This window comes from Prionailurus viverrinus, chromosome F2, assembly GCF_022837055.1.
Source record: "Prionailurus viverrinus isolate Anna chromosome F2, UM_Priviv_1.0, whole genome shotgun sequence".
Lineage (NCBI taxonomy): Eukaryota > Metazoa > Chordata > Mammalia > Carnivora > Felidae > Prionailurus > Prionailurus viverrinus.
Window position 1 is genome coordinate 59,480,453 of NC_062578.1, and position 72,089 is coordinate 59,552,541.

Sequence of the window (72,089 nt, forward strand, 5' to 3'; positions counted from 1 at the left end):
TTTTAAAAATTTAATTTTATTATTTTTATTTTTATTTTAAAGAGAGAGCACCAGAGTGGGGAGAGGGGCAGAGGGATAGAGAGAAAGAATCCTAAGCAGGCTCCATGCTCAGCACAGAGCTTGATGTGGGGCTTGATTCCACGACCCTGGGATCATGACCTGAGCCAAAATCAAGTCAGATGCTCAACCAACTGGGCCACCCGAGAGTGCCTTAATTTTATTTTATACCTGGAGAGATGAACATATTTTCGTGCAGAAGTTCTGGTGTTTGCAACCACTACCATTTAGAAATTCTTTCCAATTATTTGTAACTTGAAATCAGATTTAATTAAAACACTATTCTGAAGGGAAATATAAATATGTCTGTTGGAAAGAATAAGTGAAAAATAGACTGTGGTCATGTACAAAAAAAAATGTTGTACTACACAATGAATAAAATTAAGGAGTATTAAATGTCAATATTAAAGCTGAAGACAAAGACAGAAATCAATTTTCTTTAATCAAAGAAAAGAGCAAAACTTATTTGCCTATAACTAAATAAATTCAAATGATAAGCATAAATTAAAATATAAGCTAAATTTAAAACATAAATAATATAAGAAAGAAGAATAACCTTAATCTGAAATAAAGAATTTCCAAATATTTTTCCATATTGACCTATCATTTGTTTATTGTTATAGTTGGAACTGAAAATTATCTGGCAAGCAATGCATTTAGTTATTCATTATGTAAAGAAATACATAATGATACATGCTAAAGGGATTATACCAGGACTAGAGTTAAAATAATGGAAAAGACTACACTCTATCTGAAAGAAGATTATGATTTAACAAGGCATCTCTATCCCTGTGTTCTACATAGAACTGATTTTAAGAAAAATTTTAAGAAAATATATTTTGAGCACTATATGCTCAATCAAATTAAATATTTGATTATTTATCATCAAATCAATTTATAAATATTGCTTTTACTCCCTCTCTTGAAATGTATTTTCTGATATGTGAATTAGCATCTTCTTTAGAAGTTAGCTCTTAAAAAGCAAAATTAAGAATACTCAAAATGACCCTTAAAAGTTTCCTAAATCTTTTACAGGATATAATAATATATATGGCTAAATTTATAGGTCATGTTGGAAGAAAATATATAGTCTAATGCTATTTCATTGTTTTCTTGGTAGAGGCTCACACGAAATGTTTGGCTTGAATTTAGACACCAAATTGTGTTGAAGATGTGTATCTTTAAACATTAGTTTCATATGCATAGTTTCATATGGCCAACATATTGCAACATGAGTGGCAATTTAGACCAGTTCAGCCAAAAGCAAATTCCCATCTTCTAATTCAATTTTATTCTGGACAATGGAGAGGATCAGTAGGTGGAATCATGTACGATATTTATGTATTTTTTTCTTATATTTGCTTATATGGTTATTGTTTTATTTTCTTGTTTATCTACGTTCAGTGGTTGAAATCTTGCAAGTTGAATGTTTAATGAGATTTCCCTTTAATGAGAACTAATTTCTCCTTGCTTAACATGATGTTTGAAGATTTTCCTTGACCATAGAATTCATATGTGTGTGTATAGCACTTATTAATTATTCATAGAAATGGTGTTTCACAAAATTCAGTTACTTGAATGAATAAAATAAATGTATTTAATGAGCAACATGAATTTGCTGAAGTGGGAGAGAAAAGAAGAGCTGGAAATACTAGGTATTATATTTATTCCTAATTATAAGTAATTTTAATACTCTTTGTTTTACTTTAAATTCCACAATTGACTGACACAAATATAGCCAGCTGATTTTTGCAAAGGTGTGAAGGCAATTAAATGTACAAAAAATTATCTATGCCATAAATGTTGCTAGAAAAATTGGACAATCACTTGAAGAGGCAGAACTTCGACATATACTTTATATAAAAATTAACTCAAGATCATAAACCTAAATATAAAATATGGAACTCCTAACTTTTAGAATAAAACATGGAAGAAAAATCTCTATGAACTTGGATGTGGCAAAGAGTTTTTAGATGTAACATCAAATGTGTAATCCATAAAACATAAAAAATGATAGGGGCACCCTGGTGGCTCAGTTGGTTAAGCATTTGACTTCGACTCAGGTCACGATCTCGAAGTTGGTGAGTCTGAGCCCCGCGTCAGGCTCTGTGCTGACAGCTCAGATTCTGTGTCTCCATCTCTCTTTGCCCCTCTGCCACTCATGCTCTGTCTTTCTCTCTCTCAAAAATAAGCATTAAAAAGTTTTAAATGATAGAATATTTTATTATAAAAATGTAAGACTTTTGGTCTTACAATATACTGCTAAGAAAATGAAAAGACAATGCACAGACTGGAAGGAAATGCTTACAACTCATATATTCTATAAGAGAGTTTTTTTTTTCCAGAATAAATATAAAAATAACACATAATACTCAATAGCAAGAACACAAACAATGTATTTTAAAAGTAAAATACTAAAATCTAACAGATCTTTTCCCAAAAAATATGAAGAGATGGTAATTAAACATATGAAAAGATATCAAATATTAGGTAAATGTCATTAGGTAAATCCTAATTAAGACCACTAAGACAGAATACCATATACCTATTAAAATCATTAGAATTTTTTTAAAAATGACAATATGTTCGTACAAATGAGGATGGAAGGCAATAAAAATTCCTATTCATCAATGGCAGAAATGCAAAATGGTAAAACCATTTTGGAAACAGTAAGGCAGTATATTATAAAGTTAAATATACAGTTATTGTATGACCCAGCCATCAAATTCCTTGCATTTACTCAAATGAGCCGAAATTTTATGTTCACACAAAAGCCTGTATGCAAATTGTCATAACGGCTTTATGTAAACAAGGTAATGGAAAAATGAACTGTGGTACATCCATACCTTGGAATACTACTCAGCAAATAAAAGGAATGGGTACTTATTCATGCAACATGAATGAACCTTGAATACATTTTGCTAAAAGAAAGATGCCAGGCCGTTAGCTAATGACTGGTACCGAAAAGTGAAAGCCAGGCTTCCATGTCATGAGTTAGGACAACTGTGGAAACATAATTTTCACTCTAGAGCTCTCCTGAGGGATTAGTCTGTGGTTAGGACTTTGCCCTGTATCTTGTTCTTTCTTGGATTTTCCCCCTTCCTTTTCCTGCCTCCTCTCGCTCATTTATAGATTTGCTCCTGAGAGTACTTCTTTAATAAATCACATGCATACAAATCCTTGTCTCAGTATCTGCTTCTAAGACAGTAAAATGAACTGAATTTAGAAGCTCTCTCTAAAAATTCCTTACTATTTTACTTACTGATATTTCTTTAAGTGCACAGAGCGTTTGTTGTTTGTATCTCATAAATATAGTAATACAATGAAGAGGCTTTATGTTATGTACTTGGCATATTTCTTGAAAAACAGTAACTTAAAAATTCTTAGTAAATGTAGACAAAAGGTAATTTTTGAATTTTAAAACAACTAAATCTGTTCCTTAATTTGATAATTCCAAGTATGTAATTAATGACCCTTCAATATTGTAAATGGAAAAAACTTATAAAGAAGGTTTTGCAATTCTTTAATATAAACTCGTGGATTCCAAAAAAGTAGATATCATTTCTAATTTGCATACAATATAATAAGTTTATAAACAATGGAAAATACATGCAATTTAGACAAGAAGCAGTGAAAATAAGAGTAAAATATGCACAACCTGTCCACTTAGTTTTATTTTCCCTAATACTGCTTTAATGATCATATATAATTTCTATTAATTTATTTTATTAATCATTATTGGCTTATATTTATTTAAATTACAAAATAATTTGTATATGTAAATTGGTTTGATAAATATTCATGTAGCTTTAATATGGAATTTAATGTAAGAAAATATCAAATATTTTAGATAATGTGAAAAAATTATGACATTTAATTTAAAGCAAACTAGCAATAACTACCATTTAATGGCATAGATTAAGTGATATTAACAAACCTCGGCAAATAATTACTGATGTCAAATCTAGGCACTTTGTTTCTCAACGTGTCATCAAGGGAAAAAGTATGAACCTGCTGTTTGAATAGAGATTCTGATTCAGTATGTCTTGTGTGGAACTGTGGTGTCGGCATTCATATCAAGTACCATGGCTGATTTTTGCTCATTCTAATGATGAAAATCTAAATACATCTATGCTGCCAATTTAATTTCTCTTCAGTTAAGACTATTGTTCTACCAAGTAAAAGAATCCTTACAGTTATCTGCGTGGGTTGTGAAAACCTTGTTTCTTAGTACATTTAGAAGATATGATATCATGACATTATTTCCAACCTAAATATACAAAATCCCAAGTGATTGCAAATTTTGAGAAACTAACATGCTCCACTTTTTATTTTATAAAAACTATCTGGTTGTCCTGCAATTGGTTTAAATTATGGTACCTCATGGCGTTGACACACAATTGCTACTTTTAGGGCATAATTTTGCAATATTATTATATTAAAATGCAATGTCTTTATATGTTCAATCAATTTAGTATACATGATTTAATAATTTATACAATTAGAATAAATAATTTCATTTATGTTGTTAAGAGTGCTATACAGACGCTTCTCTATAATATATCGTGCTTAAAGTGCTGATTTGTGACTTCTGAGTGGTCTGTCCAAATTAATGTGAAATTTGTGTTGGGTCATTAATGTTTTTCTGTGTTACTTGGTAACCAAAAAAAAAAAGTTTTAATATTTCCAATCATAAATCACTCACTTTCTAATTAAAAAAAAAAAAAACCTGAACTCTTTGTGGCTCCAGATATAGTAGTCGTGATCTTTAGTAGGTCTGAGTGTCAGTGGAGAGGACTGAATGTAAAATGCAAAGCCAAGGCTAGGCAGGAAAACAAGCGTGAGATTTCCAGGCAGGTTTGTAAGAGGTATTTTGTTTCCCAGAGGAAGAAAAATGTGTCAGCGGAAATGGGACGCTTTTAGGGATTAAGAATAAAACGAAACTAGACAGAGAACTCCTGCAAGAGTGAAAAAAGGATAGAGGATAAATGATTATTAGGAACACAACATAAAGCTCTTTGTGGTTCTGTTTTGCTTGGCTCCTCACCCTTCCTATCCAGGAATGTCTCCAGCTGGGCTGCCCTTACTCTATTTACTAAAATAAAACAGTTGTTTGATGAAATTATGCCAATACCCAGAGGGGGGTTCATTATAACTGTCTCTGACCAGTACAAGGTACTGTGAGGACTGAAATGTATTATTTGATCTTTAGAATAGTCTCCATAGCCTAATGTGAGATAGAATTTCGACAGCTCAAACACTCTTTCTCAAAATAATCAAAACAATCCATGAACCAAAGTTTTCCCTATTGCATTCCCCTTGGGGCACAATTATCACAAAGTTCAGTTTTAGTTCTTGATTAAAAAGTGAACTTGGATTTTATATCAACAATCAAGAAATATAACTGAAGAGAAGCTCCTATCTTGCATGGATCCCATTGATGGTGTGATAGTCTATGTGCCAATTTGAAAAGGCTAAAGTATTGGTTATTTAATTAGACACTAATCTAAGTGTGGCTGTGAAAATATTTTATGGATGTGGTTAACAACTGCAATCAGTTAACTTTAAGTAAAGATTACCCCTGATAATTCAGGTGGGCCTCATCCAATCAGTTGAAGGCCTTAGGAGCAAAGCGCTGAATTTTTCCAGAGAAGAAATTCTGCCTTAATACTACAGTATCAAATACTGGCTGAGTTTCCAATCTACTGATGTGCCCTATAAATTGCAGACTTGCCACCTCCCACATTCATGTAACCATTTTTTTTAATCTCTCTCTTTACCTCTCTAAATCACGTTTATACGTATGTAGACAATCTGCTACTGGGTATTATGTTTCTCTGGAAAACCATGACTAATATAAGCAGCTACTTAAAATGCCAAATAATTATATATGTTAATCAGAAAAAATTAGATGTGTAAAAAAATCACTAAACATCCTCTTTCTTACCTCTATATCTAAACTAAATACTATAGATACAAATAACAGCAAAACAGATATAACATGGGCAGAAAACCTTGAGTACCGGTCTCCATACACAAGGGCAGATGCGTATGTACTGGATATGCACATCCACACAGCCAAGTTACTTTTTATATCCAGACTCTATTTAATGTTAGTGGTCACTGCAAGCTCTCTGAACACATTTTAATGGTTCTGAGTATTTTGGTCAATATAAGGAATAGAGTTGAGGAGGATCAACGACTGACATGTTTTGAAAGGACTCCAGAGAAGATAATATCGAAGAGATGATAAGGGAGCCATGGCTAAGATGCACAAATAGGTTTTCCATTTAACTTTGACAGTAATGAATGGTACCTAATACCAGTTCTAGGTAAAGAATACTCATGGTATATCCAAAAGAACAGAGAAGTCAGAGAAGCATGGAAACATTTGGCATTACTAAATGTCATAGAAGGAAGATGATAGAATAAAGAGCACAGAGTGTATCATTATTGAACTGTTTTACTTTCATTTTCAAAAAGCTATTAGTTTTTATCTTTACATTTAAACAACAATCTTAGTCTCGAAAGGCACCTAGTGAAGTCATGTTTTCTATTACTGTGCCTTCAGATAAGTTTTCACCTAGATATAATCTCTTTATTTTATTCTGTATATAAAGAGCAAAAGACATTGACATGTTTCTTTGGTTCCTTCTGTCTGCGTTTAATATTCTCATCTTGTCTAGATTATATTTCAGTGGTTTTCATAGTGCAGTCAATGGATTCCTGTGTGTCTCTGAGATGTATTCAAGGTTTCATAAGGTCAAAACTATTTTCATCACAATACTGAGTCGTTATTGCTTTTTTTTCGCTGGGTGTACTGATGGTGGAAAAGGAACTGGTGAGTGAAAGAGCATGACTTGAAACTGTGTTACTAAACTGTGGTAGTCGTTTTATTTTTTACTTTCACACACTCACATGAAGAGAAAAAAACACAAAAAAATTTTTACTTGGAATGTCCTGATGAAGCAGTTAAACATTAACTATACCAAACCCCTATCCCTGCCTATGTACTTTTTAAAATGCTTTGTAATTAAATGGAAAGCACACAAAAATGGTTCTGCCATGTTCTGAAATATAAGAGTTGGCTTGAGGAAAAGCACAGGTGCCACTGAGTTGCTGGCTGAACTAGCCACTTCTTTCGTAAAAGTAAATTGTTCTTACCTGAGAAACTGACCAGCAATCAGTGGTTATTCAGGCTTGGGTATTAGGCTGACTTTTCTCACAAAAGAACAAAGTGACCCAGTCCTTTTAAGGAAAGCAACTGAAAAAATGGATTGCTCAGGATAGCGTTTGATCTCTCACGTGGAAGTTAGAGTTTTGAAAAACGTATCTGCCATTCGGAAACTTGCCAACACTTAAAGAATTTTCTGGTAAAATTGGTAGTGAGATCAACAAAACCAATGTTCCACACTCTCTAGTAAAATGTGACAACATTTAGAAGATATGCAGAACAGTGAACTTTGCTTTCCAAACGCTCAGTGATGATGGAACAAAATTAACCAAGGCTAAACAACATAGCACGAGTGCAAGAAAACCGAAGGATTTAATATAATACTCCCTTGAGAGGAGAGGAGACTCTACTATAAATTGCAGGTATGACATCAAATAGAAATATTCACACTTATCTGAAAAGGCTATTGAGATATTTCTCACTTTTTCAATGACATTCAAGTACCCCTTTAATCTTTTTTCAACAATTTAAGTCTTCTTCAACCACATATTTCTTCATAAACTTCAACCAACACATATAGTGATATATTGAAGGTAGAAACAGACATTATAACCCAGATATCTTCTAAAAGCCAAACATTAAAGAAATTTGGAAAATAAAATTCCAATGTTTTTACTGTTTGTTTCTATTTTCCAAAATATCTACGTTATAAAAATATTATTTATGTTACCATAAGTTTATTGTGTCACCTTAAAAGAATTAAGAAATATATTTAACGTTTCTGTTTTAATATTTAATATGGTTAACATCAGTAGAGGGTATCAAAACACAGAAAGAGCTCTTCAAAACAGTAAAAATTAATTTTATTAAATCTCCACCACTCTGTATATGTCCTTTTAAAAATGCTATGCAATGAAATGGAAAGCACATCTAAAGTACTTCTGTTATGTGCTAAGCAATAATTTTTAGGCTGCGATTGGATCCTGAGAGCAATAAGTTTGTGAAAATATCCCACGACAGATTATTTTTTCAAAGGACATGGATTTGTGCTGGGTTCCATATTAGTGTCAATGTTTATATATAGGAACCCTTTGCTATCTAAATGCTACCGGGTTAAATGTGAGTAAATTCCAAAATCCCTTGCTGTCTACATTCTTCCTGTTTCCTACCTACAACTCAAACATCAGCTATATCTGGATGACTAAGTAGTCTTTACTCTGCATACTCTTTAAATCCTTGCTCTCTGAAATAAAAAACAGAATAGTTTTGGTGATTAAAGGTAGTTCTGTCTTAAAATGTTGCCTTGCCTATTCCACTACTTTAAGATTTATGGTCATCTATAGTTTTGTCTGCCGGAGCACTCCAGCTCTCCAGGAATATTCCTTTGCAATTCAGTGCTATCGAAAGGCTTGTTTAGAGTCAGTATCTGGGCGGGGGGGCACCTGGGTGGCTCAGTCGGTTAAGCGGCCGTCTTCCACTCAGGTCATGATCTCGCACTCCGGGAGCTCGAGCCCTGCATCAGGTCCGTGCGGACAGCTCAGAGCCTGCAGCCTGTTTTAGATTCTGTGTGTCTCTCTGCCCCCCACACCCCCGCTCATGCTCTGTCCCTGAGAAATGAATAAACCTTAAAAAATGAAATTTAGAATGAGTATCTGTGTTCATACACAACAATGGCCTCCCTTTTGCTTTGCTGTTGAGGCTGTAGCAGGCACCCACTGTCGGTTGAATTAGAGAAAAACCATCCATTGTTCTATTTGGACAAAATATCCTCGGTGGGTTTGATGCCCTCGAACAAAGGGAACTATTAACTCTAGAGCTTCCAGTTGTGATTTATCACAAGGGAAATGGGAAATCAAACAAGTCAGAGTCAGAAAGTGAAGGAAATGCACATGGAGCAAGAAAAGCAAGAATGAGACATGAGGAAAAACAGCTTATTCTACTTTTGGGGTTCTTTCTGGTCTTATTCTTAAGAGATTGCCTATGTCTTTCTAATATCTCCAGTGGAAATCAAATTGTCATAACTAATTAACTGCCAAAATTATCCATTATCCCCTCTGGTCTGGTTGTTACTTCAAAGTACACATTCAGTTTAGGGATCCTTGCGTAGAGGATGTATGAATGAGTGATGTAAAAACAGTTTTTGATAGGACCTCAAGTTTCTTTCTCCTCTGGTTTCCTTGTTTCCAGCATCCATCCCTGACAACTACTTCGCACAAGTTCCTCTTTGTTCATGTCCTCCTTGGCTTTGTTTATTTTTAGCATATATAATTTTCTCTATTGCCTTCAGCTGCACCTATGACTTTCATTTCTATTGTGAGCTGGTTTTTCCCAAATTTGCACGTCCTACTCAGACTTCTCTTTCAAGACAGAGATTCATTGAATTAACTGCTTCCCGGACATATCCAAATGTTGCCATATAGAAGTCACAAGCTTTGCAAACTCAAAATTTAATTTGATAATTTCTCCCCAAGAACAACTCTTTCACTTCTACCCAATGAGTGCCTTCTCCACCTGCCTATTTCCTGAAACGTAAAGCAGTTGAAATGCTTCTTGACATTAACAATCCCTTTCTGTAAAACTTTACCTATCCCATACTTTTATATCCTAAAAACTGTTAATTCTGTCTCAAAAATATATCTTGAACAACCTCTCCAACTCCACAGATTTTCATTATTTCTTAACTAGACAATCAAATGGGGACTAAATGATCTCACTGACTTTACTTTCCTATTTCTCTACTCCATTTTTTTAGGCTATATTTATTACTTTGAGAGAGAAAGCATGTGCATGGGAGCAGGAGCAAGGCAGAGAGAGAATCCTAAGCAGGCTGTATGCTGTCAGCACAGATCCTGATGCACCAAAACCAAGAGATAGAGGCTTAACCAACTAAACTACCCAAAATTGATTCTCAGGCCAAATCTGATCATGCCTCCTACTAGATTATATTTCTCCAGTGGCCTAGCATCACCACTATAGACATTTCAATCTAATGTCATAGTCTCTTATTTTTTTATTTTTGAGAGAGAGGAAATGTGAGCGGGGGAGGGGGCATAGAGAGAGGGAGACACAGAATCTGAAGCAGGAATCAGGCTCTGAGCTGTCAGTACAGAGCCTGATGTGGGGCTCAAACTCACAAACTGTGAGATCATGATCTGAGCCAAAGTCAGATGCCCAACCGACTGAGCCACTCAGGCACCCCTAATGTTATGGTCTCTTAAATAGCTCTTTAAATTATTCAATAATTATTCAATTATTATATAACATACAGTGTTATATTAGTTTCAGGTGTATGATATAATGATTCAACAAATCTATAAATTTCTCAGTGCTCCTCAAGATAATTGTACTTTTATTTTCCTTCATCTAGTTCACTCCTCCTCTCACCCACCTGCCCTCTGGTGACCACCAGTTTGTTCTCTATATTTGAGTCTGGTTTTTTTTCATCTCTCTTTTTTTTTTCTTTTGTTCATTTGTTTTGTTTCTTAAATTCCACATGTAAGTGAAATTATATAGTATTTGTCTTTGGCTGACTTACTTCACTTAGTATTAAATTCTCTGTGTCCATCCATGTTGTTGCAAATGGCAGGATTTCCTTCCTTTTTAAGTCTGAGTAATATTCCATTGTAGACATACCACATCTTGTGGTCTTGATGTTTCAGTCTTTTATTAGAGCAAATTTTCAAAGCAATTTATCAGATGCAGGTCACTGAATTAATCCTAAGAAAAGTAAAACAAACAAACATCCACGTATGGAAAAAAAATGGGCAAACTATATGCAGAAGAGGTTTTATATATACCACACACATGCTATAGAATGTGTATGTTCAAGTGCATACATGCATATATAGGAAGCTCTATAACATCATAACTGCTAGAAAACACCTGCTAAATAGGTAACACTGGCCTGAAGTTGAGAATTATCTGCTTACTCTGGAGTCAGAATTTTGCTATGACACAGAGCAGCAAACATTAATGTGATCTGCTTTTGCTGTCAGCCAAATCACAGACCTTATAACTAATTTATGTTACAGATATTGCTGGCTACATATTGCTCCTTCAATAAGTCTCCAGTTTAGGAAAACAAAAAACCAACCAACCAAACAACAACAACAAAACCCAACTCCAGTGGTATTCTGACGTTTTGTAAAGAAACCTTAACACATCTCCACCCACACAAAAGATACACCCACCCACTGACCTATACTGAAAACTCTGCCAGAGAAAGGAGTATCAACTACCCTATACCCAACACATACCACAGCACCTGCCATAATTCAGAAGTTCAATGTATTTCGTAGATTAAATGAATGAATAAATTAATTGAAATAATACATTCCTGGGACACCTGGTGGCTCAGTTGGCTAAACATCTGACTCTGGATTTTGGCTGAGGTCATGATCTCACGGTTCATGGGATCAAGCCCCACGTTGAGCTCTGCACTGACAGCACAGAGCCTGCTTGGGATACTCATTCTCCCTCTTTCTCTGCCTCTCCCTTGCTCTCGCTCTCTGTCTCTCACAATAAGTAAATGAACATTTTTTTTAAAAAATTAAAAAAAAGTAATGCATTCCTGAAGGACTTGAACTATTTCTAAACCACTCTATGGCAACTGCACTCTTGAACCTTTGTCACAAATAAAAGATACATTGAAACAAGTTCTCTAACACCACATTATCTTTGTTTTCTTTTTTCTTTTTTTGACTTGAATAGCAGCCATGTACTGTCTGAAATGATACTAAGTTTCTAGTATTGTGAAAGCAAATTTACCCAATTTCAAGAGCAAGATATTTCAAGAAATGATGGTAATCTGACTATAGACAGACATAAAGTTTAGACAAAACAGAGAAAGAACTACAGAAGAAATGAAGCTTAAGAACAGTAGCCCTTAGTTCTGTTGTTTATTTGTTTGTTGGCTGATTGTTCAGTTTTAAATCACAGACTTTTAAAATCAGACTTTCACCTAGGGAAACTGAGTCATTAGGCCACTGGTGGAGCCTCAGAATAGTTTTTTGTTTTGTTTTGTTTTTTAATGATAGATCTGAAGTGCAATGCAGTTTGGGCAATACTGCTTTCTGAAGACATTTTAACTGAAAGATATTTTTATAAACTTATTTCATTTATAAATATTTGCATCCCTAAAGTTTATCAATATTCATACAATACAGTATCACCACTAACATGCCAGTAGAGAATGAACGGTTATGACTTTAAACACAGAGTTTTAAACCTATTATCACCTTATTAGGTTTTGTGATAATAATGTCAAATACTGTTTTTGCCAGGTTTTTCAACTACTTTGCTCTTATGTTGTTGACATATTTCTTCCACGTGACAACAGTTTGTTCCCAGGGCCTATTATTTCTTCATTTTAACTTACATGACCACTCTAGATCTTGCTAAGAAATTTCTATGTGATTTTTTTTTCCATTTGAATGATCTGGCGTTAGCATCCCATGTTATATAATTTTATAACCAAGTCAGAACTCTCTGACTTACTATTCTGCTTCCTTACTTTACTTGCTTTTTAAAGGAAAAAAAATACTGGCAAAAGATTTTTTAGACATGACTAGAATATTCCAAAGTATCTCAAAGATGAAAACATATTTTTTTGTTGATGATATATGTTCCTTTTTATTCTTCTGGTGACATATCAAGGCACTTTCTTCAGGATAAACCATTAAATGTTAAATATAGAAGACAAAACCTTAAACATTTTTGGAGAAATGTTACTGTAAATTATACTTATGTATTTTATTTTTTATTTTTTAATGTTTATTTATTTTTGAAAGAGTAAGGGGGGGGGGTGAGGGGTAGAAAGAGAGGAAGACACAGAATCCAAAGCGGGCTCCAGGCTCTGAGCTGTCAGCTCATCATGAGGTTATGACCTGAGTCGATGTTGGACGTTTACCCAATTGAGCCACCCAAGTGCCCTAAGTATAGCTTAGGCATTTTAAAAAGAATTTGCAACTTTCTCACTTCAATACCTTGTCTATTTACCATCAAATTGATTGATTGCCCTGAATAAGATCAAATATTTCAGAACACTGGCAATTTGCTTGGGATTCACTTTTACATTTTGAACTGAATTTAATTCATGCAACTGGCCATGATGAGTCTGTAACTGGAGTGCTATCCCTTTTCCCTCTGTGAAGTAAACTTTTCCTCAGCACTTACACAATGTGGTGCTTAAGTAGGAAAACTGTCAGGAGCTTCATGACTTGGCATTATTTCAACCTTGAGATTGGAGGTATTCTCATCATATGCCATGTACAAACTTCTTTCTTTTTTGTTTGCTTCCTTTAGTTGTGAGAATATTAAAAGATCTATTCCAGGCATTCACTGGCCCCTGTGGCTTAAAAAGAAAAATGCAGAGGGGTGCTTGGGTAGTTCAGTCAGTTAAGCCACTGACTTTTGGTTTTGGCTCAGGTCATGATCTTGTGGTTTTTGAGTTCAAGCCCCATATCAGGCTTCACAGCTGACAGTACAGAGCCTGCTTGGGATTCCCTCTCTCTCTCTCTCTCTCTCTCTCTCTCCACCCCCCCCCCCCGTACTCACACTGTCTCTGCCTCTCTGAAGATAAATAATTTTTTTAAAAAAGAAAAACACAGAGAGATGATGCTACACACAGTTCCTCAATATATTTGTAAATCTTCAACACATCTCCACTGCAAAAACTCTAGACACACTGAGTTAATTCCTTTACTCCCATATCAGCTTGAAAATATCCTTTTATTTGGGGTACCTGGGTGGCTCTGTCAGCTGAGCATCTGACTCTTGGTTTCAGCTCAGGTCATGATCTTACAGTTTGTGACATGGAGCCCCCCCCCCACCCCCCTCCCCTGCCCCACAATGTCAGGCTCTGGGTTCACAGTGCAGAGCCTAGTTGGGATTCTCTCACTCCCTCTCTTTCCGCCTCTCCTGCACTCACTCTCTGTCTCAAAATAAATAAATCAATAAACATAAATAAATAAACATAAAATTAAAAAAAAGAAAATATCCTTTTATTCATCTGGCATAAGGCCTAAATTAAACATAGGTCCTCTTTCTCCTGACTCTTCATGTCTATAGAGGTTGCTTTTGCTTAAATGGACTTGAGTAATAGAATATAGAAGGGGCCCACAGCCACCCCATGGCTGAAGACAGGCAGGTCCATCAGGCAACCCACCTCAGAATATCCATAGGCCCCAGCTGACCAAGTGGCTGCTTAAAACTAGGCACAGTTACCAAAAAAAGGGAGAATTCCATACATTGCCATACCTCCTCATGTTCCCCCTTTAAAAACAACGCACAGCCACTGCCCCCTTGCAGACAGCCTCTCCTCCAGCCTTTCCTCAGCTGTCCTGCCCTCCCGTTCCCTTATGGTGCACTCCAACACCTCCTGGCAAGGCCTCTTCTTTGCTCTCCTGCCCACAGCAACCCTGCGGTGTATTCAACAAACTTCTATCTCCTTTGTTCTGCCTCAGGTGAATTCTTCCACCTCCCACGCCAATGGCTTGCACCCAATCATTGCCCCACATTTGAGAGCCTCCATCTGACAGAGAAATACCCCCCTTTAGATAGCAGAATGCCCACACCTTATTTCTGGTGATCAAAAGAGGTAAGAAAAGATCCACTCAAACACATAGTTTCTTCCTCAAGTCTGGTAGGATAGACTAGCATTTCATTTACTATGCTTTTTTATAAGCATCGCATATGTATTTAAAATATTTTCTCGGGGCGCCTGGGGTGGCGCAGTCGGTTAAGCGTCCGACTTCAGCCAGGTCATGATCTCCCGGTCCAGGAGTTCGAGCCCCATGTCGGGCTCTGGGCTGATGGCTCAGAGCCTGGAGCCTGTTTCCGATTCTGTGTCTCCCTCTCTCTCTGCCCCTCCCCCGTTCATGCTCTGTCTCTCTCTGTCCCAAAAATAAATAAACGTTGAAAAAAAAATTTTTTTTTTAAATAATAAAATATTTTCTCCATGAATAAATCTAATTCCATCACCCCCTAGGATACTACCTACTAACTCAACATTGTAGTCCTGGATCCATCTCCAAATCCTCAGTTCTCCAGAAAGTGACTTAGTTAAAGAGGCATTAAAATGAAATCTTAAACCTTAAATTAATGTACATTATATGAATTTTATGCTTGCTATTCCATAAGTTGTAGGAAAAGGCAGTTAACCAAATCCTAACCTCTAGCCTATGAATTAAGGGATCGGGCTGACTGCCATATCTGTCGTGTCACATCCTCCTTTTTTGGATGACTCCTATTTCCTAAGACAGCCCTTAATGAAATAATACACCAAAGTGAAAATAATTTCAACCTGTAAATCACCACGAGTGCAAAACATAACACTTCTGGACCCTGTACAGAGACATTTGAGTTGCCAAGATGAGATCGATCTATGTTCAGTAATTTGTATGTTTGAGTCCTGGAAGCAAAGCTGCATATAATATAGTTAGTTTAGGTCCTTATATATTTCCTTCTAATACTTCTATCATTTGCCATTTTCATCAGTTTGTGAAATTGCCCTCGGTAGAAAATGTTCTTCCTGTAGTATCCGTTGTTCCTCAATTTGTGAAGCTCACTATTGTTATATATAATTCCTGGCTCCTAATTACATGATCCAAACATGTGAATCACTTCTATTCTCCCGGTAATGGCAAATATTTTATCCAGTATTACCTGCATTTAAATGCCATTATAGTATAATTGTCTCTGATAGTCTATCACAGTGACACAAAACAAGGGCTCCATTCATTTTAAAGAGACATCACAATCTATATTATAATAAAAACTTCACATATTCCTGTAATTGATTATCACTCTTCATATTAACATTTTGTATACAGAGTAACTTATGTTTGTGGAGCTTCGCTCCAAGAAAATGGTTCTTGCACATAAATGGCTCTGAGACATGACTTCTAAGTTGTGTGACTAAGCTAGGATCTATATCTTCAAGCATTTTGCTTATTCCCCTTAAACACCATTTGGTATTTTCTTTTTATTTCTCTCCCTTTTTTTCTGCTAATACAGATACCACTATTTGCAAGACAACATTTAAAAAGAATTTAAAAAGAAAGATGTTAAACAGTGAACCATGGCTAAAGATTTGTCCTGGACTGCATTCTGTATTCAGAGACATGACTAAGTAATAATTTCTCCCACTTGAAATAAGTGTTCCTATTTTGCTAGAGATTTAGCCATAATTTAAAATACTCTTAAAATAAAAAAAATACTATTTTGTCCTAAACTATTTACAGAAGAAATTTTAAAGCAAAGACTTTGCAACTGAAGAATTGAATGTATTTCTTTATGTTGGCAATCCAAAACATTTAAATGTATGTCTAACATTAAGGTAGAAATGTACAATTTTATGAAAGCTAATATCATGAGCAACGTTAATCCATTGTTCAGTTTGTTACCCTCCTCTCTCTGTTCCCCTATCCCTCCACATCCATACTAATCTATAAGACATTATTTACCATTACCTGATTGAAGAAAATTTCCTAGTTCTGGCAAACATAAGCTCATGAAATCCCTAGAGATGAGTAGAAAAGACAAACTCTCTCACAAAGAATGAATTGTGAGTTGCTCCTATAAACTCGAAGTTGAAGAAAGGAACAGTTGTAATCATCTAACAATTACGTATCTGGGAAGAAACTGTTTCATAAAAATCACATGCCATTCAACCCTCTTGAGATATTATTCTTCATCTTGAAGTATATTCAAGGAGACGAAAATACAATGTGACCTTTACCAGAATGCTCACATTTTAAGATGCTCTATCCATTCCTGATTCTTTTCCTGTAGATCAGTCTTTTCTAGCAGCTGCTACGTTGCTGCAGTCCCTTTGCTTGACATCATTTTTCCAAGTGGTAATTTATTATCTCAGACTTCAGACTCACATTTGACTGAATCCTAAACGTATCAGATGCTAAACAATTCCTGAGGGATATTATGCATGTCACCTATAAGCCATTCTTTAAAGTACAGTGATTAAGCAACATCACCAAAGCGTAGGCACTTTGCCAAACTACTATCATTAAAAAAAAATTGAGAGTTATTGCATTAAATACAGTGATTATGAGTAAGATGTATACAAGAAATACTAGACAATTTATACCAATAATCAAGAAACCTCTTGGGATTAAAGCAATTCTTTCCCAAAAGAAGGTCTCAGGGAAACTTTTAAGAATCAACAATTAGGTCTCTGCTTTACAGACAGACAGATTGTATTATCTTATTTACACAGTATGTATTAGAATCTCAGTAGTATGGAAATATACGAGAATTGTTTTTCATTGCCACCACACTTAGGTGGTGGGCGAGATCCATTTCCACCCCCACGTTTTCACTTTTTTATCTGAGGGTAGAATGCTCACACCACATCGTGCATAATCTCTAGAATGACACAGCAATGCAGTTACTTGCCAAATTACCCGATTTCCGAGGACAATGAATCAGATGCTATCCTTGCCTCTGTAAAATGCGGGATGTTGTCTGAGCTATGTGTCAGTGGAAATGCTGTCAGGAAAATGTATCTGAGAACGTAAAGGAGATAATCAAAATATTTTGCGAGCAAAGCTGACTGTGCTCCTTCCATAAAACAACTCTCTTTCATAAAACAACAGAGCTTTGGAACAAATCTACGTCCATTTTATATCTTATCAAGTGAAATTGTTAAACTTTCTGTGACTGTAAGAGAACAACCATATTATTTCATGTTTAGTTTTCATTTCCACATTTGCTTGTGATCCTCCCCTTACCCTCATGTCATGCTTTCTTCCCTGTCTCAGTGTGACATGATAGGAGAGAGAAAAATTAGCGGGAGTGACATGAACTTGAAAGACTTTCTTCATATTCAGGCTAAATTGTTTTAAGGGTGAATTCATTTTTTTTTCTCAAAAGACTAGAAATAGCAAGATCAAAATGCATGGGTATGTCAAGCTGTATTTGAGTTTCATAATATCAGTGGTAATATAAAAATCTGTGCATTGTTCTAGTTTTTCTTATGTGCCTCATATTTGCAGTCTCCTCTAATGACTGTTGGAACTTCTCAGTCAACGTGCAAGATGTAAAGGTTTTACTATTCCCCATGCCCCTGGAATGTAAGAGTTAGGTTTTAAATATTCAATGCTTGAAATGCCAAAATGTGTTGCTGGAAGAGGATATATAATCCCTTTTTCTGGAAATCTTTAAGAACAGAACAGACACCTCTCCTCCTGTGTTAGTTTAAATGTAGCTGTGCCTATAGGCAAGGAAAGACAGTAACTGACCTCTGGAGATACTTTTATGCTCTATGATTTACGAAATGGCTGTATACGATTTCAAGGTAGTGTGGACCTTCACACGCTTAGAAATTTATGAAAGTTGCCTAATTTATATAGCACATTTAAGGAACGCATTTTAATGAATTGTAAAAGCCCTAGTCTCGATTTGTTAACTTGATTCAATAATCAAGTAATAATCATTGAATATCATAATTATTTGTGGCCAGATGAAGAAGGTGCCCACAAAAATATGCAAACAAATTCCTGGAATCTGTGATTGTTAATTTTATTTGGAAAAGGGGTCTTTGCAGATGGGAATAAGGCTTGTGAAATGAACAATCCTGGATTAAAAGGGTAGACCCTAAATCCAGTAACAAATGTCCTTATAATAGGCAGAAAGAGACTGGAGATAGAAGAGGTGGAGACACAGAGAGGGGAGAAGGCAATACGAAGACCAAAGCAGAGATTGGAGTGACACAGCCAAATGCCAAGGGGAGCCCCAGTATGCTGCACCAAAAAGAAGCTGAAGGGGCCAAGAATGGATTCTCCCCTAGGCCCCCAGAAAGAGTGAGGCCCTGACTGATTTATGATGTCTAGCCTGCAGAATGGAGAATAAAATGCTGTTGGCTTAAGCCACTAAGGTTGTGCTAATGTGCTACAAAAGCCAGAGGAAACTAATACATCATGGTTTAGGAAACTGTTAAATATGAATCTAAAATAATATGAGACAATCACACTGAGTCATTTGCCTTTGCATAAATTTTATTATGCTTGTCATATTACTTATAGTTAAAAGATCTAATTAACAAATTAGATAGACTCTCTCTCTATATATATATACACATATGTATACATATATATGTATACATACATATATATGTATACATACATATATACACATATATATGCATATATACATATATATGCATACATATATATACATATATATGCATACATATATATATATATGTATGCACATATATGTAAAAACTTCACAAAACCTATGCAGTAAGTACTATCAGGGAAGGAGACATTCCTCTGCACTATGGTCTTTCTATCTAGACCTAGAATCAAATTGACATGGGACAGATTAACAGGAAAAACTCAAATTTAATAGGCATACTATGGTGAATCCATATAGACATGAAATTCCAAGGACAGTGAAACAACATGAAGCTTATATGAGCTAAGGAGAGGGGTGGGAGTCTGAGGGTACAAAGGGGGGGAAAGCTTATTAACAAGAAAGTGAAAGATGTTTGGAAAAACAAGGTTGCTGTACTATGCAGGTAAGTTCCTTAGGTAAAGAGTAGTCTCTATTAATAGCTCTCTTCCTGGTACAGGCTCTCCTTTCCAATGTAAAGTTAGGTGGTTGAGGGGGAGGGAGAGCACTTTTCCTGCATCTGCTGGGTTTTGAATACTTTTACCTCAAAATCATCTTTATGTCAAAGTGGCGCATTTGGGGGCAGCATGCTCTGGGCCCCTACAGTACTCAACTTGGGAACTGGACCAGTATCATCAACTGCTTATTTTGACTCTCTCCTTCCCCTTCTCCATTCCACCCCACCATCTCCCTAGAGGTTGTCATTAAGAAATTTGTGTCCGTTATTTCTTATGTTTTTGTATTCCTTTATCCCATATTTATATTTCCATAAATAAGATAAATGTTTACCCCTTTATAAGCATTTAAAAATGGTACATTCTGAATATAGTCTCCCACAACATGATTATTATGCAACATTATAGATATAAAGTTTATCTTTACCACAGTTTTAGTTCATTTATTTTCTTTGCTATACAACACTTCATTGTATATCTATATGTAAGGCTATTTGGGTTGTTTGTTTCCAATTTTTGATCCAATAAATGTACTATCGTGAATATCCTCTAGTATATATCTCCTGGAGCATGTATACAAGGCTTCCTCTATAAATTTAGAAATGGAATTAATGGGTCATCCATAAATGCATTGCTTTCAAAGAGTGCACTAGAATTTAGAATTCTACCAGCAAGAACTGGTGTTTATTCATATCCCTGCCAACATTTGTAATTGTGAACCAGTTTTTTTATTCTAGTGACATAAAATAATATTGGTTTTGGTCTGAACTTTCATTTGTCTGATGTGAATAGAGTTGAGTGCATATGATATAAACCAAAGTCTCTCTGTGGCTGATAAGAGCTTGTTTGTCCTGATCCCCAATTACTTCTCCTTCTTCATTTTATCAAGTCTTCTCTTGTTCCAGTTTAATTACACTAAGCTTCTTGTTGATCTATGAGTTTATCAAACACACTTGACATTCAGAGTCTTTGCTCCCAGGTTTCCTTCTGCCTGGAAAGTGGTTTTTTTTTTCCCTCCCCCAACAACTTCATGATGTGCCTTTCATTGTTTTTTTCAGATCATTTCTCAAAGGTCACTTGCTTACTGAGAACCTCCTTCGAATGGAAATCTCCTTACCCCTTTACCTTACCTTACCTTTTCTGCTTTATTTTCTCCATTGCACTTATTTATTTAATTTATTTTTTGTCTGCCACCACTAGAATATGTTTTGTGAGAATAAAGAATCTATGTGCTTTTTCTGCAACAACATATATTATATCCAGGACACTGTTTAGTATACATTGATGCTAAGTAAATATCTGGTGAATGAGTAAAGAAATGTTTCCTTTCTATATCTTTTGTTCATTTTTCTATTGTTTTGTTGTTATTAAGATTATGAATTTGTAGAAGCACTCAGTATTGTCATCACGTGTACAAAATTCTTTGTTGATCATTTTTGGTGCAAACATTTCCCCCAACTTGTGATTTGCCTCTTTGACATCCCCACAGTGTACATTAATGAACCAAGGGGAGAGAGAGAGAGGAGAGAGAGAGAGGGAGAGCAAGAGCTCTCTAATTTCATTGTAGTCAAATTTATCCTGTTCATAATACCCCTTCTTATGCTAAAGCCGTAAAAATATTTGTATATAGTTTTCTTCGAGTTTTTTAAAGCTTGACGTTTCACACTGATGGAATTGTTTGAGCATAGTGTGAGTGCTGTGACTTCTTTCCCTATATGGGTAATCACTTTTCTCTGCATCATATATTGACCAGTGTCTCTTTTCCTCTGGGGTCTGTAATGTCCCATATCTCAGAATTAAAGTTTTTATATATGTATGGGACAATATCTGGGCTCTGTAATTTGTTCCTAGAGCCAATTTCACTATTCTAATACTAATATTGTATGGGTTTAAATAATAATAATTAATAATAATTCTTGGCAGTTAATAGAATATGTCTTATAAGCTTATTATTCTTTATCAAGAGTATCTTTGCTCTAATTGGCCTTTTGCTGACCCAGAAATTGTAGATAAAGCAATCAATTTTTCCCACTTTCATGAGAATTTTTGTAGGTTCTTAACTATAATTACATTGTGACTTCTCATCAGTTTTAGGACTATTGACAATGTTGTCCTATAAAGCACTTCTTTCTGTGGTTTTTACTTATATCTGTAATTATTTAGCAACATTTTAAAACTATTTTTCAATAAATCTTGAATTGCTCACCTGAGCTTAACCCAATTATATCATGATATATTCTTTATACATTACTGAGATCTACTAATATTTTGCTTAAGATTTTACATATTTAGGAATGAGATTGGCCTATAATTTTTTCTCATACTTTTTTCTAGTTTTGATATCAATGCTAAGTATTATGATGTAAACATCAGTTATAGTTTGGTTAGTTTTTTATATTCCCTGAAAGAGTTTAAGTAAGGTTGGAATATTTTTTTTAACTCAGGTAGAATTTTTCTGATAGAAAAACACCTGGCCTGCTGCTTAGAAGAATTATTTCTTTATATGGCATTAAAGACATTATTCAAATTACAATAAATAGGAAGAGGGAAGAAAAAAACCTAAAAAAACAGAAATCATGTAGCTAGTAAACAGAAAAAATAATTAAGGAGTGCAGACTATTCTTATCAACAAAATAGAGACACACCATCCCATATGAAGAAAATGTTCTTTAAGAAAATAGTGAATTCTTATCATTGTTAAATTCCCAGTTGGATAAACAGTTTTCTAGGAAAATGTATGTTTCACAGTTTGAGTCAAGCAGAAAACACAAGTGGAAAAATGACCTGAAAAATGACCTCAATTATTATTTATGATGCTAGCATTTAGTATCACTGAATTCAGAGCAGGAAATATACAGTTTAACTTCACTGGGAACTGGAACAAAAAAAAACATGAAGCTCAAAAGCACTTAGAGATTATCATTAATTCTCTCCATTTCTCCAGTGCAACAGAATCTTTCATTTCTCTTTTCTCTGTATGCAACCTTCGGCCTTTTCTGCTACAATCGCACTGTTCAGTACAATAGTTTTTATTTATTTAAATTTAAGTTAATTAAAATTAAATGAAATTAGAAATTCAATTCCTCAGCCCCACTAGTCACATTTCAAATAATCAAGAGCCACCATAGCAGTAGATAGCAGCCATCATACTGAACAATGCTGATGTGGCACATTTGGAATAGTGAACATATGTAACCCTCCATCATCTACTTCATCATGAACGTATCCAGCAGTGGCTGCTCAAACCCAACTTGATAGTAGTTCCTAAAGATACTAATGGCAACTTACTGAATTCTGTGGTTTTCCAATTCTAAATTGCTGAGGAAGACAATTTGATGGTTCCAGTTGGGTCTACCAGCTGAATTTTATCTAATCAATTGAAGCAAAGCAACGGGTAGATTATATAATCGGAATATAACCAGGATATGATCTTTCATTGGGAACAATCTCAGAAAGAAACAGCTCAATGTGTATTGCAAAAGGTAATTTAAAAAGAGTAAGTATTAATGACTCATAAATGTATCTAATGTTTAAAGCAATGTAAATTAGCTGCTAGATTTAACTAACAATATGGCTGCCAAATTGCTAGTTTTGTTTTGTGTTTTGTTTTTTAATATAACATCCAGTATTGGTAGGGTTGAGCCAAGTGAACACTCATAATTTTCTAAATGCACTGTAATTTAATATAATATTGTTGAAGTGCAATTTTGTAATATTTGCCAAAAGCATTTTAAATAGCAGTATAAAGACCCAGGAATTTGCACAAGAGAAATATTCAGAGAAGCATAAAAATGTTTATATAATTAAAATCTCTAAGTTTTCAGTTTTAACAGTTAACAATGAAAACAAATATAATGTTTATGTCAGAGTATAAGATGAATCCATACTATCCCATACTGGCAGAGAATAGGTGCCCAATTGATATGCATATAATAGCTAACATTTTTTGCTATTATTACTTTATGACACATGGAAATACTGATGATACATTTCAAATAAGATTATAGAACTATAACTAAAAATAGAAAAAAAAATTAGCTGGATGAGCATAATATTTATCTCTGGAAAGTGATATCATGGGCCATTTTTTATTATGCCTTCATATATATGTTAGGTAAAAGCTAGATGTAAGCAGTGGAAGGAATGCCCTGAGGAACCTTCATTGACCTGAAAGATTTCAGAGTCCCAAGTCCTTGAGGGAGGAATGATAGAGTAGGCAGTTAGTTAGACATGAACTGGAGGCAAGGATGATGATATAAAGAGGTTACACATTTGAAACCCAGGGGCACAACATTCTGACCTTGTGGCTTCCGAGACCCTGGGGCTAACATACCAAGAGCCACAGGACCAGAGCATGCACTCTGGAAGAGGAGACCTCTACACCTCTGCCCCAGGGTGACCCTTACACCCATTATATAATGGGGGTTACAGTCATCCCCAATGGGGAGGGGCTGCCATGACTAGTCTGGTGCAAGTCTTTTAGGATCAAAACTCCCCCTCCAAACCTGTGGGAGGAGTCCCCCAAATGATTGGAAGCAGCCTCCATTAGAGACCACAAAAAATCCAATCCTAAAACAACCTAGAGACTGGTTCTACCTCAGGGAACCTGCTTGTTCTGCCCTAGAGAATATACTGTTGCTTTATTAAAACCATTTTCTGCTTTCACTTTGGAAGCCAGTCTCTAATTCTTTAGTGCATCGGTGCCAAGAGCCAGGACACAATGCTTTTCGCGCTGACATATACATCAGCATTTTATTTCAACTTTGTATATAACGTGTGTTCTGTTTTTATAGTAATAAATTGCAATAAATGTTATTTAAACCTCTATAGTCTAAAATGATAACCTTCTTGCATACCTGATAAAGTCTCTTTTATTACTCATTTAAAAAATTCATGAATGTTTACAATTCCAGAAATTTTTCATTGTTGGAAACAAATGTATCCTTTAAAAAAAAAAGTTTTCCTACAAGTGCATTTCTAATAAAACTGACAGAAGCAGAATATAATGATCTCTTAACACTTTGTTTGACCAATTTGAGTTCATTATGTTGACCTTAAAAAAAAAAAAAAGAAAAGAAACAAAAGAAAAGAAAGAGAAAAAGATCCAGGGGTGCCTGGGTAGCTCAGTAGGTTGAGCATCCAACTTCACTTCTGGTCATGATCTCACCACTCATGAGTTCAAGCCCCGCATAGGGTTCTCTGTTGACAGCTCAGAACCTTGGTTGACCACAGGCAAGTCTGGAGAACAGAGGAGGGATTTGCTTTTATAGAGGAAAAAAAGAAGCTGGAGGGGCTGTTGTACCTTTTCACAGGCTGGATGTGGCAGCTTCTCATTGGCTGAACTGTTGCTGGGCAAGGAGAAACTTTTTTCTCCCTACACTAAGGTGTGTAAAGTAGGCTTCTCCCAGTTGGAGAATTCCAGATTTGCTTCTTAGGGGTGGTGGTAGTGCCTGAGAGGTCCCCTTTCAGGGATTCCCAACTCCGTTTTTATTTTGTTTTATTTTTTTTTCCCAACTCCATTTTTAATGAACTTTCCTTTATTTATTTTCACAACTACTTTGTTAGGGCTGCTGTAACTAAGTACCACTAATTAGGTAGCTTAAACAATGGAGATGTATCATTCCACAGCTCTGGGGGCTAGAAGTCCAAGGTCAAGGTATCAGCAGGGCTGGTTCCTAAGAAGCTGTGACAAAAAAGATGTTCCATGACTCTTTCCTAGTTTCTGGTTGTTTTTGGACAATCTCTGGCATTTCTTGGCAACGGGTGCATCACCCTGATCTGCTTTCAATGGTACACGATGTTCTCTTTGTCCAAGTTTCCTGTTTCTATAAGGACATATTCATATTGGATTAGGGTTGCCTGAATGACCTTAACTTGATCAACTGAAAATACCCTATTTCCAAATAAAGTCATATTCACAGGCACTGATGGTTAGAATTCAACATCTTTTGAGAGACAAAATTCAGGGGTGTCTGAGTGGCTCAGTCAGTTAAGCCCCATACTCTTGATTTCGGCTCAGGTCATGATCTCACGGTTCCTGGGTTCAAGACCTGCCTTGGGCTCTGCACGGTCAGGAAGGAACCTGCTTGGGATTCTCTCTCTACCTCTCTCTCTGCTCCTCCCCCACTCACTCACAAGCTCTCTAAATAAATAAATAAATAAATAAATAAAGATTTGAAGGGAAAAAAAGACTTCAGAGACAAAATTCAACCCATCACAGGGAGTAAACTAGAAAAAATAGCCCACTGCTCTCTGTTTCTACATCGGATATACAAAGTCATTCTAGTCAGAGCACTGATCAGCTACCACCACCATTATTCTCCAATTGTATGAGAGCTGATTTCTGAGGAAATCTGCTTTGTTCCCCCACTATTACAACACCTGACACCAACTCTATCATTCTACTTATTGAGGGACTAAGGTGTACCCAGAGGGAAAGGAAAATAGAGGGTAGAAATTTGCTCAGAATATGTAATCCCTTAGAGATGCAATTCCATTTGAGATACTGGGAAATGTCCATAGGAGTTCCCAGAGAGGGAAGGATTAACACCAAATTTCAGTAGGTAAACCAGATAAATGGGAGGTAAGCGAGTGGTGAATATAACATGTGGGCCACCATGTCAGAAATCTTGCTTATGAAAGAATGGTAATATTGAGGAAGTTGTTATGGAAGGTCAAGGTTTTTAATTTGGCTAGTTTTGAGTAGAAGAGAATTCAGTTGAGGATAGAGATATAATATAATGAGAAAAGTGGAAAATGTGTTTTTAAAAAGGGGGAAATACATGATAGAAATTCTAGATAGAAAGGGATTTACAGAAGTGGGACTATCAGTTGTGGACATAAGGAAGCTAAAGTCTTTTTTTTTTAATATTTTTCTTAATGTTTATTTATTTTCGAGAGAGAGAGAGAGAGAGAGAGTAAGTGGGGGAGGGCAGAGAGAGAGAAGGAGACACTGAATCCAAAGCAGGCTCCAGGCTCTGAGCTGTCAGCACAGAGCTGGACGAGGGTCTCAAACACAAACTGTGAGATCATGAGCTGAAGTCTGACACCTAACTGACTGAGCCACCCAGGCGCCCCAGGAAAGCTAAAGTCCTTTGCCCCTATACTACAAAGAGGGCTCCCAGGCTTGCAAATGGCAGAAAATAAACAAGTGTTTCATTACAGAATTATTATTGCATATTTTTTATGTTTATATTTTGTACACTTTTTGTCTCAAGTGGTATTTATCCCATGTCTTTGTAATCCCTGCAGTAGGAAGGTCACATGTAGGAATCTGATGAAAGATGATAAATCAAGGGCTAAAAGAATAGTGCTGTTAACACTCTGGATGTAGTTGTGATGATGCCTTGCAACTCTAAGATTTTTAGTAAAGAAGTGATAATAAATGAAAAAGACTTTAGTGGCCTTATTCAGAAGCAAGGAGAGAGATTAAACTATCATTGTTAAAAAACTGTATTTTGTGTTTCTAAAGTGCTGTTTCCTAAGTGATATTAATTTTTAAATTACTTTCTAGTATGTATTGTATCTATCATAAACTATAGAGAATAGGGCTAGCAAACATTATTTCACATTGATCAAGTTTTATCGTTATCTTTAAATTACATTTATTTTTTTTCGGAAACTTCTTTCTCTGCCACAGTACATTTCCATATGAATTACAATTTGAAAATGAGTATGCCCATGCAGCCATTGATTGAAAGGTAATTTGTAGAACACCTATAACTGCTATGGTCTGCTCTATTATCCTAAGCTGTCATTCAAACAGTGTCTTCTGGTTACACTTAAGAGTCAGCTCTATTCTCCCTGATGACTGACAGTGCCATAGTGCTTCTTAAATACAGCATTTTGAATTTCACCTCAGGTTTTGAATAATTACATTATTTAATAGTTGACTAATCAGAGCCCAAAAGAGGATTTCTGAAAATGAACTGATATGAGCCTCCCTAGCTTGCTCCTCCAAAGGGCCTCTGTAAATGTAGCAAGCTTGACATTCATTTGAAAGTTGCTATTATTATAGGTAACTTTAGCCATGAGCCAGAAAATGTGAATTCCCTTATTAGAAGAACATGTAGTACTATTGCTACTAGAATTCCCCCAGAAGAGTATGAGATAATTCAACAATTTTCTGACAGCAAGCTATTTTTAATATTAAAAAATAATGTGTTTTGAAATATATTAATCACATTAATGTTTATCTTAGGGATCATTTTTTTGTAAGATGGCCAATATACCCATTCTGTTAATATTTTTTTCCTCTGTTGCCTTTGATAATAATTTAAATTTAACTTGTTACTGTTTTTTTCTTATGTTCATATTTATATGAAACAAGGAGTGCTGTACATATTTGTTTAGAAATTAACTGGTTATCATTAATTAGTTGTCACTTAGTATGTCACTAGCTTCATAACTAGAAAATAATGTTTGAAGAAAATCTGAAGAAATTAATGCCTTAAAATACTTTACTTTGCCAAAAGTGTTTTTAAAAAATGAAAATAATTAGGGGTGCCTGGGTGGCTCACTCAGTTGAGGATCCAACTCTTGATTTTGGTTCAGGTCATGAACCCAGGGTCTTGGGATCAAGCCCTGTCTGTATTGGGCTCCATGCTGAGCATGGAACCTGCTTAAGATTCTCTCTCTCTCTTCTTCTGCCTCTCTCCCCTGTTCACCCTTTCTGTCATGCTCTCTTTCTCTAAAATGAAAAAGAAATAAAAATTTAAAATTAAAAAATGAAGATAATCTTTAAAAAAAATGTAAATAACTGCAAATAAAGGTGTCAAAGGTATAATAATCTGTGGCCAACCAAAATTGGGTTACTCTAGCCACCAGTATTGAAAACAGCACTATTCTTCATTTGCTCTACAAATTCTATACGTGATATTCTTGATTAAAAGTGAAATTTGAAACTATACATTTTCAAGAACACTCCAGCAATATTTGAAATTATGTATACTCTGAACATTTTAATTGCAACCAAAATGATTAATTTAGAATAAATAAACCTAAATCTAAAAATGTATTATTTACTCAATATTTAGCATAAACATATATTTCTACTTGTATATTCTTGCATATGTATTTTATAAATAAATATGTATAATATATATTTATTATATGTAATTATTAATTATCTTTTAAATTTTATGTAAACCTGTATTTGTGTATAAATATGTATATAAATAATGTATACAGCATAATTCTATACATAAATATACATAATATTATTATTATATACATATTTGGGTATGTATATATGGTCTGTTGTGGCAGTCTGTTTCTAAGATGGCTCCCAAAGACCCTCTCCTTTTAGTATTCTACTCTTATACATAATCCATACTCCTTAGTGTGGGCTGGACCTAGTAATTTACTTATGAATAGAATATGGTAAAAAGCTCAAAGATTAGGCAACAAGAAGACTTGGCTTCTCTCTTGCTCACCTTCTCTTGTTCTCTTACTTGCTTTGATGGAAGCCAGCTTTCATATTGTGAGCTTCCCTGCAGAGGGGCTCATGTGGAAAGTGAGCAAGCCTCTGGCCACCAGCCAATGAGAAACTGAGTCTCTCACTTCAACCACCTCTAAAGAAATGAATCCTGTCAATGATAATAACTGAGCTGGGAAGCAAGTCCTTCCCTGCTTTCAAGCCCTGCAGCCTGTTATGCCTTCAATTAAGATTACCATCTAGGCCATTACCTTGATTGCAGACCCTGAACCATAGAACCTGGCCAAGATGTGGCTGAATTCCTGGGCAACAAAACTGTGAGATAACAGGCTGTTGTTTTAAGCCACTGCATTTTGGAATATTTTGTTATGCAGCAAAAGCTAACTTATGCATCTATGTATTTATCTACAAATGCACATAAAATAGTATAAGTACCATTTATTGGGGGATTTACTACCAACCCTCCCACTTACAAAGGTAGTAGTAAAAATCTTAGCTAAGTGTCATAAAATTACTCTTGCTATTTATGTTCCTATAAATCGTTGCACAAATAAATTCAATTCTAGATAATGGGAAATGTAGGTTTTTCAAATGTGAACTGTGGAAAATTCTGTCATTAAAGCCTATAGATACCTTGTGGTGACTCCTCCTCTTTGCTGGTTCAACAATAACATAAATATTTTTAACCTTCTCTGACTTTGCAGGCTGAGTGCTATTTCAACATGTCTTAATTTCTTTTCTTAAAAAAAAAATTAGCCTCCTTCCTCCTGCCTCCCACCATGAAATGACATCCCTACTTCTTTTTTCAAACTCTGCTTCTGATGTAGCAGCATGATACTTTCCTTTTTAATTATATCATGTGTTCTTTTTTGTGTCTGTGCTGACTTTGGAAAATTAATTCCTGGAGTTCATAGCTATATGCTTCAAAGATAGCCTTCTCAGAATGAAATAAAAAAGAAAGTGCAGAAATTCATTTCTCAATTCACATAATGATTCAATGTTTTAAGGAAACTCAAATTATGAATGCTTACAAATTGAAATATTCTGCTTTAGTTTTGGTTAGCAATAATACTAATGGTAAAAATAATATCTATGAGCTTTGAATAATATTTATTAGCTTTCATATTTTTTCTCCTAATTAAAAATTCCATATTAGTAGTATTATTCTCATTTTTCACATGAAGAAACAAATGCTCAGAGATGTTAATTAACTCATATAAGGTCACAAAGATGGTAAACAATTGTGTTAGAAACTGAATTGGCATACTGTGGGGTGCATGGTGGCTCAGTCATTTAAGTGTCCAATTTCAGCTCAGGTCGTGATCTCGTGGTTTGTAGGTTCAAGCCCCATACTGGGCTCTGTGCTGACAGTGTGGAGCCTGCTTAAGATGCTCTCTCTCTTCCTCTCTCTCTGCCCCTCCCCCACTGATGCTTTCTCTCTCTCTCAAAATAAATAAACTTCAAAAAAACAGAAACTGAGGTGCGCTTGGGTGGCTCAGTTGGTTAAGGCTCCGACTTCAGCTCAGGTCCTGATCTCATGGTTTGTGGGTTCGAGCGCCGCATCAGGCTCTGTGCTGATGGCTGATGCTGACTCTAGTCCATGTGTATTCCCTTCTCCATAAAAATCCAGCACTGAATATCATGTGATCCAATTATGTTACTTACACCTCACATTTGTGTTCATTCACTGGCTTTCAAGACCATTCCCTTTTACTTCCAAACTCATTTAGCCCCTGGCTTTTGTAATTATCTCTAACATCATTCATGTTTTAATTACTGTTACTTCAATATAGACAAGATGATTCTGCTGGAATTCTGTCAGTTCCTTAACTTCTGTCTTGTGATTCAATGCCAACCACTCATTTTCAAGCGTCATAACCTCCTAGAATTTATCAATACCAGAATGTCAACTCTTCATTTTTTACTTTCCCATTTTCTAAAAAACAGCAAAAACAACAACAACAAAAACAAAAACATAAACAAAAAAAACAAAAAACACCTTATTTTTCTGGCTCACTTCCTCTGTTTGTTAGTCCATCTCTGACAGTCCCTAGAATTCTTTAGTATCGTACTCTGGTATATTCACTTTTCAATGCACCTTCCCCCTCAGTGTCTTTCTTCCCCCCTTATCCAGCTCAACAATCATTGTAGTTTCCTTGAAACAACAATCATTGTAGTTTCCTTGCATTCTTAACTCTCTTGTTCTTTCTGTGCTTCCTCAAACTCTTATGGAAGAAATAGAATCCCAGTTAATGGCCTACTCATTGCCTTCACCCATCTAGCAGGATAACCTGCATTTATACCTTTAAAATATATTTAGAACCCAAGTACTTTTCAACACCTCCACAGCCATCACCCCATTCGGAGCCACCATCTTTTCTCACCCAGATTACCACAGAAGACTCTTAACTTGTCTCCTTATTTTCACCCTGGTTCTCCTACCATATGGACTCAACACAGTAACAATGGTTATCCCTTTAAAAAATTATCATGTCACTCACCTGCACACACATGAGTGAGTACACACGCGCGCACGCACACACACATGGACTCTCTCCCCACTTTACTCAAGGTAACATGAAATGTATTAAAATTATGTACAATTAAGGTGAACCTATGTCTTGGTTTACCCAAGAAAACTTCAGATTATGCCTATTTTCCTTGCATAGTTATTATTAATTCATATTTTCATTTTTAAAAAGGGTCTTAGTTTATGCAAATAACTATATTATTATTGAATACCCTTAAGTCCCTATAAAATCTACCTTACTTCCATTATTTCACCTCTGACTTCATGTCCTACTATCCACTTGTTTGATTACTTACCTTTGATTTCTCTCTTAATCATTACCCATGCCATGCTTAAATGCCTATATATATATATACACACACACATATATATATAAACATATATATATATTTAAAAATCTGTCTACCTCTATTAGAATATAAACTACTTAAAGGCACATATTTTCTATTTTATTATCTCATGTGTTCTAATATCCAAAACACTCTGCAAAAAAAGGAGTTTTTTATAATATATAATGAAACAAGACAAATAAGTTACCATAACCAAAAATCATTTTTTAGATTGAAAGGATCAACTCATCAATAATCATCCCAGCACATAAAAAAGCCCTCTTATCAAACACAAAATATTTAAAATATTGTGTATAAAGGAATAGTCTTAAAACTCACACAGAAGGAATGACAGACAATTATAATCAAAGTTCATAAACAAGAATAATATAAGATCTTTTGTAGCCACTTCTAAAGTAGAAGAAAATTGAGAAAAAGTCTTAAATACTTTTAAGAAAATGTCCAATCTAATATTTTATCCCAAGACACCCTTCCATCAAGCATTCATATTGAATAAGGATATTGCGAAGTATCTAAGGTCTCAAAATTTCACCTTTTATTCATATTTTCTTCCATACTTTGGGAGCTAGGACAGAAAGTGCTTCCCTAAAATAGTAAACCAAGAAAGAAGAACTAAGCAATAGAAGATCCACAAGAGGTAAGTGAATGCATATCTCAAGAGAATAGAGGGTGAAAATCCAAAGGTAGCAAATTTGAAATAGAGTGTGAAAACAGTGTTGAAATCGGACCAGGTTGGAGTATGGAGGTCTGGGGTTTTGATAGTCACTCAAGAAGGGTTGAGGCAATAGGCTACATATGCATAAGGAGCTGGAGCTGGTCTTCCTGAAGAAAATTAGGGGTCGGAGAAGGTATACCATCATGAAAAAAAGAGGTAGTAAAATTCTATCCACAAGCCTGAGCAAGAGAGAGGAAGCTTGACAACATTTCAAGACAATTGCATGAAAATAAATAATTAACTGAGGAGAAATTGAAACCACAGACCTCAGATATGTATAGTATTCGGGTGTTAATTCTTACAACTCATTGTATGTGAATCTTCAAGATGAGGAATTACTATCAAACTATTCCATAGCCTTGAGGCTTTTATCAGTAGAAACCATGAAAGGAATAAAAATGTGTCTCAAAAATGGAACAGACTGTGACAAAAAGTGGTAACTGGAACAGAATGTAAAGTCAAGGGAGGTTCCTGAATATAGAATAGACTTCAACCTATAGAGAGACAGAGAAATTGTGTTATAAATAAGGAACAGCTAAGTATACAGGTGAGTTGAGACTCAATAGTGAAATGATGGTTCTCTTCAAGTGGAGAGGGAAGGAACCAGAAAATAAGAAAGCAATCCTTCTTTTGTGACAGAAGAAAAGAGGCAGATATCAATGAAGATAATTAGCAAAAATATATTCATGCTATTGAAGTATATTTAAAAACATTTAGTCACTCAGACACTATTATGGAAGGTAATTGGTAAAAGAGTAATGTGCTTGTAAATTTATTTTATGAAAACTTCTTATAATTATCTTTAAAAAGATAGATTGAACTTCTAAAAGTTAAACTGTAAAAAAAAAGAAACTACCATATGCAAGATTAATTTATTTAATAAGTGTTTATGAAGGACCCTACTATATGCCAGATATTCAATAATATAATTGAATAAAGATAAAATAGTTGATAATTTGACTTCTATCTTTTTCATAATCAGTGCTAGCTCTTCTTGAATAATATTTAATTCTCTGAGGTGGAGGAATTGTGCAGATATTTCATGAGAAAATATATTTAGTTTGAAGATAAGATCAAAACACTTTATTTTGGAAAAATATCAAACCATATTAATGGAGAATGGTAGCTCCCACTTCCTATAATGATACCATCATAAGTTATACAATCTGAAATTGTAGAAATTATATTCAAATATGTTGACATTTACTTTTTGAAATGAAGTGAGAATCAGACCTGTTTTTCATTTTGTGTTATTTTTTCGTTGCAGAAATGAGCCATGGTATAAACAATGATTTGTTAAGATGTTGTCTGATACATTATATAATTATATTGTCACCAATCTCCTTTTAGCAATTATTCTTCCCACAAACATAAGAGAAGTCTTTCTTATGCAGCTTTATAAAAGGATAACAGGATATTATTAAGAGAAAATACACAACCTACACCTTTTCTTTAGTCTCACAAAAGATATTTCACTTAAATTATACAGGATACTTTCTGAAGACAAAGATTGTTTCAATAAATCATATTTCAGATAGAATGCATATAAAATCATGATTATATTTCAAGATACAATATTTTCATTCCAAACCCTTACTGGGTTTGAAGTTATTATTATACTGTAAAGAACCAAGATCTAAAAAATAATAATAAGTCTACTTATCATGATGGAAAAATGAGATAAAATTTTTTAAAAAATTCTATACAAATAAAAAATAAACAATCAAATGAATTTTTCAAAGTACTGCGTCTGAGGATAATTATATATATATATGTATGCATTTCAGAGCTACATTTCAAAGCTGTAGTCTTAATATGAAAATGAAAACCAGACAGAACTTCCTGTTGAACCACTAAAGACTTAGAATCATATAATATATATATATATTAAGTATCCTTATTCATAAATCTTTGATTATTGCTTTTGAATGTATTCCTAAAATACACATACCTAAAACTATGTAATACCTAAAACTATATATATGGCTAAAGCTATATACATATCCAAAATTATGTATATCTAAAACTGTAACCGAACCAATGTGGGTTCACTTCTTGGTGAGCCACAGACACACCAGGTGAGTTGTCGCACAAAGTAAACTTTATTTGCAGCAAATGAGATCACGGGGAATAACTTCCAAAGCCATGACTCCCCGAGCAAGGGTGAATGGGTTCCTTTACCCAGGGTTAGGATGAATATTTAGATAGGGAAGCCTTGTCACCATATGTAGAGACAGGCATAAGGCTGCGCCTGCACCTTAATGAAACATGCCTATTCATACATTGTATGTTATGTAGATGAGGCCTGTGTTCCTCCTTGGTCAGAGATTTTACTATTATAATCTGGTAAAGGTTGTTGTGGGTCATTCTAGAGTCACTCTATGGTCCTTCTGTGCAGGTACAAGTTCAAGGTTTTGACCAAACTGGTCTGGGTGGTCTTGGCAGGTGGGAGATCTTCTCAGGAGAGTTGCTATCACTTGAGGAGTGGTTTTGGTTTCCATTTGTCTGAGTTAAGTGATAAACTGGAAAGAAAAGCTTAAGGGACAATGTGGGACAAAGGTCAGTGAGTACAAGCAGGTGGGTAGTAAAGGTCAGGTCTTGGGGTATCGCTGGTATGAAAACTATATATGTTTAAAACTATATATATAATATTATATACAAAACATTATATATGTAATTATTTACATCTCAAAAAGGCAGAGAAAGAACTTATAATTGCAAGTACTCTTTTTTAAAATTTTTTAATGTTTGGGGCACCTGGGTGGCTCAGTCAGTTGAGTGTCCGACTTCAGCTCAGGTAATGATCTCATGGATCATTAGATTACATAACACATATCAACTGTTAGAACCTTTCTAACAACTGTTAGAAAGGTCAATATAAAGACACAAATCAGTTTTCCTGTGACAAAGATCGACAACAAACACAAAAGTAATACAGAAGCATTTACATGATGCTAATATGACTGAGCAGTTTACATTCATATAGTGTTTGGCGCCCAGAAGTTCCTGTTTTTTGTACTGTGTTATGGTTCTCACCAAGGAAAATTAAATTTCCAAGTATTTTGTGTAAATGCCTGCAAATTCATTTTCCTGGGTACGTACCTCTGTTACTGTCTCTGTCGCTGTATCATTACGTGACCTCTGACATGCTAATTAATCTTTCCTCTTTGCCTTCGCCTTTTCATCCATTAAATGTATATATAGGGAGATTTGTCAAGTTAATGCAGATAGTAGTTCCATCAAAGCATCAAATTTCAAGCCAGAAGAAGAATACAACATAACATTGGTGCCCAACAGCTCTGCTTTCAGGACCACTTTTATTTCTAACACCTGCACTTTACATCAAATTGCAAAGGACAGTTGCCTCTGGGAATAACTGAGAATGTAAGTGTTCATGCTGACTCTTCAGCATTTGAGAATCGTGGTGTGAACAAAATAAATTTTAATTATTGTGGAAATGCAACATTAAATAGGCATTCTCAAATAAGTTGTCATTAGTGGGGGGGGTGCATGGGGTAATATGGAAAATACCACTGGAGGGGCACAAACAAGTAAATAAAAAGAGCATTTCCCAAGATGGATCAGTACAATATAATTTTCTGCTTAAAAAAAGAAAGGAAGGAGCAAAATCAGGAGATGTATAAAGAAATACTGGCATGCATAGAAACAAATTTTTATTTGTGTGTCTCTACCCTCCTTTAAGTCTATGAGATGTGGCTGCCAGATTTTAAGTTACCTTTTTGAGACAAACACATAGATGAGGACACTTTGCAGAGCTGTGATGATCGATAGGATAGCTGCTAACCCCGTATGTCTACTCTGCTCTTGATGTGACTAATCTGAATTGAGATGTAAGTATGCGGTGTATGAATTACACACCGAATTCAAGGCCTTGAGAAGAATGTAAGAGACTTGTCTTAGTCTGTTGGTCTGTTATAACAGAATACCATACACTGGGGTGGCTTCTAAATCTCAGAAAATTATTTCTCACAATTCTGGAGGCTGGAAAGTGCAAGATAAGACACTGATAGAGTGTCTGATGAGAGCCTGTATCCTGTTCATAGACAGTCTGTCTTCTTGGAAGACATGGAAGCAGGGGTGAAGGAGCTTTCTGGAGTCTCTTATAATGACTCTAGTCCTATTCATGAGTGCTTCATCCTCATGACCTTCATCCTCATAATCACCTTCCAAAGATCCTACCTCAAAATACCATTACGTAGGTTTCAAAATATAAACTTCGGGAGGACACAAATAAGTATTCAACCTGTAGCAAGATCGTCATATTTTTATGTTAATTACATATTGAAACATTATTTTAGGTATATTGGTTTAGAATGCCATTAAAATTCATTTCTTCTGTTTCATTTTACTTTTTGTGTGGCTATTGGAAAATTTTAAATGAAATTTGTAGCTGTCATTGTATTTCTGTTGTGCAGTGGTGTTATAGAAAGCAGAAGTTCCTGAGGGTGCTACCCAGAGGGTTTAGAGAGATGTTGAAGATGAGGCCTGAGAAAGTGAGTGTTGATAATCCCTCAACACATCAACACTCATGCCATAGAAGGCAAGACTGTTCCTTCTCTACCTCAACTGTCACTGGTGAAAGTCATCCATAGATTGTGAGTTCGAGCCCCTGGTCTGGCTCTGTGCTGACAGCTCAGAGCCTAGAGCCTGCTTCGGATTCTGTGTCTCCCCGTCTCTCGGCCCCCTCCCCTTGACAATGATTCATTCTCACCCTCAAAAAATAGTATGTCTTATACATTTTTAACCTATTACTTTCTAGTGTATATAGCAAGTATTCAGTAATCTTCTTTATTTTACTTCCTAGTCTGTGTATTGAGGAAAGTGATTATGCTTTACACACATCTCTATTCCCATACCTGCCATAATGTCTCATATATGGTACAAAAATGCCAATAAATATTGTTCAAATTCTGTCTTGAAAAATTATCTATATCTATATCTATATCATCTATATCTATATCTATAGATATATCTATAGATATAGATATATCATTACCCTAAATTTAAATGCATTTATATAGAATATAGTTTTGAATAAATTTGTATATAACAAAATACAAACTTTATAATAGTAATTACTGGGTTTGAGCAACTTTAATTTACTTCTTTAAAAATACTGTATCACTGGGGTGCCTGGGTGGCTTAGTCAGTTAAGCATCCAACTTCAGCTCAAGTCATGATCTCACGGTTTGTGGGTTCAGGCCCGCATCGGGCTCTGTGCTGACAGCTTGGAGCTTGGAGCCTGCTTCGGATTCTGTGTCTCCCTCTCTCTGTTCCTCCCCTGCTCGTGCTCTGTCTCTCTCTGTCTCTCAAAAATGAATAAACATTAAAAATTTTTTTTAATAAATAAACATTAAAAAAATTTTTAAAATACTGTATAACTTAACTTCTCTACAATTAACAAATATGGTACAAGCAAGAACTTATCATGGCATTGTCCTTAAATTAAAAAAAAAAAATCCAAACTTCCTTGTGTGAATGTATGATCTTTTATAAACTCAGGTCAAAATTCCCTGAATATATGGTAGGAGGGAAAATTGACTTATGCATGTTTCATTATTCACACAGCTGTCTTAATTACTAGTAAATTTGAAACAGTGAAGACTTATTTTTCTGTCATACACCCTTCAGCTATTTTTAACTTCTTTATCTTTTATGCCTTACGATCAACTGAAATTAAAAGAAAGTACTTCTAATTTAATACAAAAGTTAATTGTTCAGCACATTCTGCCAGTCTAGTCTTAGGTCTGCAAGTACTTTGCCTGAAGCAATACAATTGTAGTTACTCAAAATACATACCATTTGGAGGATGTATGTATTTTAAGACTCACTTGGCAGAGGCTGGCCACAGAGTTACCTTCTGTTACAAGTATGTAATGATCCCTTCATTGAGCTAAGTATTATTTTTAGCAGTGTTAGTCTTCCATGGCTTGTAGCAAAGAAGATAGAAAAAAAAAATGACAAAAAAACGTTACTTTCCATTTTGTAACGTGTTACTATAAGGCACTACACTATATAGACTATACCACCTGGAGGACACAAGAGTAATAGGGAAAGGGTAAATTATTTTCCTTGGATATATTGCAGGTGTGTAATTTCTTAAGGAGGGGTGAGGGAAGAAGATATTCTGATAGCATTGTATCCAGTATGCAGAAGGATTGCCAGGCCATCCTTTCAGAATTATCAAAGTTCAGAGGACTGAGTAAAATAAAAATCAATTGGAGGGGTGCTTGGATGGTTCAGTTGATTGGGTGCCAGACTCTTGATTTTGGCTCCAGTCATGATTCTAGGGTCATGGGATTGGCCATGTCCAGCACTGGGCTGAGCGTGGAGTTTGCCTCAGATTCTCTCTACCCCTCTGCCCTTCTCCACACTTGCTCTGTCTCAAATAATAAAAAGTAAAAAATCAATTTGAGACATTTTCTTCTCATTTATACAGGACAAACTAAATGTCTTTCATATATTCAGATTTGCTGTAATTAATATTTTCTATTTTTATATTCTTCAGATCTCAAAATTTCTTTGGTGTGGTCTACCAATCCTGAAGATTTTTTAAAATTTTTGAATGCAAAGTTTAACTTTAACAGAGAATATGTCCATGCTAGATTACTAACTTTTCCTTTTATATCTTATTTCCTAAAAAGTTCTTTTTATAATTTCTTCTAGTCTTTAAGCAATCTTTATGAAAGATACTAAAAATAAAGTGATATAACAATAATAATAACAATAAGTATGCTTTCCTTTTTAGAGAAAGAAAAAATGTTTCAAATTTCATAAAGGTGAACAGAATATAATTATGCTATCTATGCATCTTTCATAGGGATCTGTTTATTTAAATTTTTAAAAATAATAAAATGAGCTTTTTCATACAGCTTTGCTGCCAGACCACAGGTGACATAAAAACCACCACTAATCCTAAACCAAAATGGGAAAGTAAAGGACTCAAAGCAACATGTTTGTCATGGATGTATACATTCAGGCAAGTCTATCACTACTGGTCATCTGACCTATTACTGAGGTGGGATCGACAAAGGAACTATAGAAAAAATTGGAGAAGGAGGCTGCTGAGAAAAAACCCTTGCAAGCATGCCTGGGTCTTGGGTAAACTGAGAGCCAAAAGTGAACATGGTATCGCCATTGATATGTCCCTGTGGAAATTTGAGACGAGCAAGCATTATGTGACCATCACCAATGCCCCAGGACACAGAGACTTCATCGAAAACATGCTTGCAGGCACATCTGAGGCTGACTGTACTGTCCTGCCTGTTGCTGTGGGTGTTGGTGAATTTGAAGCAGGTATCTCCAAGAATGAGCAGACCCGTGAGCATGCCCTTCTGGCTTCCACACCTGGCTGTGAAACTCTTACATGTTGGTGTTAACAAAATGGATTCCCTGAACCACTCTACAGAAGAGATACTGAAGCAGAAGAGATATGAGGAAATTGTTAAGGGATCAGCACCTACATTAAGAAAATTGGCTACAATCTGGACATAGCATTTGTGCCAATTTCTGGTTGGAATGGTGACAACCTGCTGGAGCCAAGGGCTAACGTGCCTTGGTTCAAGGGTTGGAAAGTCACCCATAAAGATGGCAATGCCAGTGGAACCACACTGTTTGAACCTCTGGATTGCATGCTGCCACCAACTCATCCAACCAACAAGCCCTTGTGTCGGCCCTTCCAGGACGTCTACAAAATTGGTGAAATCGGTACTGTCCCTGTGGGCCCAGTGGAGACTGGTGTTCTCAAACCCAGCGTGGTGGTGCCCTTTGCTCCAGTCAGTGTTACAAATGAAGCAAAATCTGTTGAAAGGCACCATGACGCTTTCCTGGTGACAACGTGGGCTTCAGTGTCAAGAACATATCTGTCAAAGATGTTTGTCATGGCAGTATGGCTGCTGACAGCAAAAATGAGCCACCATTGGAAACAGCTGGCTTGATGGCTCGGGTGATCATCCTGAACCATCCAGACCAAATCAGTGCTGGATAGGCACCTGTGCTGTGTTGTCACACAGCTCACATTACCTGAAAGTTTGCTGAGCTGAAGGAGAAGATTGATCATCATTCTGGGGAAAAAGCTGGAAGATGGCCCTAAGTCCTTGAAATCTGATGATCCTGCCATTGTTGATATGGTTCCTGGCAACCCTGTGTGTGTTTTGAGAGTTTCTCTCCTCTGGGCCGTTTTGCTGTTCATGACATGAGACAGATGGTTGCTGTGGGTGTCGTCAAAGCAGTGGACGAGAAGGCAGCTGGAACTGGCAAGGTCACCAAGTCTTCCCAGAAAGCTCAGAAGGCTAAATCATATCCCCAAAACCTGCCACTCCAATAGTAACAGTGGGGGAAGAGTGGTCTCAGGACTGTTTGTGTCAATCGGCCATTTAAGCTTGATAGAAAAGACTGGTTAATGATAACCATGCATCATAAAACCTCAGAAGGAAAAATGATTTCTGAACTGTGTGTGTGAGAGAGAGTTTTAAGTTACTCATTTTTAAAATCAGTACTTTTTTAATGGAAACAACTTGACCGAAAATCGTTTTACAAAATTTCAAGACCCATTAAAACAAATGCTTAATGAGAAAAAAAATAAGATGGGATTTTTGTTAATAAATTCTATTAATAATTCATGCTAATTAGTACCTTCAGTTTGTTTTCCATTCCTTTTCTGGAACAGTTAATGTTCTCAGGTTATCCCAAATAGGTGGACAGCAAACAAAGCTTTAATGACGTTTTCCTAACATTATTTTGTTATTAAACAGGCTGCCTACTCAGAAATCTGAAATAAAATGTCACCATGGTTCAGAATTGGAAGCTAAGAGGAATTCCCAGGAAAGGTTTCTTTCACATGTGCTTCTCCAATGGAATTTTAGGAACCATGCCCAACTCAGTTCCTCCTTCCCCTTAAGGTTTATTGCAATATTCAACTTTGTCTTGGAAAACAAAGATGCAGGTGTTAGAAGCCAAGTCAGGTCAGAGTCAGGAGTTACCCTTGCTAGGACTCAAGTCACAACATTTCTTCTGAGTTGTAAGGAATTCATTCAGTGTGAGCTTCAACTAAACATAAGTGAAGAATAGAATGTGTGATGTTATTTGGCTAGCATACAACACTTTCACCAAGAAGGTTTAGATCATCGAATTAAATTCATTAAAGCCATAAAGGTCCTGATTTCACGAAATGTGCTTAGAGAATCTGATGTGTATGCTCTAGGCACCAGTCTAGGTGATAAGAATGCAATGTGAACAGGTCAGTGTGGACCTTATGTTCACAAAGCTCAGGGGCCATTGGGGACTATAGGCATCAAATGATAATACAGCAGGATAAGCTGTTCATGGAAGAAAAACTCTCCAGCTAAATTTTGAGCTGTCAGGAAAGGCTTCAAGTACACAGTACATAAGCTGAGGGACCTTCGTGATGAATGGAGCAAGTCAGCTGAGTTATTGTCATGTGAGTGATACAAAGCAGCATGGCAGTATGCTAAGATATGAGAGGAAGTAAACTGGAGTAATTTTGTCCAGGTATGGGTGGGAAGGAATGGAAGACAAAGACTAGAGACAAGATCCAGTAGGATCTTGTCCACTAGGACAAGATCATGAAGTTCCTCATAAACCATGCAAAGAAAGAATTTGCACTTTTTTGAAAATAGTAGGAAATAATAACAAGCAGGTGAATCATGGGCTAAGATTTACATTTTAGGAAGACCCCTTTAATTAGAACAGGACCAAAGAGACAAAGCAAAGACTACTGAAGGAAAATAGGTAAGGAATGAAAGAGGTTTAGAGTCATGATAAGGGAGGTGAGAGAAGAGAACAAACTTGAGAAATATTTAGGTGGCAGTATTAATACAATTTAGTGATTGATTAGCTTGGAGTGAGAGGGAAGAAAGAAACTCATGTTCCATTTTCTGTCTTGAGTGAATGATATATTTACTGAGAGAGAGATCAAGGGAATGGCAGTTCTGGGAGAAAGATTGGGTCAAAAACAATGGTGAATTTACGTCTGGAAGTTTCATTCTCAATAGCTTTGAAACATCAACGTGAAGATGTCTACTTTAGGACTGGGTAAATAGTTCTGGACTTGGAGTTAAAAAAAAAAACTTAGAACAGCTTCTCAGCCTTTTGGCTATGATCAAGTGTAAAAAAAAAACAACATAGAAATTATAGAGTTCATAACATACTGATTTTCATCCTGCCCACCCCATGCTTTTTTTTTTTTTTGGCAAAGGAATCTTATGGGGGAGAAAATATTATTGTTATACGTACCTGTATTTTGTATTCAATGTAACATTTATATTTTCCATTTCCTGCCTTGTATCTCTTACCTAATTTTACAAAAGAGTTCTTCACTCATATGCTTACAGGGAATATTGATGATAGGATACACTAAAAATGCAACAGATTAGATTACTGGAGGTTCTTTAAAAAATATATTAATTATATCTTTCAAAATGAAGTCCCACAATTTTATGTGCTGCTTTTGAAATTCAAAAGTGATTCTAAAACATATGTGATATAATTTATTCCAAACATCTCTGAATTAGGCTTTATTATCCCTATTTTATAGGTAAGATAAATGAATCTCCGTAAGGTTAAGCAGTATGACTAGCATAACACAGGTCATTTGTGAATTGAGCTGGAGCAAAATTAAATACTTCAGTCAAGTCCAGTGATTTTCTTCTTCTCTCTCATAAAGTTTTTTGTTGTTGTTGTTGTTTTAAAAGATATTTGACAGAAGGTTTAGGTTTGCTGCAAAACTGAGAGGAAGCTTCAGTGTTTCCCATATTCCCCACCCAGGCATGCATAGCCTCACTTATTGTCAACATGCCCCACCAAAGTGGGACATTTGTTAACTATCCAAGAACCTACACTGACATATCGCAACCACCCCAAGTCCATTGTTTATGTCCTGGTTTACTCGTGGTGTTGTATATTCTGTGGTTTTAGAGAAATGTATAGTAACATGGGCCCATCATTACAGTATCATCCAGAGTATTTTCAATGCCCCCAAAATCCTCTGTGCTCCGCCTGTTTATCCCTTCATGCATCCCCAGCCCCTGGTAACCACTGACCTTTTTTATTGTCTCCCTGATTTGGCCTTTTCCAGAATGTCATATAGCTGGAATTATACAGTATGTAGCCTTTTCAGATGGGCTTCTGTCCCTCAGTAGTACCCATTTAAGGTGACTCCATGTTTTTTCATGGTTTCCTAGCTCATTTCTATGTAGTGCTTAATCACACTGCATCGTCTGGATGTGCTACGGAGTATTTATCCACTCAACTACTGAAAAACATCTTGGTTCCTTCAGGTTTTGGCAATTATGAATAAAGGTGCTCTAAACATTCACATGCAGGTGTTTGGATGGACTTAAATTTTCAACCTCTTTGGGTAAATACCAGTGTGATTGCTGGATAGCAAAAGGTATGTTTAGTTTTTGTTTTTGTTTTTGTTTCTAAGAAACCGCCAGCTGTCTTTCAAAGTAGCTGGACCCTTTTGTATTCCTGCCAGCAGTGAATAAGAGTTCCTACTTCTCCATATCCTCACTGGCATTGGGTTTTGTCGGTATTACAGATTTTGGCCATTCTAATATGTATGTAGTGGTATCTTGTTTTATTTTGTTTTGTTTTATTTTTTTAAAAAAACTTTTAATGTGTATTCATTTTTGAGAGAGAGAGAGAGAGAGCAGGGGAGGGGCAGAGAGAGAAAGGGAGACACAGAAACCAAAGCAGACTCCAGACTCTGAGCTGTCAGCACAGAGCCTGATGCTGGGCTTGAACTCCCAAACTGTGAGATCATGACCTGAACCAAAGTCGGACGCCCAACCAACTGAGCCACCCAGGCTCCCTGGTATCTTGTTTTAATTTGCATCTCCCTGATGACATATGTGGAACATTTTTTTTCACATGCTGATTTGCCATCTATATATCTTTTTTGGTGAGGTGTCTGTTAAGGTCTTTGGCTCACTTTAAAAAATTGGGTTGTATTCCTACTTTTTTTTTTAAGAGATAAAGTTTTGCTTCTTACCAATGAATTCTATTTAAGGTGGCTGGCCCACATGGGTAATGTCACTTGTAGAAATAAAATCACAGGTCCCCCAAAGTACTGAACTCAAAATAAATATTAGCAAGATAATTATTAAATCAAACCTAATTATGTAATCAATGAAAGGTTTATTTATTAAACTTATTTTACATAATATATAATTGTCTATCATATATGTACAGGCACACATATCTTTATACCAGGACTCATTGCTGGTTAACAATAAGTCTCTCATACACACACACACACACACACACACACATTAGTATAGCTTACATAGAATTTATATGGAATTTACAGAGATTTAATATCTTGCTTAAATTTACCAATGGTTAAATGGTAAAGCTAGAATTCAAGCCCCATTCTTCTGGATCTGTATAATCTATTTTGTTACACCACAAATAATGCCATGATAATATTGGGAGAAAAAATAAGTGAAAAGTCCTATTTGGATTTTGGTTGGAAAAAATTTAGATATTTAATTTTGTTTCATAAAATGCTTCAATACAAAAAAAAAGTTTGCTGGCTTCACACTGTACTAAGAAACTCCTATTATTTCATACTCTAAAAAGCAAACATTTCCTTTGGCTGTTCTTTTAGGGATTGCAAAATGAAAAACAAAATGTCTTTTTACTTCCTAAATATCAAAGTACAGAATAAATGCAACCATTTATATGCAACTCAACTGCATCAACTAACATATGGTCATTGTATTCTTTTGAATATTGCATCAGAAGATTGATCACCAACTGTCACCCACATGAACTGATTTGATGATCAAGATGGTCATATATAAAATGCTTGGTTACAGAATTTAGAAATCTCAAGTGTTATAGCAATGAGTAAATCAAATGTTTCGTAGATCACACAGATAAATATTCATTCTAGTAACCTATCCCATTTGACTCTAAGGACAAATGCTTCTTCTTATTTCTTTATCCTGTATCATAATGCTTGTGCTCTCTCTCTCCCCTACTCCCTCCCTCTCTACCTATACATCTACCTGTATCTATCTATGTTATTTAGAATATGGGTTAGAGCCAATAAAGAAAATTCACCTCATTTAAATAATAAAGGGACTTTATTGGCTCATAAGCTGGAAAGTCTAGAGCAGAAGAAGACTCTGCTTGATCCACAGGTTGATATCTTTAAGGTTGCACATCCATTTGTTTGTAATTCTTTCAAATCCTCCTTTGCTATGTTGGCTTTAACCTTAGCCTGTCTTTCCTAATGGTTGTCAGGTGGCTGTCCATTTGGGCTACATGCATGCATTTATTTACTTACTCACATCTAAAAGAAGAGCACTGCATCAAGTTGATAATTATTTAAGAGAAGATACGGGCTTCCCTCCAGTTGAACTAAATTACGTCCACTGAACCAATCACTAGGGCCAGAGGAGCACCATCTGTTGGTTTATCTTAGTTTTAAACCATTGCCAAGACTGAAACAATCACATTGACAATGTCAAGAGCAACAGCAACAATAGAATTACTAAGATTAGCTTAATGAGGAGCATCCTGAGTAGAGCTTAGGGTGGAATCCAGACTCAACCCTGTTTGAAACCTAAAAAAGTGTAACTTGTTCATCCAAAGTAAAACCTAGGCACTCGTTGTAAAGAGAAAGTATGGGATATGGAGATGCATCAACAAAAGTCCATCATTTACTCACTCATGCACTCATTCATTCACTTGTGCATTTATTAATTTATTCTATTCATTTATTTGCTCCTTCATCTTTCCAATTCTACGCATCTATCAATCATCTCTATTTACCACTCTATCTCATCCTTTTTCTATATATGTAGCATGCTTTATAGGTATGTAGTATGAACAGAGAAAAAAGAGGAATATTTCAAAGATACCCAGGAAAACTAAAGGCTCGAAATGATGTAAGTTATTGAGAACTATATTAATGCTCAATCTCAATTCAAATGGAAGAATGAAATTTTAAATGAGCACTACTCAAAAATGCTTATATTTATTTATTTGTTCATATATTTCCTGCTTATGTTTAATTTTGCTTGATATATGATACATAAAATAAAACATTCCATTATGTTTAATAAGTTACTCCTGAAATACCAGAATGATATTTACATTGTAAGCTCTATTGAATTTCACCATTATATGAACTCTCATAGAAGTACAGGAATAAAATTATAAGCATACACTGAGATATTAGTATTAATATTAGATATTCTTGTTGGAGAAGAAAAGCTGTCAACATAGGATCACTACTGAAATATAAATGAGACACCAAGACATTTTTCCAATCCTTATATTTTTTAAGGGTTCTCCAAAAATCTTTAAAAAAATAATAATTTCAATGACTTACATTGTATGAAATTTTACATATAGAGGATAAGAAGAAATTTAGTGTCATGCTCTAGAATTTAAGGAAGTTAAAGGTTGAAGTAAAGCCACTTAATTATTAATAAGTTTGAGGATTTGGTTAGTATGCTTAAGAAACAGAAAAAAAATTACCTAGTTGTTGAGAGAAGAACCAAATAAAGACGTGGATATTTCAGTTGGAGGAGGGTCACATAAATTTTGCTTTCACAACATATTAGATAAAAAAAAAAAAAGGTTTAGTTTTGAGGGATGAACAATTTGAGAGTGCTTGGTTCATTTGTTATTTAAATAGAGAAGTGTGTGGGGGGGGGGGGTGTTTAGATCAAATAACAAAAAGAATAACATTAAAAATAGAAAATAGAATGATGGGGGACAGGAAATTGCACAGGAAGAATTGTTTCTTCATTTGACCTGGTGGAGAAGGAAGCTTTCAAAGCAAAAAGATGTGTCTTTGAAACAGAAGAAAGAGAAAGCCTGGACATAATAAGTAATTTCAGGTTCAGTAAAGAGGAGAAAAAAATGAAGAAATTCATTGAAATGGCCACAGAATTTCAGACAGTAGGATGCAGAATGCTCTGCTAATTGTCATATTAGAGATAGAAAGTTCCATGTAGTGAAATATTGGAAAGACTGTTTTGAGTAATATGATAAGGGATCAATGACCATGAAACTGAAAACCATCAGGTCCAAGTTAAAGGGAGGTGTCATAGGACAGGAGATTGCTGACAAACTGAGGAAGCTGGAAATGATTCAAATATGGAGCCCTCACAAGCATAATCTTCTTATAAAGAGAGCAAGATAGGAGAAAAAGAAAAAAAAGAAAAGGAAAAATAACAGATAAAAGAATCTACTAGTCCTCGAAGGGAGTTGAGCCTCTTATAAATTACATAATGAAAACATCATAATTCTACCATTTAAATCAAATATATATTTTCAGACATTATATGTTCTGATACCCCAAATAATTAATGAACTATTGACTTGTGCAAGTTGTTCTTTTCCGTTAAATGGATTCAATGCTACAAGTATATTACAACTATTGCTACTCCAAACCTGTTTTCCTTCCTTCCTTCCTTCCTTCCTTCCTTCTTTCCTTCCCTCCTTCTTTCCTTCCTTCCTTCCTTCTCTCTTTCCATGCACAAATATTTTGAGTGCCAAATATATGCCAGTTTTTGAAACACAGTACAGATTTGTAATTATCTCCAAGCTAAATAGTAAAGAAACAGACACAGACGCTTTGACTACAGAGTCGTAGGGTATGATAGTGACAAGCAGACAGTGTTATGGTAGAACATTAAATCTTGAAGGATGATATGACAGACTATAATATTGTTTACAAATAGCCTTTGTCTCCTCAGCTGGACCTTTCCTGAGACCCTTCCCTCACCCAATAACCTTGGCTATGTGATTTGTTTTTGCAATAAAATGTAGATGAAAGTGACAAGCAGAAGTTTTATAAGCCACTGCGATCACACCTATTTCTTTTATTTTTCTGCCACAGGACCCACAATGTCCTAGAGAAAAGCCATTCCTTAAGCCTAGATCCCAGAATGTAGAGTACATGAAGCAAGACCACAGCCTACCCACACAGACATGCCCATGAAAGAAAAGTAAATATTGGTAAGCTACTAAGACCCAGCCATTGAGAAGGCCTGGTTAATATGGAGCTGAAAGTTCAATGCAAATATGTGCAAATAGTGAGAAATGGAAGGAAAGGTGAGGATAGGTGGGGGAGGGTGGGGGGGGGGGGAGGGATTGGCAGGAACCTGGTAAATTTGTGCCTCAAGTCAAGGAGGCTTTCATTCTAAAAGCTATAGTCCTTGAAAAAAAGGACTCATGCATATAATCAGGTTACATTTTAAATGTGAAAGGAGTTGAAGTGTTTTGCTAATAGATTGAAGGAGAAATGAGACTGGAAACAGAAACTAAGTAAGAGGCTTTGTAACAATTTTATCCTGAGGATTTTCCAGGTTGGGTCTGTTTGGCCACCACTCCTACACATCTGCCCCCTCGCTCTTAATATTTCTTTGTTTATTTGCTGACCACTAATATTATTCAGTCTTCTTAGGGTGGCTAGGGTAACTCAGTCCCCAAAGATGCATTCCGAGTTATTGCTGATTCTTAGAAGTTTTCTTCAGTAAATTGGAAGAATGACTCTCCTCCACCAAAGCCAACTGATAAAGTACTTTCCCATGGTTTTCCCCAGATCAGTTGCCTGAAGGAAAGTCTATGTGGTAAAGTGCAGAGGGATACAAGGAACATTGTATCAGCATCAACAATCAAGGGGGGGAAAAATGCAAAGCCTGAGTTTTGAGAGTCTCTCTTTGGCTCTGCAGCTGCCTTGGCATCATACTGCATGTGTCATTTTTGCATTTCACTTTGAACGTGAACTCTGCAGTCTGAGCAGGGACATCTACAAGCAGCTATGAGCATTACAGGAATTCACTTTTTGTTGTTGCCTGAGGGTGATCCAAGGGCTTGAAATCTGGAAAAGGCTTATTGTCCTGCTACAGGACCTGGGCTTTTTTATCTCATTCTGGTTGTAACCTGCTTGAAGCCAGAGAATGCGGGCGGGGATTCTGTTACGTTTCTGAGCAACTCGGCAAGTTTTCTTGTAACATTAAGAGCAAGCAGAGAAAAAGACAATGAAATTCAGCGTATGTTGGCTCAACTTTCAAAGATCTTCTGGAACAGAATTTCTTAAACTGTTTGTGGGCCTAGTTTATGTCCACTCTCATCAATCTATCATGCAGCAATACTTTAATAAAATTTAACAAAATGAACTGCTAGGAAAACAATAATGACAAAGACATACAAAATACAAGTCTAGATTTTTTTAGATTCAGTAGACATAAAATTACTCTGTAATTTCTATAATAGTTTCTAAATATTTAATTTTAATTTTTGTATTAAATCATAGACTAAAAGTTTACAGACAAGAACTGCTTTAAAAACAACTTCTGATTAAAATAGTAAAAGAATACTAGGGAATCACATTAGGTTTTTTTCAATATATGAAGTTTATTGTCAAATTGGTTTCCATACAACACCCAGTGCTCATCCCAAAAGGTGCCCTCCTCAATACCCATCACCCACCCTCCCCTCCCTCCCATCCCCCATCAACCCTCAGTTTGTTCTCAGTTTTTAAGAGTCTCTTATTCTTTGGCTCTCTTCCACTCTAACCTCTTTTTTTTTTTTTTTTCCTTTCCCTCCCCCATGGGTTTCTGTTAAGTTTCTCAGGATCCACATAAGAGTGAAACCATATGGTATCTTTCTCTGTATGGCTTATTTCACTTAGCATCACACTCTCCAGTTCCATCCACGTTGCTACAAAGGGCCATATTTCATTCTTTCTCATTGCCACGTAGTACTCCATTGTGTATATAAACCACGATTTCTTCATCCATTCATCAGTTGATGGACATTTAGGCTCTTTCCATAATTTGGCTATTGTTGAGAGGGCTGCTATAAACATTGGGGTACAAGTGCCCCTATGCATCAGTACTCCTATATCCCTTGGGTAAATTCCTAGCAGTGCTATTGCTGGGTCATAGGGTAGGTCTATTTTTAATTTTCTGAGGAACCTCCACACTGTTTTCCAGAGTGGCTGCACCAATTTGCATTCCCACCAACAGTGCAAGAGGGTTCCCGTTTCTCCACATCCTCTCCAGCATCTATAGTCTCCTGATTTGTTCATTTTGGCCACTCTAACTGGCTTGAGGTGATATCTGAGTGTGGTTTTGATTTGTATTTCCCTGATGAGGAGCGACATTGAGCATCTTTTCATGTGCCTGTTGGCCATCCGGATGTCTTCTTTAGAGACGTCTATTCATGTTTTTTCACTGGGTTATTTCTTCACTGGGTTATTTGTTTTTCGGGTGTGGAGTTTAGTGAGCTCTTGATGGATTTTGGATACTAGCCCTTTGTCCGATATGTCATTTGCAAATATCTTTTCCCATTCTGTTGGTTGCCTTTTAGTTTTGTTGGTTGTTTCCTTTGCTGTGCAGAAGCTTTTTACCTTCATAAGGTCCCAGTAGTTCATTTTTGCTTTTAGGGAATCACATTATTTAACATATTTTGTAACATAGAAAATTTACAGATTAAAATATGGAGGTAAGTTGTAAAACCAACCATCTAAAGAGAGTTGTCCTGATAGCATTATTAGTTACCTCTTATTAAAATTAAGCTCTCCATACTGATATGCTTACTGCCATATGGACATCTAATTTAGAATGAATCACTAGCCATATTTTATCAAAATAATGTTTTAAAAACAATATTTCAATTTAATGTTCTCAATTCCTGAAAGTTTCATTATCATTCATAAATATTTTGTTCATAATGAATAAATACAGCAAAATGAAGAAACATCGAAATGGTTTAAAAATTCCAGTCTATTAAACAGAACCATAAAACCAAACTCTCTCTCATTTTTTTTTTAATTTTAGAGAGAGAGAAAGAACATGAGGGAGGGAGAGGGGCAGATGGAGAGAGAAAGAGAGGGAGAGAGAGAAATTGAATCCCAAGCAGGCTCCACACTCAGCTCAGAACCCCACCTGGGACTAGAGGCGGGGCTTGATCCCCCTGCCCTGACCATGACCTGAGCCAAAATCAAAAGTTGGTTGCTCAAGCAACGGAGCCATCCAGGCGCCCTGTTTTGTTTTTTTAATTTTTTAAATGTTTATTTTTGAGAAAGAGAGAGAGAGAGGAGTGGGCGGGGAGTAGAGAGAGAGGGAGACACAGAATCTGAAGCAGGCTCCAGGCTCCCCACTGCCAGCACAGAGTCCAAGAGGGCTCGAACTCATGAACCCTGAGATCATGACCTGAGCCAAAGTTGGGTACTTAACCTACTGAGCCACCCAGGCACCCCTGACTGCTTCTTCTTCTTCTTTTTTTAATGAAGTTGCCTGCGTTCCTAAAAGCAAAGAACTGAAGAGTTAACTGAGCTTATTAGACAAATAAAATTGCCAAGATTTAAGCTCCTCCCCAAATTCATACATTGCTTCTATTTGAAATTGCTGTTGCGCTTGAAGTATGTATGATCTTAGATAATGAAAACTGTGTCACATTTTGCTCCTACTTATCTCTAAAGAGAATCAATAAGCCATGGTGATTAGCAACATTTCACTTGGTAGCATTAAAGTGCATTATGACCTTTACCAGTATGAAATCATTAATGATAATAATTGAAATGTTATGTTTATTTTTCTCCAGGATTCTGGCAACACCACTGAAAGCAGCAGTTAAGGCATTGGAGGAAATATAATTGAATTTCTCCATTGAGAAACCTCCACAGGAATGCTAATAATGTGTTTCAACATGTCATGTATCCTGTGTAATAATGCCTCATGAAGTTTCATGAGAGTTGCGTTTATAAATAACACCTGATAAATATGCTTTTAAGTTACACATAGAGTTCTGAAGCTGACGACTTGCAAAAAGACTGGAGGATGTTCATATATGCTTCAATGTTTCCACTAAAAAAGGATGCACTTTGTGTGGTCATAGAATAAGAATGGGATGGGATAAGGATACACAGTGGTCATCGGTGTTGTGCTAGGGAGAGATAACCAGCAAACTTTTATCTAGTAATAAACAATGTCGTGGTGGGAGAGCATTTGATAGTCAGGGCTGCAGAAAGCTTTTCACTTCACTCCAGGAGCTACTACTGAGCAAGGGACGCTCAATTCTCTCAATTTTATCATAAGAAAATAAATTAAAAGTAGATAAGAAAATACCAGCCACATGAACAAGAGCAAACCTGTGGAGTGAAAATTTGTTAACTGCCTAGGAGGAATTCAATAACGGGTAAGTTACTCTTTTTGGAGAAAGGCTGCTTCACACTGGGCCTCTGGGGACTGTGTGTTCATATGCCAGAGCACCTGCTATTAATTTCTTACATCCCATCTCAAGAAGAAAAATTCCTTTCTATGTCTTCCTCGCCTCTTACATCATGTTCTGGTAGGGGCATCTAAAAATAAACCAAGAAGACAGATAGTCAAGACACAGGAGTTTTGAACAAAAATTCTCCATTAATAACCCCTCAATTTTGTTATTTGAAAGGGTTCAAAAGTAACTTCAGGAAAATAAAAGGTTATTAACTTGATCAAGCCGTAAAGCTAGGAGGTGGTTGGGCTGCAACGCAAATTTCATTCTGTCTGACTTCAAAGCACATTCAAAGAATCAACACTCTATAACTATTTAGAAAATCTGCTTAAAAAGAATCTTCACACATGCTTCTTTAATTAAGCTATTTGCTAAGAGCTAGTTACAACAGTAAACATAATTTTCTCTAGCCCTTCATTTTATAGGCTAAATACGCCATTTTCTTTCCCCATTTTTTGAAGAATTGTTACCTTGGAAAATGGGCTTGACGCTGTATCTTGAACATTCGACAACATCCCTAACATTCACCTCTGGATGGCATGTTCTTCATGCAAAAACATATCTTCTGTGAAATACTTTCTCAAATGTTCATTTCTAAGTCTGCTTGTTAAAAGGAAAGTTTTTGACCAGTGCATTTGCTTCTTATGTGGAGACACATCAGAATTAATAGTGGGAAAGCAGATGGCTGAAGGAGCCCCCCCCCCCCCCCCCCCCCCCCCCCCCCCCCCCCGCCATGAGAGGCTCTCCCATTCCTCAGGACACACACGTTGTTGTAAAGGAATAAAATATGAGGGACAAGCTCATGGCACTCTGAAGTGAAAGCCAGGAAAGCACAGGCCAAGGAAAGGATCTTTATGTTGCCTGAAAAGCATTTCTCCACAGGAATTGATTTTACTCTTGAGTCAATCCTTCGTATCATTACTTATGCCATTTGCTATTATGGCAATTACTCAACTTCAACAAAAGTTGAAAGGAAATGGAGGACTTTTTTTTTTCAATCAGATATATTAGGACAAGTCTCTTTATTATCAGAAAATTGGTACAAACTACTTTGCTATAAAACATTTTCCTAACGAGTGGCTAAGGTTCAGTGTTTATGAAAGTTTGATTTGTTTTACTCTTTTCAAAAGACAATTTCATACTTTCTGTTCAAAAGCAACTTTTGTTGCATATTTTGCCCACTCACAATTTGAGTTGTAATAACTTGCTTCTGAAAATTAAGATATAGTTTTTTTTCTATTTTGAAAAAATCATGGATTTGGAATTTAACTTGGCTGGAAAATTGCAATTGTCAATTTTATTGTGATTTCTGCCTCTTGGAAAAGCCGAAAAGAAATATATGCTGTGGTTATTTAATGCCCTCAAAATATACAACATCTTTATTATTGATTCCTTCTGATTCAGTGTTAAATAGACCCTTTAACAATTCTATCTTGACCTAGAATTCAAACAAAAGACAAGATGCTGCAGAGGAGAGAGAACCAAACATCACATTGTGTAATGTGGTTTTCTTTTCTTTTTTTATATGAAATTTATTGTCAAATTGGTTTCCATACAACACCCAGTGCTCATCCCAAAAGGCGCCTTCCTCAATACCCATCACCCACCCTCCCCTCCCCCCCACCCCCCATCAACCTTCAGTTTGTTCTCAGTTTTTAAGAGTCTCTTATGCTTTGGCTCCCTCCCTCTCTAACCTTTTTTTTTTTCCTTCCCCTCCCCCTTGGTCTTCTGTTAAGTTTCTCAGGATTCACATAAAAGTGAAAACATATGGTATCTGTCTTTCTCTGTATGATTTATTTCACTTAGCATAACACTCTCCAGTCCCTCCACGTTGCTACAAAAGGCCATATCTCATTCTTTCTCATTGCCACGTAGTACTCCATTGTGTATATAAACCACAATTTCTTCATCCATTCATCAGTTGATGGACATTTAGGCTCTTTCCATAATTTGGCTATTGTTGAGAGTGCTGCTATAAACATTGGGGTACAAGTGTCCCTATGCATCAGTACTCCTATATCCCTTGGATAAATTCCTAGCAGTGCTATTGCTGGGTCATAGGGTAGGTCTATTTTTAATTTTTTGAGGAACCTCCACACTGTTTTCCAGAGTGGTTGCACCAATTTGCATTCCCACCAACAGTGCAAGAGGGTTCCCATTTCTCCACATCCTTGCCAGCATCTATAGTCTCCTGTTTTGTTCATTTTAGCTACTCTGACTGGCATGAGGTGATATCTGAGTGTGGTTTTGATTTGTATTCATTTCCCTGATGAGGAGCGACGTTGAGCATCTTTTCATGTGCCTGTTGGCCATCTGGATGTCTTCTTTAGAGAAGTGTCTATTCAGTTTTCTGGCCATTTCTTCACTGGATTAATTTGTTTTTCGGGTGTGGTTTTCTAACCTACTTTGGGAAGTTCCTTCCCCTAGAAAGAGGAGGTAGTGCCAGTGGTGGTTTAGAAAAAGCAAAATGTTGTAGTCATAAGAAAGTATGGCCAAAGTCACAAGAATTTGGAATTTATCCCCTAATTCTTGGGTTGGTCATAGATACATGACTTCAGGGCAAATCAGTTAAGCTACCATTGATTTTCCTCATGATAATATATTAAAATGCTTATCTGAATTTATAGGGCCTGCATCCTTTTAACCCGTTTTCCTACTTTCTTCAGCATCCTATGCATTTATATGTCTGATTATATATATATATATATATATATATATATATATATATATATATATATATTTCAAGGCAGCAAGAGACCCTGGGCTTCCTTCATTAGCCTACAGGAAATGGACAACTTCTTATAGTGATAAAAATTAATCTTGTCTATCACCCCTGGTCATAAATGGAAGTACATTAAATTTTATAAAATGTAGAAAAATAAATAAAATACTAATTATATATGTAGCTAGTGCCCATGGCAGTGTAACTGTCTGTAAAGACAGTTTTTTGATCTTCTATGAACGATGACATTAAATAATATATAAATTCTTTATAAAACATAGATCACCTAGGAATAAACATTCTTCTGATTTAGAGAAAAATGACAATTTTCTATGTCAATACGAAATACAGGTCTGTCTCATGCCTTGAGGAACTGGATATTATTTCAAATCCGAATTTTCTTATTAATGTGTGTGCATGATTTTCTTTTCATTATAGAACATAGATATGCTAGGATATTATGAAATATGAGAGATTACAAATCTGTGTATTGGGACTTGCACAAAGCTGATTGTCTCAGAGATCTATTCTCCACAGTGGCACAGTGACTACCAGGAAGATCTACCAAATCCCTCCCACTCTCCTGTGGAGGTCTCTTTCCCAGACACACGCAGTTGTCTGTCCATGATGCTCTTAATTGTGTGAGGAAAGACACACTAGAAGTCCAGGTAGACAACCGGTATTCTCTGGCCCGGCCTCTGTCCCTTACAGGTGGGGAGTTCCTGCTTCATGCTTCTCAGACGTATCTACCATGTCTGCAGCATCCCTGTAGTTCTGATTCTTAAATAACAGTGTGGTATTTTTAGAACACCAGTATTCACTGCCTCTTGCCTATTTCTATGTCCCTTACCTCCTTTCCTCCAGCCACACATGCAGAAGTCCTCATTCCCGATTGCTTTAGAAGGTCGGTCCCTGTTCACACTCATTTCCCTTGAGTTTATTCATCTAAAAGAACTGCTTACTTATTTTGTGATGTTGTTAGTCCCCCTCTGCCCTCCATTCACTCTGGGGGCGGAGTAGTCAACAGTTAGAGCTGTGACTCCCAAACCTATTTTTTGTTATTTGAACAAGCCTAATATCACACACAGTTGATTTAGCTTCTTTTCTCCTTTTCCAATGCACAATTACTCATTTTCTGAAAGGCAGGTAGAAGGTTCCTTCTAGGCTTGGCTTTTCTTTTCTTTTTTGCTTTTTTTCTTGCAGGTGATACTATTTATCCACCTCAAACTATAGAGTGTCTAGGATTAACTTTACTCTTCAGGTACTGACTCAAGTCTTGGAGTCGTCCTGAGTGCGTAAGTAAAAGGAGGGCCAGGGAGAGATTAACGGGACAAAACAAGTAACTTACCATTGGTATTTTGTTTAAATATAAAAGTATATTATGTATCCACATTTAGATTTGTTGGTGAATCCATGTTAGTTTATGTAACATTTAATAAAAGTAACAGAATTACAGTTTTTCAAAGGTCTCCATTTTTTATGAGAATCTTGGATTGTAATCTCAGTTTTGATGTCAACTGTTGTATGACAGTAGGTGAGTAGCTTAATCTTCTTAAGAAGCATTTCTTTATCTATCACATAGGGTTTTAGGTTTCCTATTCTGCGGTTTAAAATTTCTATGACACTATGGTTCCCTGGGAACTACAAGGAATGAAGTGACATGCATAAGCAAGGAGAAACACCCTGCCAATCGTTTCAGTTTGTGTAAGCAAAGAAGAAATTCTCCCATCCCACATTAGTATACAGATGGGGTTGTAAAATCTGCTTTAATACATATTTGGACATGATGCTTGGGATGGTACGAAGATTTAGAATAAGGTTCCTGCCATGATGTTGTCTGAAGATGTTGCTCTATGTTGTGTTTTTATCTAACATCTAAGGAAGGGGGGAAATTTAATTGAGTTCCCAAAGTACTCAGTGCAACTCACTTATATTTATATGCAATCATAAACTCTAGCATTCAATAAAATGGTGCATATTACACAGTTCTAACGGTTCTTAGAGGCTTACATACATCTCTTGTTCTAATAAAATTTTGGTTGCTATTTCTGGGAGTAATTCCATGCTTCTAGAATTCCAATCAAATTTTGGTTTTCTCTTATTGATACTCAGTTTATTTCTAAGATATAGAGTTTTAACATTACCCTGTATGATACAATTTATACAATAATTTGTTGTAATATCATAGCCAAGACCACGTTCATTAATTCGTGATTACTTAAAATACATTAACACTGGTGCAAAGATGCTTTTCACCTGCATAATTTCTAAGGAATACTATTTTTTTATTTGCACAAATTGTTTCAGAAATTATGAGTTCCCAAAATAAGCAAGTTTATTACAATGTTTTGCTTACAGAAGCTATGTTTTAGAAAGTTGTGAGGAGTTTGATGACGTTTGGCTTGCTTGTTGCTCCATTTTTGTCTATTGTGTATATATATTTTTTAATTTTTTAACGCTTATTTATTTTTGAGAGAGAGACAGAGCGTGAGTGAGGGAAGTGCAGGGAGAGAGGCAGACACAGAATCCGAAGCAGGCTCCAGGCTCTGAGCTGTCAGCACAGAGCCCGACGCGGGGCTCGAACCCACCAACCGTGGGATCATGACCTGAGCTGAAGTCGGACGCCCAAGCGACTGAGCCACCCAGGCGCCCCTATTGTGTATATTTTTAATAGGAAAGTAAAATCCACAGGTTAACAAGAAGCTGATGACTCTGAGGGCGACCCCACACTTTGCTACCACATCTATTGTGTGGGCAACCAGCTGCAGCAATCATAGACCACACTCATTCTTTGCAACGCACTACTGTTTCACATTTTCCTACCTCCCCTGTGGTTGTTCCTTCTATCTTCCATGCCTTTTACATCAAGGTCAACTAGAAAACTGCTACCTTGAAGGTTAATCTTAAATCTAATTTTCTAAGTCAAATATTGAAACCATCTAAGTAGTTTGGAATATTACAATAAAATATGGGATTCTAAAGAATTAGAGGCAGAAATATCTGTAGGTGATATGGGAGATTAGCAGATTTTTCTGTAAAAAGCAAATTATGTTTTGGAGACGCTGCTGCCCAGCCATGGTCAACCCCATGGTGTTTTTCCACAACGCGGTGGATGGCGAGCCCTTTCTCCTTCAAGCTGTTTGCAGACAAAGTTCCAAAGACAACAGAAAACTTTCGTGCTGTGAGTACTGGGGAGAAAGGATTTGGCTATCAAGTTTCCTACTTTCACAGGATTATTCTGGGGTTTATGCACTAGAGTGACGACTTCACTTGCCATAATGGCACTGGCACCAAATCCATCTATGGGAAGAATTTTTGATGAGAATTTCATCCTGAAGCATATGGCTCCTGGCATCTTGTCCATGGCAAATGGTGGACCCACCACAAACAGCTCCCAGTTTTTCATCACTGCCAAGACTGAGTGGCTGGATGGCAAGCATGTGGTCTTTGGCAAGGTGAAAGAGGGCAGGAATATTGTGGAAGCCAAGGAACGCTTTGGATCCAAGAGTGGCAAGAAGATAACCATTGCTGACTGTGGATAAGTCTGAAAAAATTGACTTGTCAATCTCAACTACCAGACCATTCCTTCTGTAGCTCAGGAAAACACCCCTCCACCCATTCTTCTGGAAATATCCTATAATCTTTGTGCTCTCCCTGCAGTTCTATGGGTTCCATATTTTCCTTATTTCCCTCCAAATCTAGCTGGATTGCAGAGCTAAGTTTCTGATGATGCAATAAAAATTGAACAGAAAAAAGCAAATTATGCTAACCTTTATGAAAAAAAAAGTACATGTCTACATTTCTATATATAGGCTACTAAAGAAAGCATTAGCAGTACTTGGATATAGGTAAAATGGAAACATTTCTTTTCATATACTTTTTTACTTGAATATTTTACTATATTCGTATATTCCTTTTCAATTAATAATGATTTAAAAATATCTTTCACATAGTTGTTTTTATTCCACTCCAGTAAAATTAATCATGACTTGCTTTTATCCTAAATTATTAGTCTCCAAATCCTTTGTGTCTAGTACTCTAATAAGAATTTTAAGGAACTTTATACCACTTGACATATGTTAAGAAGAACATCTAAAATTTCTCATTGAAAATGGAAATAGCTGCAAGGACTTCGTGAACTGCTTCTCTCCTTTTGATTACAGGATTCTCTTTCCATCTTTGGCTTTAGATAGTGTGACTATAATGAATCTAGATGTGAATTCCTTTGAATTTTCCTTCTTGGAGTTTTTTTTAAGCTGCATGCATATGCAGATTAATATTTTTAATCAAATCCGGCAAGTTTGGGCTATTATATCTTCAAATATTCCTCCTGTTACTCTCTCCCCTCCCCTCTTTCTTATTCTTCTCCTTCTTTTTTCTTCTTCCAGAAGTCACTTTAGACATACATTTTTATGCTTGGTAGTGCCTTGCAGGTCTATAAACCTCCATTTTTATATATATTTTTTCTGGTTTTAGATCCTCAAATAAGACCGTCTCAATTGACCTGTGTTTAAGTTTTAATGTGTATTTATTTATTTTTGAGAGAGAGAGAGAGCGTGCACAGGCAGGGAAGAACAGAGAGAGAGAGAGAGAGAGAGAGAGAGATGGAGAATCTAAAGCAGGCTCCAGGCTCTGAGCTGTCAGCGCAGAGCCACAAACTGTGAGATCATGACCTGAGCCAAAGTCAGATGCTTAACCTACTGAGCCACCCAGGAGACCTCAAGTTTTAAATAATGTATCTTGGCAACAGCTCTGGAAATCAGAGGCCTTCCCACCTGCCAGGATTTGTTGTTACTGCTCTTTGTTGTTGTTACTGCCACTATTTGTTTGGTCATTAGTGACTTTCTGTAATGAAACTAAGAAACTTTTTTTTTTTAGCCATTAGCTTCTTCATTGAGCACCAGATTTTCATCATGAGTCCCCATAGGAAGGTTTCAGATTCAACCAGACTCTGGTCCACAGACTGAGGAGAGATACAGCGTGCCGAAGTATTCACGTGTACAGAAACAGGCACACAGGCTTCAAGAGCAGCAGTAGCTGACTATGGGAACCCTGGTCTTCCTTGAAGGAGTAAAGGTAGGAGTGTCGTTCCAGCCCCCTGAGTCAGGGAGGCTCCATCCACAGGGTGAGGGCTTGGAGAGGTGGCCGTGACGTCTTCAGGGACGCTGCCCTGCTGCAGCAGCCAAAGGTGGCATCCCATAGGCTTTGTAGAGCAAATCAAGAAGCTTCCTCTTCTCATCTTCCGGGAGGAAGCTGGACTTTGCCGCATTGATGTTCAGTCTCTTGAACTCCTCTTCAGTAAAGCCCATGTTCTGTTTGCTCATTAGTGACTTTCTTAGTGAACTAATTCTGTAAAGTCTAAATTCCCTGTCATACATGGCCACTGAATTGCCTGCTTGATTATCTTGGTAATCTAATAATTTTACTGAAATATTCTTTTATTCTTTGAACTCTTTGAATCTCCCAACCTTTGCTGAAGGGCACTGAGCCTGTGTTTGTTTCAACTTTTAACATTCTGGTAGGGAGTCTATAGTTGCTCTAGGTAACTTATACAGAACCTCAAGATCAGCCAGAGGTAAGAGCATTAGGCCTTTTCAGATCTTTCCTGAAGATGTCTGCATGTCCTTCTAGGTTTCCAGATTTATATAAGAGCTTTCAAAGCCCTTCAAGACCATTCAATTCCTCCATTTTTTCTCTTAGGGTTTCTTTTTCAGGCTTTTGTTAACTCCCATTGATGATGCCACCTCAGGCAGCTGTGAACTTAAAACAATCGTTGCTGATTATTTTTTATAAATGCTCTGTAGTTAGAGCTGTTCATAAAGAGTAAGCTCTCAGATTGAATAGAAACAAACCCTAAAAACTGAACTTTTCTGGGAAATTTTCAGATAAGCCAAATAATGCCATTTTTCTAGGATGATGCTTTAGGTGAACCTCAGATTTGTCTGTCCTGCCTCCCCCAGTGGCTACCAGGCTCCTGGTTTTCCTAGTTTCTGTAGTTGCAAGAATGTTGGCTTCCAAAACTACCACAGAGATGTGGTAGGAGAGGAAATGATCAGGGCAAGGTAAAAGATAAGACTGGCTCTTACAGAGATTCCACTTTTTCTTTTTTAAAATAAATAAGCATTGGATTTCTTAAGGCTTTCAGTTCATTTTAAGATTTCAGAAACAGTTGAATTTTCCCTTATGTGCAAGTGTTATATTTTTATAGGGGCAGATATTGAGAGATCCTTATTCCACCATTCTAGAAGCTGCATCTCTAAATACTTTATAATTCAATTGAATGTGTGCTTCATTGGAAATGGTATATAATGATTTCTAGTAATGTGGCTGATGTAGTACTTGTCCCTTAGACTGACTTTCTTGCTCATATTTATGCTGTTTGTGCCTCTTCCTCAACTATGTTCATGATTTCTTTGAAGGAATGGGCCATGCCTTATTTATTTTTTAATGCCACAAAACAGAGCATAGTAACTTTCCTGCAGGTGTTGAGTGAATTACTAAACAAATAGATGAAAATTTCACATTCCCTTTATTTTTGTCATACTGTATTTATAAACCCCCCTAAAAGTCCTCTCCAACATCATGTTGCATAATCTCTATTCAAGTTACACTGGTTTTCTTTTGTCTTCTTAAATGTATCTCTCCTCTCAAGATCTCCACAGATATTCTTCTTTTTTCCTTCCTTAAATATTTTGCCTTGATTAAATTCTATTCATAATTCAAAGTATAATTCAATTGCACTTCTTTGGAAACACTTATATCTCTATACCTATATAGATATATCTCTATATCTATCTATATCTCTCTATATATCTACCATCTAATGTGCTAATTTAAAAGTTTAATATTCACTTCATATCCTATATCCTTCAGTTATATGGATAATAGCTATATACTATTGATTCTTGTTTAGCATTTAATGTACATTAACATTTTATAAATAGTAATGTCTCATTACAATTTCTAGTAGGTTGTCGTTTATCCATTAATTTGTACCACTGAGAAAAGAGAATTTATGTGTCAAGGTTATAAGACGCTAAAAGATGGCATTTAATTATCCTATATTTGAATATGGAAGTTGAGAAAGAGCATGATATGGGACTAATGGACCAGCAAAAATGCAAAGTACCATTCAGCACTAAAGTAATTGGGCAGACCAGTGGAAAAGACTACGATAAAAAATTATTTCATTATTTTTAAAATTAAAGGGCAAGATAAGGTGGTCACTATCATAGGGTTATTAAGGTAAAACAAGCTGATCAGCACATTTCAAATGTAAAGTTGTCAGCTAATCATCCAATGATTACCAATTTCTGAAGAGTACAAAAGAAAGCAATTTATTCTCACTTTATCAATCAAATCATGCAATCAAATGTTTTACTGAAGGAAAAACCTTCTTAATTTATTTTTATCTTTCCTTCATATAATTTAACCATCATGCATTGGTAGGCAGACTATAAGAAGATGGTAATTTTTATTTAATCTGCATAAGCATCAGGAAAAAAATGACTTTCTTATCAAAATAATGTTAAATGTCAGAGTCTTTCAAGCTTGACTACTAACATAGTGGTTGTTAATGTGAACCACAGACCCAATTATATCCTCAAATCTCTCTTACAAAAAAATTTTACTAGTAGAACTGTTGCAAGCATGTTAGATCATAAACACCTAACTAACAAAAAGTCAGCCTCAAGAGTGCTTGGTCTAGAAATGAGAGGGAAAACATAACAGAGAGAAAATAGTTTTAAAAAATCACAAAAACAAAGCTAAAAACATGCTTAAAAAGAAATATCTGAAGTAGCGAGTAAAGAAAAAAAAGCTCACATAAGGGAAAGGTCAGATGATTATACTTGGGGACCCATATTTCTTCAGTTTGCCTAAGACAAGGAAAGAAAAAAAGAGAGAATATTTAATGAACACTGATGAGCATGTAAGTGAAATACTTGTGCATAAAATTGATAAATACCAGATAGATGAATAGACAATGGATGGATAATAGATGCACAGATAGATAATTGGAATTTTGCTTCTGGACATGATTAGGTATCAGGGAGTAGTGATCCCCTGTAGCAAAAAAAAAAAAAAAAAAAAATAAGCAACTAAAGGGGCACATCTAGGTGGTTCAGCCTGTTAAATTTCTGACTCTTGATTTTGGCTCTGGTCATGATCTCACAGTTCATGAGATCAAGCCCTGCATCAGGCTCTGTGCTGACAGTAAGAGGATGCTTGGGATTCTCTCTCCTGCTCTCTGCCATTCTCTCTCTCTCTCTCTCTCTCTCTCAAAATAAAAATAAATAAATAAAAACTTAAAAAATAATAAAATAAAAGATTTTTAAAAAGGAAGCAAAGAGGAACCGTTCACTTGCTCTAGCTTTCTCTCTGGATTCAATTTCTAGGATGTGTAAGCAGGAAGGGGAAAACCAAACAAGGCATGATAGTTTTAATGAATCAAATAACTGAGGCAGATGGGAATTGCATGGCGGGGTATTGAGAAGAAGGACTACGCAATAAAAGAAGTCTCAGGAATCCTTTCAAGTCTTTGCTGAAGACACGTAAGTATATGCATAGGGTGAACTCCACCAGTCTTAGCAGGAGTGATCAGAGAACTAGGAACTAAATGATTTCCAGAGCAATCATAGTTCTGGAAACTGAATTTCAGTCAATCAGAGACCACGGTTTTCAAAGATCATGTGGGGCACTCATAGAGACCATAAAAAGGTCTTATGTTAGTGTACACATAACATCATATGGCTTAAAAACCAGCCTCCAAAGGATAAAATTAAACCAAAGTAACTTAACTACCTGCCAAAACCAGCTCCAGTTCTCTTTCAAGAAAGATAACAAAATCTAGACACACAAAAAAACAAAATTCAAAATATCCAAGATCAAAGAAGCAAGAATGTGTAATGAACACCCAGGAGAATTAGTCAATACACACACACAAACCCCAGAAATAACAGCTAGAGATTAAAATAGCTCTTATAACAATGTGTCACTACTTAAGGAAAAATATGGACATAATATGCAGAGAAATGGAAATATAAAATGAACCCTAACATAACTTCTAGAGATGAAAAATACAGTATCTAAAAGGTAAAACTGACTACATGAGATTAGAGGAGTTCAGTCACTGTAGGATAATAATCAATGAGCACATTGGTAGAAATTAACTGAAAAGAAAGAAACGCACTGAACAAAAATTGAATCACAATGACTGATAAACAGTATCTAGTGGTCCAACATACATGTATCTAGGCCAGAAAGCAGTAAGTGATGAGGGAATGAGGACAAAAACATTTCTGGAAGAAAAAAAAAGGTAGCTAATCCACTATGGAAAATAATATGCAGTTTCCTTAAAAAAATTAAAAACAGAACTGCATTATGATTACGTTTTCCACTTATGGGTATATATCCAAAGGAAATGGAAGTAGGATCTGGAAGAGATATCTGCACTCCATGTTAATTTCAGCATTACTGACAAGAGCCAAGATATGGAAACAACCTAAATGTCCATCAACAGATGAATGAGGTAAAGAAAACATTGTATATACATACAATATTTGTATGCCATGTGTGACAATGTGGATGAATGTGGAGCACATTATGCAAAGTGAAATAAGCTGGATGCAAAAAGGCAAATACTGCATGATCTCGGAGTATGATGATGGTAACTGTGGGCTGGGAGGAGGGGGAAATAAAGATATGTGGGTCAGTGGAAACATAATTTCAGTTATGCTAGATGAATAAGTTCCAGAGACCTAATATGCAACACTGTGACCATAGTTAACACTACTTAATGGTAGATCTAAAATCTGCTAAGAGGGTGGATCTTAAGTGTTCCCATCACATACAGAAAAAGTAAAGCAAAGAGAAGGGAAGGGAGAGGAAGGGGAGGGAAAGGAAGATGGTAACTATCTGAGGTGAGAGATATATTAATTAACTTGATTGTGGTAACTATTTCACAAAGTAAATCTACATCAGATCACCAAATTTTCAACTTAAATATGTACAATTTTTAAGACTTTATTTTTTTTAGCAGTTTTAAGTTCACAGCAAAATTGAGGGGAAGGTACCAAGAGTTCTCATATACTCCCTACACCCACACATGCATAGTCTCCATTATCAAGATTTCTCACTGGAGTGGTGGGTACATTTTTTAAAATTGAGGAACCTACACTGACATATAATCATCCAAAGACCATACTTTGCAATACAGTTCACTCTTGCTATTGTACACTCATGGGCTTGGACATGCCTTGTAACTATCAATAGAGTATCATACACAGTGTTTTCAGTGCCCCTAAGATCCTCTGTGTTCTGCCTATTCATCCCTTCTCCCTGTCCCAATCCCTAGCAACCAATGGTCTTTTTTTTTTTTAGTATAGTTGACACACAATGTTACATCATTTTTATGTGTACAACATAGTGATTAGACAAGCTATTATACATTATGCTCTATTCACCACAAGTGTAGGTATGTTCTATCTTGACACATCATTATTACAATATCATTGACTATATTTAATGGGCTGTGACTTTTATTCCCATGACTTATTCATTCCATAACTGGAAGCCTGTATCTCCCACTCCCTTTTACCCACGTTGCCCAACCACTACTCTTTTTACTTTCTCCATAGTTTTACCTCTTCCAGAAGGGCATATGGTTGGAATTATACAACATACAGTATTTTAGTCTTTTCACAGTGGCTTCTTTCACTTAGTAATATGTATTTAAGGTTCCTCTAAGTCTTTTCATGGATGGATAGCCTATTTCTTTTTATTGTAAACCAACATTCCATTATCTGAATGTAGCAGTTGATTTATCCATTCACCTACTGAAAAAATTCTCGGGTGTTTCCAAGTTCCGGCAATTACAAATGAAGCTGCTATAGATATCCATGTGCCGGCTTCTGTGTGGTCATAATTTCAGCTCTTTTGAGTAAATGCTAAGGAGTTTGATTGATATGGTAAGGAAATGTTGAATTTTGTAAGAAATCACCAACCTGTCTTTCAAAATGGCTATACATTTTGCATTTCCATCAGCAACAAATGCAAGTTCTCCTTACTCCACATTTTCATCAACATTTGATATTATTAGGGCTCCAGATGTGGGCCATTGCAATAGGCGGGTAGTGATATATCATTGTTATTTTTTTTAACGTTTATTTATTTTTGAGAGAGAGAGAGACAGAGTGTGAGCAAGGGAGGGGCAGAGAGAGAGAGGGAGACACAGAATCTGAAGCAGGCTCCAGGCTCTGAGCTGTCAGCACAGAGCCCTACGCGGGGCTTGAACCCACAGAGATCATGACCTGAGGCGAAGTCAGACACTTAACCCACTGAGCCACCCGGGTGCTCCTCTCATTGTTATTTTACTTTGCATTTCCCTGATGACATATGATGTGAAACATATGCGTATTTACCGTTTGTTTTTCTTCTTTGGTAAAGTTTCAGTTAAGGTCTCTGGCCCGTTTTTAAATTGTGTCATATGTTTCCTTACTGTTGAGTTTTAAGTGTTATTTGTATATTTTGGTTAACAGTCTTTTATCAGAGTTGCTCTTTGCAAATCTCATCTCCCATCAGTGGCTTGTCTTCTCATTCTCTTGACATTGTCTTTCACAGGGCAGAAGTTCCTAATTTTAATGATTTCCATCTTATCAATTCTTTCCTTCATGGACACTGCCTTTGGTGTTATATCTAAAAAGTTATCACCATACCCAAGGTCATCTAGATTTCCTTCTCTGAAATCTACAAGTTTTATGGTTTTGTGTTTTATGTTTAGGTCTGTGATCCATTCTGTGTTAACCTTTGTTAAAGATGTAAGGTCTGTGTCTAGATTTTCTTTTTGCAAGTAGATGTCTAGTTGTTCCAGCACTATTTGCTAAAAAGATAATCTCTGCTCCATTTTGTATTCCCTTTGCTCCTTTGTCAAATATCAATTTACTACATGTATTTGGGTGCATTTCTAAACTCTCTGTTCTTCCAACGATACCATATTCTTTGATTACTGTGCCTTTCCACTTTTTAATTGCATCTAATTGTAATTCTTCCTGATTATTTTTTGTCCATTTCCATTATAATCTTAAATTGCTGATTCCGTTCGCATAATTTCTTCAAATGCCTGTTTAAAGATGTTTAATTCACTGTTAAGCATTGTGTGACACTCAGTTTTCTTTTGATCCTTAACTGTTTCTTTGTGGGGTGGTTTCATCAGCTGAAATGTTTTGATTTGAAATTTTTTATAGAATTGTGTGATTTAAGTTGATTGGTTTTTTCTCTTTGTAGAAGGTTGTTGACACTGGTTCTAGTTCAAGGACCCATTTCTTCTGTCAGTCCAGTGAAGTATGATAATTTTATCGATTGTTGGAAAGGTGAGGGGTATTTGTTTCTTTCATTCCTGTAAGAATTTTAATTCTCCCCTCTTCTTTCTTCTTTACTTCACTGTCACTTAAATATGGGGTACTTGCACCTCCCTATGTGTCTGATCTTCCCCATGGCAGTGCTTCTCTGGGGTTCCCACCTGTATCCTGTACACCTGCAACCTCCTACTTTCTAGTGAGCGTTGTGAAGTATTGATTCCCAGACCTGCAGTCTGTTGGACCAAATGTTGGGCTGGGCTTTCTAGTGGTGATTTTGCCTATGTTTCATCTATGTTCTCCACCTTCTTCTTCTCTTTTCTCATATTCTGTTAAGTCCCCTCTCCCCTGACATGCGGGCATCTTGGGAAGAGTTCCGTTGGAATTTGGTGGTTGTAATAATCTCTGCCTCCAGGGATTTTTACCAAAGGTAGGCCATGTGTGTTCATCTCCTGGGATGTGCTCATTCTTTCTCCTTCTCCTCTCTCCATCTCTGCCTCTATCTCTTTATATCTTTCTCTCAGAAGATATAATGGCTGCCTCCATTATCCTCCAGACTCAGAAACTGTAGAAATGCGTTTTTTATTAAAAAATCCAACTTTAGTATAAAGCTTATGATTTTATTTCTAACATTTATTATTAACTTAAAAATAATTGAATAAGGCAGTATATACTTTAAACATTTATAATTACATATTTTTCAAATTTCCCCATAATTTACTTTATTAAATTGTCACAGGATTATATTTTACTAATAAGAGAACTGTAACTAGTCAGGGACTTGACTAAAGCCCAAGAATAGCAAAGATAGACTTAAACTAAGCCTTTGAGCATGGATTTATTTCTAATCCTGCTAGACAATAGCTCCCTGGGTCCAGACATCTAATTGAACAAAGTATTATTTTTTTTAGTGAATACTAATCTTTAAGATAACAAATTATTATTTTTTTAGTGAGTACTAATCTTTAAGATAACAAATTCTGACCTCATTAACAGGGGCATTCACCCTAGTTCACCTTGGTTAATGAACTGTTTTTACTTCACCAGATGTCTGAGCATTGCTCTTAAATTCTTTATGTGTGTAAACATAAATAACAGAAAATTCTTTTTATTAAGGTTTATTGAAAAAAACGCAAGTGGCCTCAAGGTCCTCTACAAATAAAATTTTATTGGATTTCAGTCAGTAACTATGATATTATGAAACATAAAATACCTACCATAACTTTGCAAACCAAGAGTTATAATGATTTGTTTACTTGAAACAAAAAAAAAACATTTAATTTGTCTCAAGTTCAAACTCACACGCCTGCCTGACTGTAATTTTTATTCCAAATATAACATTGAAAAGTAGCATCTCTTGTCACTTACTAGCCTTTGGGTCTCTGCTTTTATGTTTAATTTAATATCGACTTGTGACTTCTTTTCCTTTTATACCTGATAACAAATTAAAATAAGATAATGATTTGCTTTTACTGCCAGACAAGATGCTAGATGTCCTATTTGCCGTTCATAGTTTATAAGTAACAGCATGCCTTTAATAAAAAGTTTAATAAAAACACAAATAAAAACTAAAATGTCAAAATGCTTACCTTTTGCCATAAAACCATTAGTTCTTACCACATCAAATCAAAGAACACATCACTGATGTCTACATAATTCAAACAAATATTTTGACAAGTAGTAAACTCATGAAGGAAGCATTGTATGTTATAAAAATGAAGCATTTAGTACTATAGAGAGAAAGTTTCTTGTCAAAACAATGTTCATCATGCAGTTGTCCAAAGGAGTCCCATAGCTGGTGCCCACACTTTTATCTGCATTGCATGTGATTAGAAAACAAACAACAACGACAACAACAACAAACAGGGAAACCCAGGGGTGCCTGGGTGGCTCTGTTTTGGCTCAGGTCATTATCTAATGGTTGGTGAGTTCAAGCCCCGTGTTCAGCTCTGCACTGACAGGGCAGAGCCTGCTTGGGATTCTCTCTCTGTCTCTCTTTCTCTGTCTCTCTCTTTCTGCCCCTCCCACACTCTCGCTCACTGTCTCTTAAATAAATAAAAAATTAAAAATCTAAAAATGCTAATTTGATGCTAAAATTGTTTTCAATTAGATATGAAATCCACATATATGTGGTTTGGCATAACTCTGATGGAAAAAAAAAGAAAAATTACCTTTTTGTCATTTCTAGGACTCTGAGTAAATACCAAAAAAATCCATGGTCCAGTCATTATTTGAATATGAACAACTATTTGAACAATTGGTAAATTGAATATGTAAGTAGAATATTATTTCACAGAGTGACTAAATATAGCATGCTTAACTATTTTAATTGGTGGACCCAAGCCCCTAGGATTTCTTAGCTCATATTAAAAATCCATGTTTATTGTTCTGTCTCCCTGTTATGTCCCCCCAGTCAGTACCTCGGCTTCATGTTTTCTACCTTCAACTCAGGAAAAGCTTTTAATATCATAATCAGCAAAAACAGCTATTTTTCCTCCTTACTTTTATTCTATTTTGAAAATGTCCTTCCCTATAAACTCATGTCTGTTAAACCTTAATAGTGAAATATTAAAGACAAATGAAAAGACATTTTTCAATTCCTTGTAAATATTGCCTAATATTAGGACTTTGTTTATGAAAAGTATTTAAATGTGTTGCATTTCAGAAGTAGGCTAATAAGCGCTATATTAGAAAAATCTAGGGGGGTTTGGGTGACTCAGCCCATTAAGACCTGACTTTGGCTCAGGTCATAAACTCATGGTTCCAGAGTTCCAGCCCCACATCGGGCTGTGTGCTGACAGCTCATAGCCTGGAGTCTGCTTCGAATTCTGTTGTCTCCCTCTCCCTGCCCTTCCCCCACTTGCACTGCATCCCTCTCTCAAAAATAAATAAACATTAAAATTTTTTTTAAAAAAAGAAAAATCTAGGTATCCGCTTCATTTGATTGCTTGTAAGGTTACTGTGTGCATGTGTCTATTAATATCAGTGAACCAATTTTCCTATAATTCCACTGAAAGAATATCTTACACTATATACTAGCATTGGTAGAAAATATCTCCAAAAGGAGTAAACCAGAAAATCGTATGTGGCTTTACTAGATTATAATAATCATTTTGCCCTTCATTATATTCACCACTGCAGAAAGAGCCTAAATTCTCATTGCCACTTTGGGCTCCCAGGTTCACTCACTCATGCTTTTTCTTCTGTCTCAAAGATCTAACCCGAAACCAACAGCGTAGTATTTAAGAGTTCAGAATTTGAAAGCAGATGGCCAAGATTCAAATGTCTAGGTTACTTATCATTTCTGTATCTCACTTTCTTACATGTTAATTGGGAGGATAATAATAGTACCATGTCATAGAGTTGTGAGATGTAAATTACTTAACACATGTCATGTGGGTAGAATAGTGTCTGATGTACATGAAGTATGAAATTATTAGCTATAATTATGATCATGTTTTTAATTATGAAGATCAACCTCTTCTACATGATTTTGCCTTTTTTATTTCTAAGGGATTTCTATTTGGTTCTATTATCTACTGCTGCATAACAGAGTAGTAGATACTATTCATTTCTATATCCTCTCCAGCTATTACCCTATCTCGGGTCCCTATCTCTCTCTTCTTTTCACACCCAAATTTCTTTAAAGGATAGCTGAGGAACTCATCTGCCAACAATATCCTGTATACTTCAAAGCTACAGAGAACTATGATGCCCCTAACAGAGGAACAGGGGCAGGACCTGGGGCACACTGTTTAACTCTGAGCTGATACCCATTATATCCTTTTTATTACTTGACTCCTTCTCCTCTGCCTCTCTCATTAAAGTCACTTTATCTCACCATATAATCTTAGGTACTTTCTTCCTCTTACTCAT

The 72,089-nt window shown here is 35.9% G+C and overlaps 2 pseudogenes; both read left to right on the forward strand.

Moving 5' to 3' along the window:
• The first annotated feature begins 19,735 nt into the window (after nucleotides 1-19,735).
• On the forward strand, nucleotides 19,736-41,196 carry LOC125156207 (elongation factor 1-alpha 1-like; annotated as a pseudogene).
• Nucleotides 41,197-58,929: 17,733 nt separating this feature from the next.
• Nucleotides 58,930-59,402, forward strand: LOC125156438 (peptidyl-prolyl cis-trans isomerase A-like; annotated as a pseudogene).
• Nucleotides 59,403-72,089: the final 12,687 nt, after the last annotated feature.